The 72,089-nt window shown below is 37.8% G+C and overlaps 1 protein-coding gene across 3 annotated transcripts; it reads left to right on the forward strand.

Annotated features, from left to right (window-relative positions):
* Positions 1-10,227: 10,227 nt before the first annotated feature.
* On the forward strand, positions 10,228-50,842 carry LOC105398246 (roundabout homolog 1). Of its 3 annotated transcripts, none has more exons than XM_048625068.1 (11): positions 10,228-10,512; positions 39,309-39,463; positions 44,844-45,170; positions 45,316-45,469; positions 46,555-46,685; positions 46,829-47,101; positions 47,180-48,496; positions 48,586-48,919; positions 49,028-49,200; positions 49,808-50,151; positions 50,234-50,842. In XM_048625068.1, the coding sequence occupies exons 2-11, from the start codon at positions 39,409-39,411 to the stop codon at positions 50,786-50,788; spliced, it is 3,663 nt and encodes a 1,220-aa protein (XP_048481025.1). In that variant the 5' UTR covers positions 10,228-10,512; positions 39,309-39,408; the 3' UTR covers positions 50,789-50,842. The 3 variants fall into 3 exon arrangements, with proteins under 3 accessions (XP_048481025.1, XP_048481026.1, XP_037967928.2); XM_048625069.1 differs by lacking the exon at positions 10,228-10,512 and adding an exon at positions 21,853-21,982; XM_038112000.2 differs by lacking the exon at positions 10,228-10,512 and adding an exon at positions 21,853-21,978.
* Positions 50,843-72,089: the final 21,247 nt, after the last annotated feature.

A 72,089-nucleotide genomic window follows, 5' to 3' on the forward strand; every position in this document is an offset into this window, starting at 1 on the left:
GTAAGTTGTTTAAATTTATCTGTTTAAATTGTCTGCAACTTGTTGTCCAACATGCTTAGAATAAGGCACCTCAGCGTTATGATCAGATCACACAATACCATCCATAACATATTTCTCCATCTATCGCAAGTAAAATGCTCACTTCAATCGGATGCAAACAATACAGAAAGTGCATTAAGCTATTAAACCAAACGCGTTTACTATAATTAACATATATTATTTCTTCGCAATCCGGCTAGCTAAGTTTGCCCACTCCACCCCGACCGAAGTTGAGACTTGCGGGGTCTGTCTAGCTTGCCAGTTTCGGATCACTGCTGCTCTAAGTACGACTCTATCTTGTTGTACCTATTAAACGTAGACGTACTACACTCACGGGCAATGAAAAGGTTCCACTGAGAAAAACCCTAAATTACTCCTAAATGGAAAAGGCTAATGACGCCTTCTGCATCATTGATGTACATTTAACAGAGCATCAGGATATAAGCAACTAAAAACGGTAATATTTTGTTCAAATTTTAAATTGATTGTTTGAAAAAATAAGGGTTGTTTGGTGTCAGTATTTTATGAGTTTCCACTTTCCATTTTCCTTGCCCGTGAGTGTAGTTAGATGACAGCTCTCGTTCGTTTGTTTTCCTCAAGCGGGAGGGACCCTCTCGACTTCGAAGATACAAGGAGAGGTTTTCAATGAAGTTATTGCTGGTTCAAAGCCTCCATGCACTGCGGGCCGAGTGCGGGCGAGTTATGGAAATTGTACCAAGACGCTGAAGTGGGCGACCACTGGATAACGTATCTATTGGAATATGTTCCTTTATGTTTTGTGATTCGGTTTTTCGAGGGTTTGTTGCCTGTTTGACTGTGATTTTGAAAATAGATGCAATACTTTCGGATGAACAATTAATTCAATCTTTTTCAGATCGTTTTTTGACAGAAACTATTGATAAAATTACTTACGTACTGAAAACATTTATACAGTCAATATTCTACGTACCTATGTAGGTACAGTTTGCCGTTATGTCAGTACTTTATCAACAGGAATTCTGAGAAGCTCCGATAAGTTATGCTACGTATTTCACTATCAAAGCAGCACTTCCAAAAGGTATCTAATTGTAAGACAAACGGGGCCGAGTATCAAAGACGAAGTTCTTTGTCTCATCTGCAAACGCATTGATCTGTGAGGCATTTAGCTGCAGAACAGTGGGTAGGTACATGGGGCGGTGTTTGAGCCGGACAACGTAGTTAGCAAAGCAAAGGAATACAGGGAGGGATTCAGGGTGAGGACGTTAGTTTTTATCAAGTTGTGTTATTTACTGACAGTTAGGCGGTTCACACACGTCACCGCCTCACCGCGCGGATTGCGGATTTAACATAGAAATTTCCGCGCGGTGAGGCGGCGCGTAAGCGTTTCTACTATTTAAACTGTAATTTTTGCATACAATGATTATCTGGCGGTGCACGGTGCACCTTATAACTTATACATATGCTCACGACTGTAATCCCCAAATGGGTAGTCACCCGCTTTTCGCTGTACATTTGTACTCAACCGGGACCCACGGGAGCACGGCGGTGTCCAGAAAAGAACCACTTGATGTCTTGCTTAACCTCATTGATCAGTTACGATCACTTAAGCCATCTCGACTACGGACGCTCCTCCTCCTTGTAACTTATAATTCTTTACTAATGCTGAAAGGATTTTCTACCAGTCAAAACCAGAAGTAGTAAATATAAAATATGTCAAATTTCCATTGTAAACACATTGACAGTAAATATTGCCTCATCACCCTTATAATTCTGAATACCTCCAATACCTCCGCGTAGGCACAGATCACAGGGCATACGGACCTCGCTGAGACGCCACATTGCAGGTATTACCCGAAATTACTAACGATACTGTTTGATTCCGGGCTCTGTGAGCAACTTGCTGGATGTGGGCTTTATCTAGAACCTAGATACATTCTAGGTATTGACTGTGTGTTGCTGAAATATGCGTTTGCCCTTACAAGCCCATGTTACAGGCGGGTGAATTTCCCGCGGCCAAAATTTGCGTGGCATCAATGAAATCGCTACTAAAAAACAAAGTTCTAATTTTCTAATATTTTTTTCCGGTTATGTGGAATAGTAATCTATATGGAGCACTAAATATTTTATCAATAGGATTAATGGATATTTTACAAAAAAATATTAAACCTCCAAATCTTTCATTGCCGTGTTTGTCCCCAGGTCATCTCGTTTTGTATTATTCTTCAATGATGAAAAAATATTGAGTGTTTAGATTTAAACTTAGTTTCATTTGATAGATTAATAGTTAAAGTATTGTTACGAAATACATTTATTCAAATAAATAAAGAATATAACGAACGGTAAGTGAAAAATCATGTGTCCCAGAACTACATTTCATCGCCGTGACCTAAACATGATCAAGGATATTGTTTAATCTATGAACTTGGGTCCCCCCCTCGGTGCGCTAATCGTTTTTTACAAGTATCGCCTAACTACTCGACGTGGAAAGAGGTACACAGGTGCCCACGTTTTCGCGCTAAAGTGAAAGTTATATTTGTTTTTGGTCACTGGACATTTTTTCTTTCATCGCCGTGGATAGATATAACTTCTATAAAATTAAGTTTGTCTTCTTGAGTAAGCATTCAAAAGAAAGCATTTTGAAAATATTCATCTTATAAAGTATTTGTTTCTTCGAATAGTTAATACTTTTTTAATTATTAATATTTAATGGCTTGATTTTCATCGCCATGCTTTCATTTCCGTGGTTTCCGTGGCCAAAATTTGCTATGGAAATGAAAAAAAAATCACGGCAATGAAAAAAATTTCATCGCCATGTCTTGTAAAATAATGTGTATTCATTGCCGTGGCCTGGTTATTAATTTCCGTGGCAAGGTTATTCATTTCCGTGGCCAGGTTATTCATTTCCGTGACATTAGTTTTCATCGCCATAGTATGTAAAAAATAAAATAAAAATAAATAAAAATGTATGATTAGGCAAATAAAAATATATTTACCATCTTTTGTACATACCTAATACAGGTAATACCGATCACTGAAATTACCTACAGGACTTGTCAAATTACCTCTTTTTTCAGTTCGATAAAACGGGCGCGTATCGCAATATATAAAAAGTAAATGTATAATTTATCATTAATATCAATCACAAAATAAGTATTATAATTAACGTTATGTATGAATAAGATCTGTTTTAGCTCAAACGCCCGCTTCTCATGCCGGAGATGCGGGTGGAAATCTCGGCGCTGACATGTACCAATGAGTTCTTTAAATTTAAGTACAATGTATACCATCGCTCTTACGGTGAAGGAAAACATCTTCAGGATATTTTTGCATATCTAGATTTAGCACATCTAGATATGTGAACCCACCGTCGGAAATGGTCCAAAATTAAAAAGGCAGTTTAGACCTTGGGTATATGCACAAAGGTTCCATTCGAGAGAGCCAGGTGCAGGTACTTACACCCCCAGCAGATAATAGAATAGCATAGAATATATATCTCCGCAGGAACTCAGCTGGATGCTAAGTAGCCTAAATGCTGCTTGCCAACGTGTAGGCCTCGGTATGAACTTGGGCAAGACGAAAGTCATGTAGAATGTTCACATCAAACGGGAGCCGGTGATCGTTGGTGAGACAACTTTATGTCTACCTCAAGCAGACTATTCGGCTAGGCAGAAGCAATTTCGACAAGGAGGCTGAAAAGCGCATCTAACTGGGTTGGGCTGCATTCGGGAATCATCGTCACATATATATGCTCCTCCTGGAGTAAAGGAGGAAAGCCTGAAGACAAAGGTCTTCAACCAGTACACCCTGCCAGTGATGACGTATGGTGCAGAGACGTAGACACTGACAGTGGGACTAGTCCACCGTTTTAAAGTCACTCAGCGTGCTATGGAGAGAACTACGCTTGGGGTTTCTCTAATGGATCGTATCAGAAAAGAGGTTATCCGTCACAGGACTAAGGTTACCGACATAGCTGTCAAAATGTGCAAGCTTAGGCAGATAGCCGGTAGTAGCTGGAAGCTGGAATTAGGAAGGCCGAGGACCGAGTGTTGTGGCGCTCCTTGGGAGAGACCTATGTCCAGCAGTGGATGATTATAGGCTGATGATGATAAAATACATTTCGTATTATTATATCAATTAAAATATACTTTCATTTAGCATAGAGCTCATAAAATATTATATATATATATATTATATTATCATATCACGTAATCTGTGTAAAATTACACAACACCATCAAAACCCCTAGCACCAAAACCTTAAGATAGGTGCGATGACGAAAGCGTGGAGAAGCGGTTAAGTGCACATGCTGCGCCCACTTCGCTGTTGACGAACATGTGCACCTAACTGCACCTATCTTTAGGTTTTGGTGCTTTTGGTGGTTTGTTCGGTGATTTGTAATTCAGCACAGATCATGTCATATCATAATATATTTTATGAACTTTACATAAAATTAACAGTTCGTATCCTTACTAATATTATAAATGCGAAAGTAATGTGTCTGTCTGTCTGTCTGTCTGTCTGTCTGTTACTCTTTCACGCAAAAACTACTGAACGGATTTGAATGAAATTTGGTATACATATGGTCTAGACCCTGGGAAAGAACATAGGCTACTTTTTATCCCGGAATTCCCACGGGAAAACTTATTAAGGCGAAGCGAAACGCGCGGGAACAGCTAGTACTGTATAATATTATCATCATCATCATCATTATCATCATCATCATCATCATCATCTCAGCCATAGGACGTCCACTGCTGAACATAGGCCTCCCCCAATGATTTCCACCTTGTCCGATCGGAGGCGGCCCGCATCCAGTGCTTCCCCGCGGACTTGACTATATCGTTCGTCCATCTCGCGGGGGGCCGCCCAACGCTGCGCTTGCCGGTACTTGGTCTCCACTCGAGGACTCTTCTGCTCCACCGACCATCAGTCCTTCGAGCAATATGTCCGGCCCACTGCCATTTCAGCTTACTGACTCGATAGGCCATGTCGGTTACTTTGGTTCTTCTACGGATGTCTTCATTTCTGATTCGATCACGTAGAGATACGCCGAGCATAGCCCTTTCCATAGCTCGCTGGGTGACTCCGAGCCTATTTAAGAGGCCTAAAGACCACGTCTCGGCACCGTAGGTCATCACTGGCAACATGTATAATATTATACTTTATGAAAATATAGATGTTATAATAGGTAAGGTTAATTATATGTTGTGAACGATATTAATGTGAAATAAAACATTTCGTTTTTATAAGTCGCAATACGAACCCCATAATACTACTTAAAGAATTCCATACTACATTCTTTATTATTTTATACATACTGTCGTTCTTTCTTTCGTTCCAATATTTATCCAAATATTTCTACCATACATAATCTGTCTAAGTTTGCGTTTCGCTCACAGTTTTTTTTTATTGCAGTGGATTGATTCTTTCATATACATAGCACAGTTCTTTCATTGCCGTGGACGTTAGTTTCATTGCCGTGGATGTTTTTTTCATTGCCGTGGACGCTTATTTCATTGCCGTGAACGCATGTGTCATCGCCGTGACACGAAATTTTTGATCATCTGTATCTCGTTAAGTTTTTAACTTATCTGCTTACCATTAAGTAAGAACACTAACATTATCAAAAACTTTAATAAAAGCGCTTTAACAATATAAAAAACCTAAAGATAAAAAAGTCCACGGAAATGAAGATTTTTTAGGACTTGTTGAAATCCACCCGGCGTTTAGGCCGGTGGTTGTATTTTGTCTGTATTTATCTATGGATTCGAGGGTGGAGTCTGAAGTTAGTACAATATTGTAGTAATGGTCCCTGCGATCCAATTATTCTGTAACATCATATGGAAGTTGAACAAAGACAATAAATATAGACAAAAAATACAACTTTCAGAAAAGCCAATCATTCCGTTCCGTTAAGAATTAATGGTCCTTACAATAGTTGGTCCTTACAATAGTTGGTCCTTGTGAGTAAGGCAGTAATAAAACAAAGGTAAGATAAGACAATAAGAGTTATGGCAGAACCTTTCTTATTTTGTCCACTGGTGCACTTTTTTACAGTTATTGCCTGAAGTCTTCGATTAATATGTGGTAGGTACTTTATGTTTATTTGGTTAACAGAAATTGTAATCTGTGTACGTAACGTGTATGTACAACATTGCACAGAGTGATAGATAGTTAAAGGGCAGGATGATTAATAATATTACGTCAACTACTAAAAGCCCTTTCAAAGTCCGGTTGCCGGCGCGGCGCACGAATGGTAATCTCATGGTACCTACCTACCTACCTACCTGGCAAACGGAAATAGAATAGCGACCCCTGTTCTGAATGACGACCCTAATCAACGAACCAATACGTTTGTAATTTCAGCGGACAATAAAATGCCGCTGATACTGAAATGGCTTTTTTGGACCAAATAATCATCCCTTTGTCTTCGCAACTTGTTATGCGGCCGACAGAGGGCGCCCAGAACACACCACTTAGACACCAAACAAGGGTGTATTAAGTGTGAGTTAAAATTTAAATTGATTCCATCTCCCCTCGGAAGAAAATTCAAATAGTGTGCAGTGTGATCTCGAGCGAGAAACAGCGCTGCGCGATTCTTTTTCTGCAAATTGGACGCCTCAAGCGAAAAAAAGTAAAGGGACATAGCGCCTTGTTTTTTAACCACCCTGTATGTTACGTATCCCGCCGTGATTACTCGGTTCATTTGCTCGAGGGGCAGGTCATCTATGGACGGTTTCCCCTTCAAAGAGATAAAAAGACACTCATGTTTCTGATAGCAGACAGTTTGCAAAGGGAAACAGACCACTGAAAGAATTTCGGATGCAGAGACGGTATCAGAATTAGGAATTCAAAATTTGAAAGCTAAAATTCAAATTTCTGTTGTGGATCGTTTACCATTGTACACAAGAGCGGTGGACGCGGCGTAATATCATGCAAATGACCGGGTTTAAGTATGAAATTCGTTTTATTTTTTCCTCTTTCTTCAGAGTTTTCGTCTGCGTCGTAAAAAAGTTTTTGTGTTTGCCGTGCACTGGGTGAGATTGTTGCTTCGCTTTCTTCACAAACACAAACATACACACAAGGGAAGGAAGTGATAGCGGTGAGAGAAATATTTGGAAATGTTTGATGGAAATTAAAATGTGGATGGAAGGTAAATTTCAACGGTACGCAATATGAAAACTTAGACTTTTCTTTATACTTTGCATTTGCTGTATTCTTTGCTTTATAGATGCACTGTAATATACTATCCTGTTTTTATCATAAATATCCTTCCACCTAAAGGTTGATTTTAGCTAAAAGACCGCCATTTGTACATGGATAGGTACGTATAACTACATATAATCATGTTTGTGTACAAATGAAGAATATCTATCTATATAATTATGATGTACAATCCAATGAAGCTATAAGAATAATATCCTATCTCCGCCAAGGAAACCTCTGACTAACATTATTTTTGACTTTCAAATGCAATTTACCCAGCTACTACATACAGCAGCTCTGGTTATCATTATGCTAGTACAATGTGAGAAAGTTCTAATTGATTGTTTCAGACACTTGCAATCTCCTTTAACTGTGATGCATGTTAATAGATGGTACAAATTTCAACGTTTTTCTTTTATAGGGACCCTCACTGTAGCATTCGCCGCAGGGTTGCTATGTGCGCAAACTGTTCAACAGTATTATGTCGAGCAAACAGTGGCGGAGCTGTGTGGTTGCTCTGACATTTGATTCAGGCGCACATTAATTAAACAAATAACACGAAGGTCTGTGTACCTAGCCTGTCTATTTACTATGTATCATGTATTGCTATAGTGAAACTAATTAAACAGTATCATAATAAATTATAAATAAATATTTTTTTACTAAATACTATTTTAGGGAAAAAAATTGTATATGCAAAACCACCATTGGACACAAAATGGATAGGGTAGTTTTTCATGCGTAAGTACATCTTCTCGTCATTAGCCAACCAATAGTCATCAACTGGTGGACCTAGGACCACAGGGTGCCACCATTCCTGGCCTTTCGTTATATATACTCTACAATATGTAAATATTATGTAAAAACAGCCTTTCCTCCCTCCACACACGCGGACGCCGGCGGCCTCGGAAGGGGCCAGCAGCTGCACGAATCAATCTTAAATATTGAATTTATTCCTAATTCAATTCAAAGTTTCACAGGAAACGAGTTTCTATTACAACTTAACACAATTTGTTGCGAGTTTTCACCTTCAGACGGTGTGGCTCTGGCGCAGAGGGTTAAGGAGAAGAGGTTTATGTTTTTTTGGAATTAGTTCAGAGACTGAAAATAGTAGTATAGCTGCAATTTGATCACGGCGGCTAATCACATTGGGTCCAGATTCGGTATGTGGCCTAGAGTGGTCTAGGTTTGGAGAGCAATGGGTATTACAGCAGAACTTATACCGGTTGTCCCAAAAGTAAACGTCATCCCTTAAAGGGCTGATAGGTCAGCTCATGAGAGGCCAGAATATCACAATATGACTTTAGTAAAAACTCGATAATTTTCGAGATATTGACACTTTTATAAGTTTGCTGAAAATCTACACCTTGGATCAGTTTTTTGCGTGCCGCCGGTACAAAAATCCATATTGTTAGAATTTGTTTGGTGTTGCATCACCCTGTATAGCCCTGCTATTGATCGCAGTCAAAAAAAATATCGAGTAATGCTGTATGTTTAAAAAAACACGGTTTTCAAAGTCATAAAAGGTAATCGTATTTTTTTATAAACAACTTTGACTTTACATACTGTAAAAAAAATATACCACGCAAACCTGGCACCTTATTTGAAAAGATTGCTAATTTAATGCAGTTTCCAAAATGGTATAAAACGTTGCTATTGTTTCAATTAACAAAAAAGTTATTGCTATTTTAGTACAAAACGACCTCGATCTAAAATTGTTTGAAGGAAATTTATCTGACTGAATTTATTAAGGGTAAGTCATGTTGGAATGAGTAAAAGTAAAATAGGTGGTGTGGCCGGGAGTGGGAAAAGAGACAACTTATAACTAGTACATTTAGCATTATAGTTAGTTAAATCTAACGAAGACTATAGGATAAAGAAGAATAATTGTTTTGTTTTTTCTTGAATCTTTTCCTACCAACCAATTCATCAAGAAACACCAGATTTATTATTCATAGATTCCTACATTTAATTTTTGTTCACTGAGACAAATTGTATTGTGCGTTCAACTTTATTTTTGCCACTTCTTTTTTTTCCTTCGTCTACAAGTAAGCCCTTCAAGCTGGAAACTTGGGACGAATCCATAATTTTGATTGACAAACGCCGCGCCGTGAGCGAAAATGCAATTTATTGTCGAATGAGCGACGGAAATTAATGCATATTTATCACGGAGATTATGCAAATTTCTAAAAGTGGTTAAACGTCTTCATAGGTTTGAGTTTTAGCCATGCGTGATATTTATACGTTTGTTTTGTATTTGTATCAACCATTTAAACTATATCATCTGTATCATTAAAGTTTGTGCTTTCTTATTCTCTTTTATGATTTAGAAAAAAAACTTATTTTTCCACCCGTTCGTAGTAATCGGGATAAGCTCATATTTTATGCGGAAACCATCCCTAAATCGGTGACCCAATAAACTAAAGGTTCGCTGGGGTCGCCTTTTATAGGACTAATAAGAAGTTTTCTATTTTTTTCAGTTTTACTATAACTATAGTTTTATTAATAATATCGATTGCATTTCATAAATAACATCCATTTCACTAACGAGTGTTTTTTTTTAATTCGATACGAAATTCGGCGCAGGCGCAAACGTAATCGTATAATCGTGGGAAATTCTAAAATACAAAATAAGGTAATGCAACAGCTTTCACTACATTACCGAAGTTTAAGCTTGTAAGAGACCATGCAAGCACTAAGCAATGGCTCCCATTCATCGTAAAGTTCAGACAGCCCAGTAGTGCATTTGTCCTGTAGTTTTTTTTATTTTATTTCCTGTTTGTGAATTTGTACAAGTTCCGACCAAAAATCTATGATTATCCTGTGAACCTGCAGCTAATACCCAATCACGTAGAACAATCATTCACCAGGATTAAGCAAGGCTCTCATCCATCTCTACCATTGACACTTCGAAACAAACACTATGAATCCGGACCTCCACAGAGGTGAGGGTGCTCAACAACTCAAAGGTAGCCCTCAGTATGACTCCAGACTTTGCCGAGAAGCGACGTCTGAATTTCAGCTGTTACATGCATTTTCTCCCATAAGGGTGCTTCAGATGTGCTGCGCACGGGAGGCGGGTCCCACCGGCCACCCCTCCCGCAGTTTGATTTCGGAACGCGGCCGGGGAACTCGTGACGGTTGAATTTTGAATTTGGAAAAGCGATTTCCGCCCACGGCGCTGTTTGAATTAGACTGCTTTGATGCAATTTTCGGGATAATTTCTAAAGTGTGTTGTCAGTGTTTGACTGTGTGAGTGACTTTGCCTGCTCGTAATGGATTTGTGAGGTGAGAGTGGTTTGTTTTCATTATTTTAAAATATGTAATGTATTTTTCTTACATAGATAAGGTGAAATTAAGAGCCGTTTTTTTTATCTGTGGTCAAATATAACCAATTAACATGAGTCAAGTCAACATGACAGCAGCTACATATACATTTTGATGGATTTCCACGTATAGTTACGATTTTTGACCAATGGTTGAGTTAACTACGGCTCACAAAACCGGCATTAAGTGGTAAATGTAAAATAAGTACATAGTAAAAGTCTCCCCCTGTCACTGATAAATAATCAAACCCCTATTTTTGTTTGCATGTAATCAAGTGTAAAATTTAAAATTCTTATTGGATGTAACAGATAGTGAAAATTCTTAGTAGAATATAAACACATCATGAACGGCATCTTACAATCCTATAATGTAAGAGGATAGAGAGTGGAATATATAAAGAAAATTGGAGCATGTTTTCAACTCTACGGAGCACGTCTATTGCTACTTAAGAGCCATTTGCAAAATAAGTGCATATCGGAGATTCGATAACACTGTCTCCATTCTCCGATAGCAATGCGCTTCATACGAGGAAAAGCAATAATAATACGATAAACCTCTATAAAACTACTAAAGAATGATGCAGTCTCAAATAATCTGTACTTTTTAAATGTGTATTTATTATAAAAGGGCACAGGTACCCAATAGGTATAAATGTGTAGTTTGTGTGCAGCGACCGAATATACAATTTCGATCTTAATTATTATGATCGGTGTTTTCTAGGTATATAGCTTTTGGATGAACCTTTATTGAACTAGTAGATATCTTTAATTATTATAGTTTGTGACACTCAATAATTATGATTTTCAGCCCAATCGCTACTTTTATACTTCCTCAAAACCATTCGTATAAGAGATAGATTGCAACTGTCTCTAACTGAAGATTCCTTAAGCATATCCATAATTTCAGCAAATATCAAACGTAACCCTAAATCATGTATAGGAAGCCTCCACTCCGGTTCGGCGGACCCTCATATTGCAACGTTTTCACAATTTATTACGGAGACGTTTCAGGACGCGATTATCTGGGCTTTCCTCCCCCCGTGCGAGCCTCCTAGGGTACTGAAAGTACCTCCACATACTCATGCTGTGTAAGAGGGGACTACAATGGCTCGTATGTTTGTTTATAAGTATGCACGGATTCACTGATAGTTTAGTATGATTTTATAGAATACCCTTGCTTTTTTTTAGTTTGCGTTTCAAGTCGGCGAAATGAGGGCCTATCACGGGCTAACGTGACAATACGATACTATTTTCGATACTACACAAACATATGGAAAAAAAAGTACCAACGTATATGTATTTGGAACTAACAAATGACAATGGGCGTTTTGGGACCTATGTCCAATAAAGACGAGACATACATCGTGGGATAGCTCTTTTCAAGTGAGCAAAAAAGTATTATGACGACAAATCCGTATAAGTTGTCCATTTTGAAATATATTCGTCGGAAGGAAGTATTTTTCTATGGCATTGCACTCTCTCTTCTGATGACAGTTATGGCGTACTACACGTAACACGTATTATTGAAATTGGAAAAATTACTTTCAACTGGTTTTATTTACTGAGATAATAAACAAATATAATATTATATGAAATATGATCATTTTGTTATAAAAAATAAAAATGAATGTGAAAAACTAACAAAAACATTAAAATTACAGAAATAAAATATAAAAACTTTCAAGGTACGATTATTCTAATTGGACAGTAAATCAAGACTAGTGCTTCCGTTATTCATATTCTGCTAAAAATACCTTTTCAATGACGTATCACTCATTTCTATTGTCCCAGCTTCCATATATTTGTGCCCATCATCATTTGATTTACATTTTGACAGTTGACAGTTGACAGTTGACGATACGCAACGTAAACGGAGGTTTCGAATCTTATAATCGTTGCACAGCTCACTTGATACTAGACGCGCGTAACGTCGCCGATTGCGTAGAGTGAGCACAAAACGTGTATCAAATTTTGATAAAATCGATTTATGCTAATACCGATCCGTGCATCAGTGTAGAATTATTTTTGTTTCGCATTATACCTATTTCCTACTATAGAAAAAGGCTGCGAATGGCTCTCAGGAGGATTGAGAGATTGAGTAAGTAAATAAAATATAGAGTGAAGAAAGGCATCCATCAATTAAACAATCGTCTGATACATTATATCCTTGCCGTTTGTTTAAAAACTTAAGGTTAAAAGATATTTTAATCTTAAAAAGATTAAAAGATATTTAATGCATCGTAAAATAGAAATGTTTTTCTTCCTCTAACCCCAGGAATGAACCCTAACTCGGAGGAAACCCTTTTTTATACGCCATAAGTTATTAAATTCTTTCCTTCATGGTAAAAGTTCCTGTAATTTCTGAGGTATTCAATACATTTACTTAGGCAAATAGATAAGATTTTTATGACAGAGTAATAAATTCTTTGAAATTTTTTTGAGAAATTCCTAATGTAGGACTGAAAAGTATTCAAAATGGGTCTTTAAAATAAGATGTTAGTCTGACGATCAGATTTTTTTCATAATAATATCTCTATGTTTATCTCCACATTAATAACCAGAACTGAGATGCGGGCACAGGATTCGAAACCTCCGTTTACGTTGCATATCGTCAAATGTCACTGTCAAAATGTAAGGAAAATTTGTTAGTTCCAAAAGTGGCATTTGTTTTTCCATATGTTTGTGTAGATTTGAAAATAGTGACAGTTGACGATACTGTTATTTTTCGAAAATAGTATCGAATCCTGTGCTCGCGGCTCTGAACTGTGATTGATGTAGAACGACGACGAAATAAATACATCAATGGCAGGTTACAGGAACGTAATGCATATTGCCTCAATTCTGTGACAAGATAAACCAACTGCGGCTACAGGCATATACCTAGTTCATAAATATCATTGCTACAGCCAAAGTTACAAACATGAGTATCTAACCATAATAAACATAATAAAAAAACTCGTTTACACCAGCACCATTGTACAACACAACGAACGAAATGCCCGACTCAAAATTCTTTATCGCACTTGGATCAACAGAGAACAAAAAAAGAAGATATCAAATATATCACTCCAACGCTTGGCTATCCAGCTACAAAGACCCAGGATATAGACGTCAAAAATAAAAGTCATTTAAACCTATTGTCATGTTACGAGTATATCAGTATCTTTACAAAGCGTATTTATACGACAAAAGGTATTATTTCTATAAACACAGCGGTAGTCTTATCGAGATGAGCCGTGGGCTGGCATCTCTTATTGTTCTCCTAAACACACACGCAGCCTCGTACGATCCTCATACCAACTCTCATTAAAGAGGCCTAAGAATTAGGGATGCTCAAACACCGAGAAAAAGGCTAGAGAGGACCCAATTTTTATGTAATTAGGTACTGAAAAAGTTTCGAATCTCGGAATTGATTTTCACATCACCTATCACTGTTTTTTCAGTGGAACTAAACAATATCTAAAGTAGAGGTAAGCTTATTTAGGTAAAAATACATCTCTATTTCGCTAACGGTACCTACATGATTTACTGAAACTAAGTTGTATAAGCTGTGCAAAAATAAGAACTTAATTTTTTAAGAAGTAGAAACATTAGCCTTTTGCATTAAAATTACGTCTAAGTAAGTACGGTGGCCTGCGCCTAAAAGTATACAGGCGGAGTTTTTAAAATAGCGATCCCTGATGATGAAGGGACCAGCTACATCTGTTATAAATCCGGGGATGTGTTGTGTGTGATGTGTGTAGCAGTGGTGTTTATGTGGATGTGCTTGAGCAGCATGTGAGCTTGAGATCGCTATTTTAAAATCGCCGCCTGTATACTTTTAGGCGCAGGCCACCGTACATCCCTTTGGCTGGCGTAAAATTAAATGAGTCTTCATTCAGAATGAAAACATTCACTTTATTCGTCTTACGTCAGGGATGAATGCATGAATATGAATAAATAAGAGCGGCGTACACTCGTATTAAATATGAATTAAAGAGAAACCCATCATCCCTTAGCAGCGACTTAGGGAAATCTAGTGAAACAACGAAAATGTTTCTAGAAAAGTATTCTTTCTTCTTTATAGCCAGTCGGTGATAAACACTAGAGCTACTCGAAGACTACAGAATGTCACAGTGGTTACAGGATTGGACAGTTAGATGGGCGTCAGTTCATGACTGCCCAGAATTCACCGGGAGTAGATGGGTATATGAGGAACAGATGATTCGTCACCCTAGAAGGCTTCTTTCGTTCACTTTTTAGTGTTTATTTTAGCGTGGTTTCAGCCATGCTTGTAATTGAAAACATAATTTCAGACAGAAATTATTATGTCTGTCTTAATTTTAAGGCAATCATAATCATAGATTATGATGCCATAAATAACCTTTAGCTTTACAAACGGGGGGATTTACTTACTAAGTACTTCATCCATAAGGCAGGGAAAGGTATCTTTATGGCTATATAGTTATTGCAGATATCACAAATTCTTTCCTCGCCAATATCGCAAAAGAAGTACCTAATATCCAATAAAATATAGGTTATAAAAATGGCTACTGGCACCGCCAACCACGAAGCATTGTTTATGATTATTGTGTAACTTGTAAGGTCACTCATTGGTGGTATTTCACGAAAGTTATTTGTCGATGAGGAAAACTTTTTAAATGATACGGCTTCCAGTAAAACTTTAGATCTTTCACAGGTTGATACAATAACTTCTTTACTGACATTTTTGTTTTTTTCTAATAAGCATCCTACTGCTACCGCTACACTGTTTCGTTATCGACGCGATGTAGATAAACGTCACTATATCGCAATTCGCAATTTTCTTCAAGTATCTGATGAAGAGAGCATGAATTGCTGATATCGACAGGCATCACTTGATATTTTAAAGCTTGAATCGCGGTTCCCCAAAATCAGTTGTACGGTTTCGCAACATCAGCGAAGATGCCATAAATATTTACAAGGTAACCATAAATTTCCGCGTTTTCTAGACGATTTCCTCAACCAATGGTCCCTGATCGCGTGCGGCGCGCGCGTGTCTCCCGCCACGGCCAAAGCACGCAAACTCCAAATTTTCTAATACACCCACCCACAACACAACACAACCAGAACTCTGAACCGTAACACAATGCAACAAAGTCTGTAGTGGTATAGCGTAAACGCGCGTGAAACTTTGTCGAAGCGTTACCTATTTTGCAGATTACGTCTCAGCAATTATCCTGGAGCTGGGGTACGTTCGGATACCTTGTCATCGGCCCTTCAAACCGTATTGTTCGGAAGTGTGTTCGAAACGCGGTGATGTGTTAATTCGCGTTGTCATGCGATGAGAAAACTTGCATAGGCAGGCACCTACATGCGTGGCACTATATAGGGTGGGGAAATGACAGGGTAATCAAGTTTGCTGTTTAACACGCCACGTTAGGTGTCTGAGTTGATCAACGATCATTTCTGGTTCGCTGCTAATGTCTTGATTGTGTTTTGTTGTTAAGCGGTTTTGTCGGCCTCAAATGAGCCTCTATCATGACCTACGCCAAACACAACCCATGATCACTGTCCTTTAGTAGAACTAGCAGCCAACATCATGATTATGCTTCGACATGCGATCTCACATAACCTAGATGCGACATGTCGATATAAGTACGGTAAAGTTAATATACATGGTTAGAAAAACTATAATAGGTAAAGGTATCTATAATTTGAGTTACGATTGATAATTCGTATTTAATTATTTTGCATTCAGTGAGTCATTGAAAAACTTTTGGTACTTGTTAAATGAAGCATATAAGCCTGTAAAAATTACTGTTACATGAGCTTTACATAGAACAATAGGATAATACCTAATTATTATTGATTATTGGCTATGAACAATATCAAGAATCATCTCAATTAAAAAACCATTCCTTCTCTGACATTTCACGTTGTAATTCGCTTCACGCGTTGTTAATTTTCGCGTATAAGCGTGAGAATCCAGCGCACTCGACTTGCTCGCTGAAAATTTTGCATTCCTCCCGTAAAGTGCGCGTTCACCGCAGCTAGTCCCTCCAGCGCCTCTACCAACCCTGCCAAAGTCACTCTTAAGCCTGATGAATAAAAGCTTTAACTGTATGCATGGTAGGGATGTTACAGTGGGTCTTCTTACGTTGAACGCGTAGTGGATGATGTTTTGGACGGAGCATGAAATGGATTCCCTGTTGTTGAAATTTTGGATTAATTGCTTTCCCGCTGCAGTGTGTAAGCGAGGATAGTGTTTTAAGCTTAGCTTGATTGTGGCCTGTTCTCTCTCTTGTGGGTAAATAAAACATAATACATCCCTGTCTGCCAGATTAAAATCAAATACGATAAGTGCTTTAGAACTAAAGCGCTGCTGGTTTTAGCGATGGAAGTTTGTTTGTTAGCTGATATATTGCTGTTACGTATACGTAGCTTTCCAACGCCACCGCTATAATCATTCACTGCTGGACACGGCCACTCTTTCCTCGGCTTTCTACCTCCTCCGAATCCACAGGCTACCTGTCTAAGGTCCTGAGTCTAGCGAGCCGATAACAGTCCCACGCTAAGCTTTCATGATAGTTGCACTTAGATAAGTGTCCCTACTGTAGGTTGCCCTTATATTTACATTATTATGATTTCCAAATGTGCCTAGATACTGATGCAGTTGTAATATTGTGTAAGTTCGTCTGAGCTTTGCTGGTATTTTCTAATAGTATAAATTTAATAACCTTTAAAAATGTCAAAAAACACTTCTTTACTTTCGGACTACACTACTATGGTATTCAACTGCATAGAAAACTTTTTTAATCTTTCCGGGAATACGATTTCTGATAAATATTTAATCTAGTTTATCGAGAAGAAGAAACGTTGACGTTTTGAAAACACCAACAACAACATTGTTATTTTTACCAATGAACATGATATAAAAGTAGAAGTGCCACATACCTACTACATTTGTATCATACTAAGTACCTAAATCGCATGATTTAATACGTATTTATTTCTATCGCTATAAATCTGCACTAATCAGTCATATTTGATAGCGATTTAACCATCACAGTCTCTAAAAATAGCCATTATTTCCTACAACAGAACTAATATTGTGTATTTTCTTCGTTTCAACTCTAACATATTTTTAATTTTACCTCTACATTTCTGTGTAGGACTAGGCGAGACGAACTAATCCCTAGCGTTAGGCCCACGGCGGGTAAAGCTCACCAAATCTCTCGGCGCTGCCTTGTTCCGAGGCGCTAAGTACCGTTGGCAACGGCATTAACTATTTAAGGAGGAAATCTACCTAGTCTACGGTTTATTTGGAGGTTGCTTTACTTTTCGTCTGACTACGGAAAATTGTGTAAGTATGTTACGTATAATTTAGTATGACGTGTATTTTTGTATGCTTATGAAGATCAGTGCACATTTGAGTAATATCGTTGTGGCGCTGTGTAGAGATATCAAGTCGATTAAAATTAAAGTTTCTTACAACTTACCTTATATTTAGGAATAATTTAAATAAAGTAATAACTATTAATAAAATTGCGTTCAGAAATTAAATTGCTAACCGTCCTCAAAATTATTATCACATCAGTGTGCTCAAACATGTAAAGTAACATGAATTGTTATGAAGTGGGTTTAAATGTGTTCTGGCCGAGTGTGTTTGTGTACTTGAACTTGTGTTTGTCTGAATTATCTCCTTGTCTCGTCTTTCTTACACTCCATAATCAACAACCGACGTTTAAACACTCGCTACAATTATGCAAACAGCTAAACCGATTTTGGTGAAGTTTAACTAACTCAATGAAATCACTGTTGTCAGACAAGATGCTACTTAAAAAAAAAACTTCTAGAATATATTCAAGACAAAATCAATTTAGAATTCTGTGACTCTTTCTAATAGACTTCGATGATATGGTGGTGACCTGGAGCAGAACTGAGGATGGAAACGGAAGTCAGTCAATGGTAACTCCTCAACGGCTTATAGGAACTACTAATGTTTAGGCTTGAGTGTCCCTGACCTAGCACAAATGAAAATATCATGATGACGAAAACAACATAATAAAGGTTAAGGGCCACTTGCACAAATCTATTAAATCTAGATTTAGTGTTAAATCTCAATTTAGTGTCAAATTTTATATGGACTGACATTTCTTAAATCGATATTTGACACTAAATCTAGATTTAATATGTTTCTGCAAGTGGCCCTAAGTAATAATGGCTTAATTCAACTAAGTTAGCTGAATCATCATCGTTCTATTATTCAGTGTCAACTTTAGAAAGTACCTACCTATCATTCCATATTGTTTCGTACCATTTTTATTTCGTATGCCATAAGGGATATATTTGAATTGCAAGGGGTTGGCTAAATGTGATTTTGACAATACCATAACGGCCATGGATAGCTGAGTGAGGATACACTTTATATAATTCAAACCCGCATTTCCTATTTGTATGAATATTGTGTCTTTTTGGATGATGGAATGTTTAAAATAATTAGACATTATTACATTAGATACAGCTTGTTAAAGTAGGAAGACAAAGGTCTTCATTCAGTGCGTTCTGCCGGTGATGGCGTAGGGTTCAGAAATGTGGACACTGACGGTTGGGCTGGTCCATCTATTTAAAGTTGCTTAGAGGGTAATGTAAATAGCTATGCTCGGATTTCTTGGGGTTTCTATGAAGGACGTCATCAGAAACGAAGTATTTCGTAAGAAAACTTACTCAAGTAACCGATATGTCTCTTAAAACCTGTAAGTTATTATAGGCAGGTTATTTAAGTCCACATAATAAGAAACCACAAACAGGCAATGTGTCTACCTATCTATGGGCAGGCCTGTGTCACTCCACGCGTGGGCGGCGCAGGCGCCAGCCTGGCGCCTGCCCCATCGAGGGGGCGAATCTAGTCGGCTGCCGCAAGCGGAAGACGATACACGCGCGCGCTATTTGTTCCTATTTCGTACTAGTTTATTTTATTTATTTATAAATGTCGTATTTAGGTATTTATTAAAATTTATGAATAGAAAAATGGAAATAAAAAGAAAAAAAAAACAGCAAAATACTGTGCCGTATTTAATTGCTTAAATACGGATCGTGATCCAATTTTTTTTTTAGATTACCAAAAGATGCTGACAGGTAAAACTAATCTAAGTATTTTATTGATTTCTTCTACGTTCCTTATTTGAAATGAAATTAATCCGAACTACAAACCCTTTTTTTCTCCATGTTGAACAAAGTCTATTCCAATTTTGTTTTCGTTAAAGTATTAAATTTACAGACACAACTACCTTCAAAATGTATTAATGAATCGATTATAAAATGTGCGCTGAGTGGGATTAGTGCTTAACGAAACTAACACGTTCTGTATCCTAACATAAATTATATGCATAATATAAATAATAACGAAAAAAAAAACATGTTTTCACAAAATTGAATGTTTTAGGTACTTAGATTCATACATATTTTATGTACTTCAAAATATCTTAACTATGAAATTGTTATTGTTTTTACTGGTTATTTTCAATAGAAAAAAAGTTTGGAATAGCTTTGTATTCTAAATTCAAATTAATTTTGTTTTAAAACATGACATTCTTCTTACAAAGTCAGTCCGTTGCTTAGTAAACGTTGTAGTCTGTGGTGCTGAGGCAACCCTAAGGTGGCTTCTTTTTCAATGCGTATAACCACGTATAACTTATTATGCACCGTAGTCCAGTGAAATAAGGCGCATATTCCCTCAAAAATTAATTGGTAGGTAAGTAAATAAAAACGTGTGCGGCTGGAACGCGATCTAAATTAGATCTTATTGCTTATGGGATGGAGTCATATTTCTTTGCAAGCCATTGCGAAGATGGACTTCTGTACCTGGTACTAGTTATTATTCTGTGCTATGGGTCACACTCCAGACAGCCTGGACCGACGACCTTACAGAGTTGACCAAAAGTGGCACTCATTGGGAGCGACTTATATCAGTGGAAGGTAACGGGCTGATGATGAAGATTTATAGCATTATATCAGTAATTTAATAAGAGAAAACTAATTTACCGAATCTTTCCTAACATTGACTATCTATCTTCGCAGTCGTTACACATACGAAAGCAATTTGAACTTTAGCTGCAGTTGAGCTAAATTTAGTTGCAGATCAATACGGATTTACTGAGTCCTGGCTGCGATGCAGATATTTATTAATAGCATCAGGATTTATTGTCCGAATGCAGCTTCCGCCATATTTCGTGATCAGGCAGAATTCAGCTCAGAACTTAGATAGGGGGATAAATCTAGCTGTGACGTGTCGCGCACGCAGCCATTATTGGTAAATTAATTGGACTTCAATTTGGTCTGAATGAGAATTTAAACTAGCCCGTGGTCATACATTGCACATAGAATGGGATGTAAGGAGGTTTGGTAAATGGCGCGAAGTACTCGAATTCAGAATGTTTGATTGCACCAAACATGTAAATCAATGCTATTTTGCTTTGACAGTAAAATATCAAAGCATTAGTGCCAATTTCTCCATAGTCGGTTAGGTTAGAGCATAACCAGGTATTAGTGGTTGACTTTTGACACATCTATATTTTATATGGAGATGACATATAATTGAACCAATCCCTGGTCGGTTAGATAACTGACTATGGAGAAATTGGGGCTAAAAGCAATAGGTAAACTTAATTTTGATTCACTTTTTGATAAAAGCCCGTGCTGTATGTAAACTGTAAGATATACCGAGGAAGAACACTTCATGATAAGGTTAGTTTTATACAGGGTGTTGTAAAAATTTCTCAGAATGACCCTTTGAGTCACCCCCTTACGGTAATACCAATTTAGCAATAACCTGTACAGTTATGCAAATCGATGAGGAGATATGAGTTTCGCATATTATTTCGATTTCTTATTAATTTCAGGAGTACAGAACATGCACTCCAGGGCACGCCTCAAACACAGATGACCAATTGGCTAGTTTTAGCCATAGAGGATTTTTAAAAGTCTACATAATGTATAACATTGTCTATCTATTTTGATTGAAGGTAAAAGTTCAGTTACAAACATCCTATCCACCTCAAACAGAACATTACAATGCGGAAGAACAATAACTGACACCGATTCGGGATCCCCGAAATTATAATCTGCATTTCCATGGCACAATTTCCGAACTCCACCGGCACCGAAATTCGTTTTATTATTTTGACTTTTGTGAATATTTGATCATTCTTCCGGCATGTTTGAGCTTTGGCCGTTTTGCGGGACCACCCCTCCACCCCCTCCTCCCCTCCCCGCACCTTCGTCTAGACGCCTGGAGCACCGTAGAGTCCCGAGTCCCGTTTCCCTTCAGTCTGGGTCCGACCGCCGAGCGAGGAGGGTGTCGATGTGGTCGAATGCGTTGGCGCGAACTGTTTGTGTTGTATGAATATTGTATTTGTGAATTTTTTGGACGCTTGTGATTTGGATTCTGTTATCTGTTCGGATTATTGTGAGTATGTTTTCAGTGATATTCAATGGAATTACATTATAAATAGTTTGTTTTGTATTTCTTAGTTGATTGTGTTTGTATGGTGTCTCTTCAACAGTTTTCCTTTATAACTAGATAGTAAATTTTCACAGCGAGCTTCGAAAGTTCGGAATAGCTGCGTTCATACTATTACACAAGTAACGCTTGATAATATTTATTTCATCCAAACTTAAGCCCAATTTTTATGCCAATATATTTTATAAGCAAAGCTCTAAAAACATTTTCCTCGAAACCAAATGAATGAACAAAATAAAATCACAGGATCAAACTCCCTTCTTAAGTGCCGCATCATTGTGCCAAAAAAGTATGTCAAAATGTACTTAAGGAAGAAAAAGTCTCCGTTTTTAAGGACCTTGCAAGAGTCTCAAGATTCAGAGTGAAGAAAAAATTGACTTCCGGACGGTCTTTGCCTTTTGTCAACTCCACGGTGGCGATTTGGCGAACGTCAATTATTACTTATGTCTATGCATCCGTTTGATTTTTGTAAAGCCTGAATTTTAAGCAGATTTTTGTGTTCCGTTAAGAGCGTGAGTCCGACTCGTACTTAACCGTTCTTTTTATACAGGGTTTTGCAAAAAAGGTATACCAAGCCGAAACCTACATGTGCAGCATATTTTATCTAACTGAAATCAGAATTACAAAATTCGCGAAAAAAAAAACATTCTCCATAGTAAAAAGTCACTTGACCAACAAAGTTTCTATGGAGAATGTTTTTTTTTTCGCGAATTTTGAAATTCTGATTTCAGTTTCGGGCTTAGATGTTCTTACCACACATGATGCACATGTAGGTTTCGGCTTAGTATATATCCTTTTGCAACACCCTGTATACGGTACCTACCGTAGTACCTACACAAATCTATAAGTACTACTAATGTACAGATCTAACAGATGTGAGCTTTTTCTTCCTCTGTCTACCGTTTGTTAAAAGCTTAAAGCGATGTTTTAAAATATTCAAATTATTCATGTAACAAGTACGTATACTACAGTATCAAATATCTGGGGTTAAGGAAGTAGGTACCTAATGCATCTATTTTAGTATCTGTTTTCAGAATCATTTTAATAGAAGTTTAGTTAACTTTTTCTTCTTTAGTGCCAATTTCTCCATTCTCGGTTAGAGCATAACCAGGGAGTAGTGGTTAACTTTTGACACATCTTTCATGAATTTTATATGGAGATGACGTTTAATTTATAAATCAATCCCAGTCGGTTAGATAACCGACTATGGAGAAATTGGCACTTAATGTTTTTATTCAATAAATGCTTTTGATTCGAAAAGTACATAGATATACCAACAGCCTAGATTACATACCAGTAACTAATATTTTTCAATATAATTTATATTTCAATCAGCTAAAGCAACTTACATAATTAATCAATCTTACTTATTTGGCTTCACATGACGTATGTAAATTTTCAGTTGCAAAACTTATGCGTTAAAATTACGTATACCTAGTTCTTGTTTTAAAATTAAACTGTTATTGCTACTGCCTAAACCCCAGAAGGCTTATTTTCAAAATCAACTTTATTTTGAAATGAAGAGAGTGTAAGTTTCTTATACCGGATAGCTAGTGACCTGTAATGGTTTAGATCCTGTAATTTTATTGTAAAGCAGGGGTCATTGGTCAATCTGATGGGATATTCAAAGTGCTTATACTTCTTTTAGTATTGGTGTTATCTATTACGATAGTCCAAATCATGCTCAAGGCAGAGTTTGATTTTTTTGCAAGTGCACTGTTAGGGTGACTTGCACAACAAAGTTAATCAAAATTAAGTCTATGACCTATTAAATTATTTATGACAGACTATTTAATTTTGATTAACTTTGTTGTGCAAGACGCCCTTAGACTCTCACAGGTCGTTCACCAACCCGTATTATTTACTCAAAAACCCAAACTCTAAATAGCCTGGGCTATTCCGTAATCACCTAAATAGGGCCCATTAGGAAAATGGCACATGTCAGCACAGAGCACTAAGCCTGAATGCGAATGGGCGGGACATGTCCACTGAATGCATCCAAATAGGCTGAGAATTACCCAAGTGGGCCCGGACTGGCTTCCGATTATGGGTCAGGGTAATGTGAAGATGACAATTTGACCCACATCTACATGTCTGTTGGAATAATAGAATAAATCTGTCTTTCATTAGGTATACAGGATGTTGAAAAGGTTATACCTAATCAGGGAAAAAGCGGTGGTAGATATAATTACTACCGCTAATTGAGAATATGTTGAATTAACAAGATATCATTTCGTGAACCAAGTTATATAAAAACAAAGATTAAAAAAAAAACAACATTTCACTCAGGAGATCATTCTGAATCTGAACATGAACAACTTTTGCTATCGACCTCTGAAAATCCAAACTGTTTTCGTCACGTCTAGTGATTATTTTTCCAAAAGTCTTAAAACAGCAATAAAATAAAATAAGAGTGTGCCCCTGAGTCACACCCTTTCTGGTTAATATCTAACCTACCTTATTTTAACTACGATGTGGATGAAAAATATATTATATGCTGCCAAGTTGTTTAATGGTAACCAGTAGTTACATACACGGCGGTCTGTTGTTTGCAAATTTACTGATTCTCAAAAGGTAATGATATCCGCTATTTCATATGCATGTGCCACACAACATGATGAATAAATAAATATAATTTAGTACTTAACTAAATATTCTGTCTTTTAGATACTTTTAATCATCATATACTTACCAAGTTCCAATATGCAGCACACTTGTAATAAGCAATATAGTCAGTAACGGTATTTATTAGGCAATATAAATAGTTATAGGACAGTTTTACTATCCTTTTATGGTAACGATAAAACTTGTATCTGATCGGTATCTAAAATATGAGAACAATTGGAATGTAGCTCACAAGTACACGATATAACACGACAACGATCCTGAAACTCGATACGGCCCAAAACAAACTTAAGAAATTCGAGATTGCCACAGAATTTCCGATTCCAACTTTGAACTTTTTAGAGGTCATGTAATTATTCTGTGCCGCACTTCGCCGCCTTTCGTTAAAAGCCTATTCTTGTTCGGATAAAACGAAGATATCTGGTGACCCCGACTCGGGACAGGATAAGAAACAATGAATTTTAATTCAGTATACGAAGTGCAGGATAATTTATAGCCTCTTATCGAATAGGTAATTGGTGAATGTGGGCGATCGCTTCCAATCTCTCGGGCTGAGATAACTCGAGTGGGGTATAAAGGAGAACGGCAGTGGGCGTACCGCCTTTTTTTTGGAGCGTTTCAGAACCATGTTTTCACCATTTATTTATACAGTGTAGATAAGGTATTTTCAGTAATTACAATATTTTTAGAAGTCGGGGGAAAAGAAAAAATGATAAATGAAGAATATTTAAATCTAAGGATAATGGAACGTAAAAACAAACATATAGAGAACGGAACGTAACAACAGTGGTGCCAGACCTCGGAATATTACCAGCAAATCCGAGCAAAAAAGTAATCGAATAGAAATATCGATACATTCTTAAATACAAAAGATATTTTATTTATCAATAAATTACATGTTCTGGTACTATTTGTGCCAAAACTAGTACATTTGGTTTATAAAATATCATTATATTTAAGTCTTGAAGACTTTTATCCATAGTAAACCATTTTCTTTTTCTCTTTATTCGATTCACTATAATCGATATTTTTTTAATATTTAAATCTAATAACACTGAATCTTGCTTGTCAATCTTGTCATAGTAGTTGTTATTTCATTTTCCATTACCTAACCTAATTATTTAATATTTTGAATACCGCTGAATCTGCTGAAGATATAGAACAAATGTGACAAAGGGGAGAACCAGACCCGGTTACTGTTCCACCTCCCCGGCAGGCTCCCGTCCCACTTCTTCATCAGGAACCTGCAGAAGCAGCAGAACAAGAACACGCAAAATCCTGACAATATTTTCTATGAACCATAGGATGATAAATACCTAAGTCAAATATGAGAAGAGCAACTGCGTTCTGCAGTTCGAATCCCGGCGCTGACATGTACCAATGTGTTCTTTGAATTTAATTAAAATGTATACCATCACACTTACAGTGAAGGAAACCTGCATACCTATCTAGATTTAGCATATCTAGAGAGCCAGGTGCAGGTACTTACACCCCAACAGAGAATAGAATAGAGTAGGTAATAGGAACATAAAATTCCTAAAGTTGATTCCAGGCAAATTATGTTATGTAAATAAAACAATGATCTTTTAAACAGTATATTTTATTTCATTACATTACTCGCCAAATGCATACCCATATAGTAGAACCTTTACATATAGCATTTCGAAATGGCATAGCAGGTCCCTGTTGCGGAATGGCAATTTAAAACTTCAGAAGTTGGATAAGTATAACATTATTCCATAATGAAAGTAGTAGCCTGATCTAGTCGATAATATTAATAAAATCATTATATTTATTATGTATGTTGCACGTCCCGTATTTATTTAAACGTAAACATATAACTTGATATACCTAACATATTATTATCAAATTATTATTCACGTTGTTCGTCTTGTGTTGTTCAAGTGTTGACATGGTGTTGACGTTTAGTGGTTGACATGACACATTTTTTTATCATTTCAATTTTTCTGCTCTGGTTTGTCAATTTTGATCATTATACTGAGATCCAACCTAGACATTTATGACGTAAATCACAGAGTACTTGGCATAAACATTACTTCACTTGACGTTCCATTCTTCCTGTATGAATGTTTACGTTCCATTGCGACTACATTTTAAAGATTCTTTTTTTCCGTTTTTCTCTTTTCTCCCAGCTTCTAAAAATCTAGTAATTAATTAACTTGTGTACCTGTACAGTGTCTCTCTAATCATGGTACTTTCATTACGGAACCCGTCATTTCCATAGTGGTACAAAACGTCCTTAGAACCCTGCCTTTGTCCTTTAGCGTCGTGGCTTAGATATCAACTGCGATTGTACTCGCATATGTGGACATTATTTAAGATAAGTGCGTATTGGAGGACTAAATAAATAAATTAAGTAAAATATTTTAAAACCTAAGGAAAAATGATGATTTATTTTATACTCTATTTTTGGTTCAGGCCGCAAAAAAATTCAAGGGTTGACCCTTGACTTCCGGACACGGTAGCATTGTTCAGAATCTTATATCATTTTTAAAACAGCCTATACTTTGTTAGGTACTTTATCATCATTATTTATTTGCTATTACTGAGCGACTAGAATTTATGTAATGAAAAATGCATACTTAACTATATGACTGTTTTGTATTTAAATAATAATTGTAATGATAATTAGGCTGCCGGAGTCGTCGATATTCCAAATGTAATCCGCATCAAAAGCCATCCAGCCATTACGCGGTGATTGAGTAACAACCAAACAAACATTAATTAGGCTTAGCGTTAGCAGGTTCGTGTGAATCTAGGATTATATTGAGAGCCACGCTAATTTCTGTCATCAATACTAACATTGGCTTTAGATAACATTTTGCCAATCTAATTTTGTTTTGATTAACAGTTAAAGAGAAAAAAGCTTTTCTAAAATACCTATCTAGATAAGTAAAATAAGTACAACAGTTTATCATGCACCGCTATTGAACCCAGAAGCGACATATCTTACACTACTGGGGGCACGTTTTTTTAAATAATAAAATAACAGTGTTATCTACCAACGGCCTCACAAAAAAGAACAAATATAATAATATGAGAACGCTACTTCAGAAGTCCCTTTTTATGTGGTTCAAGATAACGCGCTTAAATATTATTAACTTTTACTGCTTCCACCGACGCAGCAGTTAAAAAGCTTACCCAAAACAAGCATAAAGTTTTAGGACTCCGCGCAAAATTGAGGTAAAAAAAACCTCTAAAATCCGTCAATTACCACAAGTGACAGAAAGTTTCAAATCCTCCATCAAGTCTATCAATATCGAATAAAGAACAATTTTCCCCTATTACCGCCCTTCATTCTTCCGCCATTTTATGTATCGCTTCCGAGACGAAACGGGGGTAAGATGTAAAGATGAGAATAATACATCCGAACTGTAGATGTGCATGAATACCGAGAAATAATATCATATTCGTCGGCCGTGAAATTCGGTTAGGGCGGCGATCCCGCATCCATCCATCACCAATTAAATAGTGGGTTGTTGGCTGCAGATAATCTACGTATTGCGAATGTTGCTGATGGATGGGCTATGAAACCATTTGCCACTGTTGCCGAGCCACTGCCTCCGCAGAGACTGCTGTCATGAGCTGACCAATGGCCTTTCAGGGCTTTGTTTGAGGTATGTGGTAATACCTACACTGGAGATTTATTTGCTCGGTGTTAGCGGAGAGTTTATGAATCCATCAATTATTTGTAACCAAACTAAGCTACAGAAAAACTTGAAAAGGCCAACAAACAATTCCTAAGCAATAGAATCAATATATACGTACCTACAGCGCACTTCTGGTCAGGGATATCGGCGTTTCCATTAATTTGGTTCCGATGGTGCTCTCTCGATTGAAATCATGAGGGCTGTGCCAATGTAATGAGATCGATGCATCTTCATTTACGATATCAGTATCAGCCAGAGCTACACAGGGGGCCTTTAAAAATAACCCTACGATAAATTCCCGTTCGGCCAGCAGATAATAGCGTTCATTAAACAAACAAATAGCACGGCACCTGAGATTAATAATTTCAAAAAGACGGCTTTAATCACGGCTTCGAATTAAAGCTTAATTATTTCATCCGTAAGATGATTAATTAAATATAAGGGTACTTTCTTTAATACAGTAAAATAAGCATTGTTGTTGGGGGTGAAAGAAGGAATCCGGAAGCTCGCCGTGCAGCCTGCGCCATTGTTGATCGCGATCCAATTTACGCAGTACCTTTGATGCATTTATCATTTCAGTTTGAGAAATGCCTCCAGTTTGTAAATTGTTTATTGAGCAGGCGTCACTAATCGCAGTTTGCGACGGCTCTCCCTCAGTCGATGTCTTTTTGATTTGGATCTGATTTGTAGGCATTTAGCGGGGCGTGGGGAGAGTGGTTCCCATGGAGCCAGGGTGAAACGCCATTTTAGTGTCCTCGTCGTGATATTTATGGGCATGCGATGTTTACCGAGACAGCTTTTAGGGCGAACGGGCTTCAATAATACTTTTCTTTGAATTTACGACGCGTTTACCATGATTAGTGACAGACATTTCGCTGTCGGCACACAATTTCACAAGAATAGCTCCTTTTGAGGAAAGTAGCTTCATCATTCATAACAATATAATTGAGATGCTTAATGAAAATTGACTGGTCATGGCCGGCGAAACGCGAAAATATCTCCGCTGTAATAACGAACTAAACGGCGAATTAAAGTCAACGAAATTGCCTATTAATAACAATTCATGAAGCGAATGAAAAATATCTGTTACAGCAATTTTAAGACGATCTATTCTAATTATAGTTTTCGAGAGCGCCGCGCCGGTATGTTATTATTCGTAAGCGTCTAATTGATTTTAATAGCACCTTCTATTACAGCATTGAGCCTTAATTATAGACTTAGGTGGAAATATTGGTAGTAAATATTGATTACGATGTGCTCGAGGCAGTTAATAGGAGTGGAGAGGGATTATCGTATCCATAGAGAGGTTTAACTGAGTACTTCATAATCCGAAATAACACGAACAGGATTTCGTAAAAATGAATTGGGAGTTATTTGAGTTTTATGTTGAAAACTGACACAGTTTTTGGAATATATATTAAAAACACATATATATTCGACTGTGTAACCCTCTAAAATATTTATGTACAAATATACACACAGCCCCTAATGGTACATTGACGAATAATTATGTTTGGTCAGTCTCTAGGTGGGTTGGAGACAATTATACAAAACGACACCTATCCAGTTGTCCCTAAATGAATTACTTCTACTTGGGAATCTAATAAAACCCTAAATCGGTGTCTTTATTTAAAACTTCTCAAATCTCAAAGGAGTATCAGAATAAACTCGAATTCCGGAACATTCCATTGCCAAGTTCCGTTGTGAATGTTTAACGATGCAGTAAAGTACGTAAATTGTTGGACCTATTTGTCTACCAAATTATTTGTCAAGTTCGGTCCTTCCCTTTCTGGACCGAAGCCCTGTTCCCACTCGACCAGTTACTGGATCCAGTTGAATAGAATTAACTAATAGAACTAACTAATAGTGTTGACTATTTTATTTATTTAAAACCTCTATGCAAATGTACAAATAACAGAATTAATTTATGATGAATGATTTTCATTTAAAGCAACCATAATTATCTAGATTATATTATTATTATTAAATTAATAGTCTAAGGCCTAAGGACAGTGAAATATCCATCAGTGTCTAGATCAGAAAACTAATTTAGTACAGGTAGTATCTACAGAATACTATTTTTTGAAAATTAGTAGGTCTTAGCATTTAAGTTTCTGATAAATACATAAACAATAATATTGTTTTATTTTTACTATTATTGTCAAATACAAATGATCGGTCATAAAGGCAGCACAGGACAACTCTAAATTTAGCGGGCAAGGGGTTTTCGTTCAGAAATTTTGCCCTCAAATAACTAGCTGTGACAATGTTAAAAGCATTGTGTTAGTTGCTGTCTAGAGTGGGACTGTGGTTTCACTTATACGTATGTAAAATGTACGTTGAAAGTTTCCCAAATTTATTTGAAAAGGTTCGACGTACCTACCTACATTTTATACAAAAATATAAATATATTGTGATTTTAAGTTAATGGTAGTTTTTATTGCATACGAAGTTAATTAATATTGACAACTAAAATAAATACGATCCAACTGTAGGAGACAAGCCATCCATGTAATTTTTAAGAATCTTGTAATCTGTCTGAAAACCGAAATATGGGTTAGGTACCTATTAAACATATTAAGTCCTACAGACAAATGCACTACTTGACAGATGCTATCACGATTACACTAATACTATTCATTACATAAAGCACATCCCATTAATCAATAATCGCACCACAAAGGTCCAATACGATAAAACTCATGGGCAATTTACGAGATGATATGTCTACTCCATATCGCGGCTTATGACTGCATCAGGCAATGTCACGGAAGGCCCAATGAGCTGGAAGAGGCAGCTTTGAGCCATTATCGAGCGAAGGCACTCTCCGCGAATATTGCGCATTGACTTACGATAAATGTTGGAGACAAGTGATTATAATAATATGATTTAAGAAAGTGCAATGAGTGTATAAGACTTACCCTATCGAAAATAAATTTTGCTATTCACATACTTAATGTTTTACGTTCTCAGGTGTCACGTTTAGGTTGTTTAAATATATACGCATTTTTCAAGTACAATATTCGAAAATAATAAAGCACTTTGTAACTTAAATAACAATAATGAAGTCATAACGAGTGTCGTTAAAATCTTAAGTGTTATTATAATTGTAAATGTGCTCGAAAGTCTATTATTACAACCTTATTTATAGCTCTCCATTCAATTATAACAATTGATATAAACAATAGTCGGACTTACGACCCTTTGACAAAAGTGTGGTTTTGGTGGAAACCATTCCTTTCATGTTTAATTTACTGTCCCATTATACGGTGTGTCTGTTTGTTCCTCGCTCTATGGCGGCCCGTTGGGAACGCACAGTAAGTAGAATATATAAATTAGCTGTCAACCCGCTAATCGTTCTGACAGCCAGCGATGAGCCCGACTCCGCACTCCATCAGTGGCCGCCGCCGCCGCCGCCGCCGCCGCTCTCCCGAAAATAGAAGCACAATCATGTCTAAGTTATTTATTTTCGAAACCTTTTAGCGAAACTAGACTCGTTAATTTTGATGCCGTTTCAATTCTGTGAATGAAAACGGTGACTCTTTTGTCCGCTGTGATGGAAAGGCAATAAACAATACCCTTTTTGAATCCCGCAAATTCCATTTTTGCATGCTTTATGGTTGTTGGGGGAGAAGGTGACCCGAGGAGGCTCCGACACCGACATGTCACAAAAATGAGAAAGGAAAAGCCGCAACGACAGGGGACACTTTGACCCCTCAATTATTATGATATGGGTAAAGTGATGCATACAAACGTTCTTATCTGAAGGAAACTTATACTTCAAATAGCGGACCGATCACCGCGGACTAGCGCGGTGGTCTCGCCTGTATTGAAATAGTTACTTATGTTAATTAATTTAAACTTTAAACTGAATCAGAATATTAAACATAAACCATTATCCGAAGCGATATTGAAAGGTTATCCATCAAAGCTTTAGAAACTCTTCCCTAGACCCCCAATTAACCATAATTCAAGATAAGGCAGTAATTCTAAAATAACGGGTGAGCGCTAGAGGGCAATCATTACACAGATTTTGGGTCGATTTTTACATCTTTTGTCTTAGAACTTTGTTAAAAGTAAACCTTGGTTTCCGTTGCCGTTTTTCATTAACTTCTACAGTTCACAAAACAAAAACGTTCTGAAATATGAGATTTTAACACTGCGTCCTCTGTTCAGATGTACAAATGCGCGCTCATCAAAGTACTAAACCGTTGTTATCTCCAAAAATAAATGACCAATTAAAACAATTTAAGTCCCTCGCCGGCCCTTGACGGGGTGGAAGCATAAATCAACGGCCTGGAGTCGAGTAGCGATAAACACTGTGATCCTCCAGTCCAGGTGATAAAAACTGTCCTCTTTTTGGACATAGCACCCGCGAAGCTTGTGAAAGGGTGACATTTTTTAGTCTAAAGGTGCCTTAATTGTTACGTGACCACCCTTTATGTTTATGTCTGGTCCCTTTTTGACAAAAAATGGACCTAAGTAAATGCCCTTAACGAGGTGGCCTAAATTTTTTGTGACATTGTTTCGTAATAGCTCGTAATGGGTTTGATAAGATGATGACTTCTGAGTTGTGGACTGAACACCGCGCTTAGTTTTTTTAGCTGCATACTTGAGTAGGTATTAGTTTGATGTTTGAGTTATGCGGTGAGTGTGTGAGTATTAAAGTGCCACAATGCAGCTACGGTGCGGATGAGAAGGTCAATATTATGATAGTGCGCGTGGTCCGGAGGTTGGAACATGTGGTCAAACATTGAGCAAGTTCGATGTAGCTGTTTAATTTTGTGGTGTTATAACAGCGCGTGCCGCAAACTGCATTTCTCTACTCGGGTACTGCCGGGCTCACAGACATGCTCCCAAAATACACATGCATGAATCAACCGAGCTTCAAAGGCAACGGCCGAGAGCATAAAAGTTTATTTTTCGCAACTTATCATCGGCCTGAATTCGGTTTCTTATCAGATATTTTTGAAGCAAACCTTACATGGCGTAATGTTTTACTTTGAGCTTTAGATTATAAAAGACCATAAGAAAATTTGTTGTTGTAATTAATGCTAATGTAACGCAATTTTTGGTGTTTTATTTCCATCATAAATATTCATGAGCTGATCCTCCCAGATGGATAATACATTGTTTCTGAATTTGAGGCTTGATTGATCACTGAGGCGAATCCAAAATGGCTATAAAATTATTAAAAGTCCTTTTTCAGTGTGACGAGAAGGTGTAACGGTGTGGAAAATTAACCGACACTTCATCCGTACAGTGGGCGGGTCACAAAGTTTTAAAATTGGGGAAAAAAATGGCGGATTTAAGAAACACCGATGCAGCTGCCCGTAGAGCTCTTGGACATCTGGATGTCACATATTAATATTTATTATTTTACGGCTCGTTCCTAAGTTTATTCAGTTTCGGGTTTTTGTTCCGAGGAATTAGTGAATGTATAAACAGGTGGCCTCGACACGCACACTGACATTGATACTGACCATAAAAAGTTACAGATACTTTTTATTCAACTTCGACAAAAGAAGGAGGTTCCCAATTCTCTGTATGTGTGTTTCAATAGTTTGACTCTTAACATAAGGAATTACTTAACTGCTTATTAGATAGGTACTTAATTATTATACTCATTACACATCAATAAATAAGTAATAAAATACAAAGTACACTAAGTGTTATGTATTCTCAAAGGCGGTAAGGTCACTAATTATTTCAAATGATCAGGAATTTGTATTATCTGATAACATTGAAACATCCCCGGCCTTAGATAAGAGAGGTTATCGCTATCAGAAGGATACAATTAGACGATCTATCCCTTTAATAGAATTAGTGTTTCTTACTCAAAGGCAATGGATTTCCTTAAAGTGTTCGTTCGTCTTCTATACGTACTATCCATCTTATAATTAATTAGTGACATAGGGTTAATAGATTCTAAACGGCTGAATATAATTTTTGTTGATAAAACTTGTTAGCTAATTAATACACAAATACAGATGAAGAAGTCATACTTACAAACTATGTGCTTTCTTTGTTAGTTGCTGGTGAAAATAAGAGAAATTTCAAAATGCCTTAACCATCCCATTGGCTAGCGGCTGTCGGAACGCATTAAACTTTGATTGCCAAAAGCAAAGTCGTAACATAAACCAAACTTCTGCCGCTCTTTTGAGGTTTTTGACATCTCTATTTCGGAGAACTTCAAAGTTTGTGGCGCTTGTAAAAATGTATTTTTGTATCGTCTACGTCTCGCAGCATACAGCTCTATACAGATTTAATCGATAGCGAGTCAGATTGCAATATTTGATAGAGATTTACTATCGGTAGCCGAGGCTAACGTAGATCAGTACTCCAGCTACCTGAAAAACATCTCCCGGTAATATTTGAAACTAAAAATCAACAGATCAGAAACTTTGTTGGTCACGTGACTTTTTACTATGGAGAATTTCCAAAACTCGTAGAACAAAGGTTGTTCAGAATGACCCCCTGAGTGACGACCCCGTTTCGGCTTAGTATTCCATTTTTGAAACACCCTGTATAGGTAGCTATCAATGTAACAGGGCAAAGCAAATAAATGATTGCATTTTTTTTACAATCCATGTACATAAAATATATATATTTTGTTGTGTATGAGGTATAATGCATGTGTACGGTTTTTTATGGTCATCATTATAAAATACTCTTTTTTTTATCAGAGATCGTAAGCCTACTATCCCATGCTAGGATAACAGCAATTGTTACAGCGGCCGGCCCGATGTGCTAAGAGGAAAAAACGTTATTTTATTGCGAGCAACACTCTTTTATTGTATCTCTAAGCAGAGGGTGTTAACTTGGATACCCTCTCCATTGTACGCAGTAGATATTGTCTTTTTTCACCTCTGGAGGTGCTAACACGGAGCTTAAATATATTTTTTATTTTTTTTGTAAATAGCTATTATTGACTACGTACAAAATAAAAAAATACACTTATTTGACAATTTAAAAATACTAAATCTGACCATAAATATTGTTGGTGATACATATTTTCCATACAAATACAGGTAATAAATCAGATAGACATCAAGGCAACATAATCCATCCACGTCAAACACGTAAATGAATGAATGAGGGTGGACTTTATCTACAGCCTACTTCCACATGCATGCACTCGTCGTCGACCAAAAACAAAAGACAGTCAGATCTTCACTTCGCAAAACGGCGGCAGCAATCCTAATTTCGCTCGGTCCCATTAAGCCGGCGCATTCATAAGCTTCCAAAATTCTCTCGCACATAATAATCTCTTACTGCCTTTGTAAGGCCGCTTCCGCCGGGGACAATAGACGCATGCAAACTTCGTGAAATGGGTAAAAATAATCCGCTACCCGAAGCCTAATACATCACGCGAACTGTCAGTCGAGACCGCACGGACAAAAATAGTGTATTGTGAACGACCGCCGCCGCTTTGTAGACGACTTTTGTGAAATGAAAACTTGCACAATTTTGGCAATACACGCACCGAGACAAAAAACTGTGCACCAATCTTCGCTGACAATTGCTGCTTCACACGGAATCTTTGGATCCAAACAAACGCGAGCAGAATTTAAAATTATTCTTTAATCCGTGGTTTTTGTTAAATTAGAGGCATCATCAAATGCTGAATTAATGACACGACAGTGCTGGTAATCAAAGAGAACTTTAGTGTCGACAAATAAGCAGACGGGAACAGTTAGTTCCTAAATTGGCTTGTGGAGTAAAAGACTGGCGTCTCTTCACAAGCACACAATTAATAATTCTCAAATGGGGACGCAGTTAATATTTTACACGAGTGAAGCGATCAATCGCTCTTTGTGTGGGGCGCACGTCGACGCTCGCGCAGCGTAAATATGGCAGCCGCCGACCAAACAAACATTATTCAAAATTCATGTTTTCATTTATTTTTGTAAGCACACACGGAATCAAACGACGAGTGCGTGTGATCGCGGCGGAGTTGAATGCACGTAACATATTGCACGCCACTGTCAATGTGGCACTTACAACAATGATCACTCGTGTGTGGATACGCTTAAAAGGGCTTGAGAAATTCAAGAATTTGCTCAAGTAATCAAAGATCTCTTACAGAATACCTGAGTCTAGCGGCTGCACAAGAGAGTGGGTAAACATTATTACGACTGGTGGACGCGGCAGCTATGTGAAAAATAAACACTATCCAGTTGAACAGACAGCTTAGTGCGTTTGCTAAACTTATCTCGTACGCGCCTTAAAAGTATAAAGTCAACAGCCGCTATTATACCACAAGTGTCGTTACATTTACTAACGACTTTGTTGTTTGTATAAGATTTCCCTTTAGTCAACTTTCTGCTTTCAAGGGTTTGAGATAAAGGGTTATCTAGACTAGGTGACCCTAAATTTCACCAAACACGGTGCATTACACGATTATATATCTAAATACATTTTTGAGCGGCTTGTTTTTAGTCGTTTTTCATGTTTCTTATTTAGAAATCTGTCAACAGCTCCGATTAGTCCACAATTGCTGTGTAGTAAATTTCCCATAACTTCAATACTTTATGCTCCAAACAACCCTTTAATATCGTGTGGTACTCCTGTTTGTAAACTTTAAAATACTTTACGACATATTCATAACAGGCCACTTGTAAAGAGGGCATTGTTTATAAAGCGATACAGTTTTTGTGTTAGTAGTGCGCTGCGCTGTCGCCAAAGAGGTAATAAATTTCAACTTCAACCTTGGTTTGTTTGGGTTAACCCGTAGGTGCATGTGTGCCTCCTGGGAACTTACTCTGGGATAGGTTAGTTTCACGTTCAACGATCCCTTTAAACTGAAGTTTACGTTATGTAGATGCGAGTTTAAAACTATACTCCTGGTTCCCTGCGTTGTTATTAGGTTAAGTGCGAGTTTTGCATCCTTCTAGAAGTTGTTGATGTTTCTAAGAGTTTCCTCTTAAAGTTTGCTTTAGTTCACTCAGGAAGCCAAATTTCACTAAAAGGGCCAGGAAGATATTATGTTTTAAAAAACATCAATATTAAAATATATAGGTATCATCGAACTGTAGCTTACTTCATAGATGTTGTTACATTGATTACTGCTAACGAAATGAAATCATAAGCATGCATATTCATTATTCCATCAACAACTTAGATAAATAAACGGAAATCCTTGTTGTCAATAGGCACTTGAGATAAACCAACATAAACTACTTTAGTTAAAACTGAAGGGTCAAATCTCGGCCATCTTTGCGTGGGTTCACTAAGTAACCCGCAGCTCCCAAATATCGCTTTCCAATTCAGCAAAAAGTTTTAGGATTGAATGTTAAACTTTATGGAGCGGCATACAAGGTTCAAATTACACGTTTCAACTGGTGGCCAGCCAAGGGTTTTGTTTTCAATTATCGATATCAGTGTTCAATGGATGGTTTACTTGCTGTCAATTTTAATTGATATGATAACTGGCAGATCTACTGTCGGACGCGTCAAAAATTGTTTTTGAAGGATTTGGGAAGTATTTAATTAAATACTATACAGTGATGTTAGTGATACGTACCGTACAAATAAAAATTGGATGTAAATCCTTATATTTTTTTAATTTATTTATTTAAACGAAAGATATTTACGTTACAAATTAATGGCAATGCGTCAGAAAGCTTTTAGGGTTTCTATGCGCTCTATGGTTCCTCGACTGAAAATATATAGGTATAAAAATATAGTACTAACAATTAAATGGGTAACAAGAATAAATAATAATATATTATGCAAAACATTAAATTTATTAACCGTAAATACAAAAATCTGTTTTCTTAAAATACAAGTTCGTGTTTTTCAAAATCATAACAATTTCGCATTAGTCTTTGAGTGGTTTGATCTTTATTTTTAAATCCAAATCCATATCCTCATTTACTTTAAACATGAACGACGTCTGCATTAAATATTCATAAAAAAACTGTGTCATCTTTTACATCTGTTTCTTATAAACATGAAAGGACTTAAAAAGATCTTCTGGTTTTTATAAATCTGTGAAATTGGTTGTGAAATCTTAAGAATTTATTAATTTTGTTTACGTTTTGGAGTTGTAGTTTATTTTAGCTTATCAAAATATTAATTGGAGTTACGGCCCTTGACTTGAAGAGCTTTGACTCGTTGACAGTTATTTAGAATATTTGAGACAGCCCAAATAAATACAGTGAAGTTGTTTACTTTATTGCGACAGTCTGGGAAGAGTGTTGTTTGTATTATGAGCTACGTCCAGAAATACCTACCTCATACAATATACATACCTCTGACTCTGTGGAATATTATAAAATGTTATCTCCGTTCTTAAACTTGTCGATTTTAGATACATGTCATGTGGTATTATTTCCTCTTTGGAGGAGGTCCATGCAGAGCACTATATTCACAGTCAGTTTATGTTAACGTCGACTATTGAATATTCCAGATTCAGTTTTAATTCTAGCACGCTTGTACTGAAATTCTAACTGCATACATCATATTATTATGTTACTCTTTCAATGTCCTTCTATTAATACCTATTGTAACATAAAAATACAATATTATATCATCGTCTGCTTCACGACACGTCAGTACACGAGGTACAGGACTATTGAAGTACGGTTTTAAGTATTATTAAATAAAGGAGAGAGGTTTATGAAGAGAATTAAGTGGTAACTGGATTAGAGTTGGGTCTTTAAATCAATAAACCGTAACTGTGTCCGGACCCCCCCCCCCCCACCTCACGGGATCTCGCATTATCCCTGAACCTTTTAGTGGAAATCTATTCTTGTTTTAGACAGATCCAACTTATCCTAAATGTTTCATGGTATATATTTACACAACTATATTATTTCTCCTTTTCCCTGAGAGCTATTTACATTGAGGTTTTGGTATACCCGCCCCAATGTACCTATTGCAGTCTTATGTAAACTGTCTACTCGAATTTTGCTCTTTGTATCAGCATGGTTATTTAAAGATCAACGTTTATTAACATTTTTCTCCTCTTTACAGATGACGCTATATGGTATCCGAATGTTTTGTAGCAGACAGCAGAGCGGGCGAGCGGGCACCGTCGGGTAGCAGTCACAGAACAATGTGGACTCTGTGAACCATGGACACCCTCGCTGTGGTGACGTCCCTTCTGGGACTTGTCTGCTTAGTGCCAGGTTTGTAACCTAAATCTAATTATTATTTAGAATCTTTACCTGTTTTTGTAAGGATTGCCTGCAGTGAAACATAAGCCTTCATTTGGGTATTGCATAAAATATGTAAAATTTTAACCAGAATTTTCACAAATTATGCATAAATTAAGCTAATTTGAGCCCATGTTTTAACAGTGACAAACTCACTTCCGAGTCAGAGTTCAACCGTCGCCTCCTAATAGCCTAATGGGTCTGCGTTTCTTGGGGTCGCCCCCTCACGATATTTAATGCATTGACTCGGTGTTGCCATACCTACCTACTGTCTAAGATTTGTGGCAACACTCCCCGTGCGTGGGTCAGAAATAGACGTGTCATCGGCGTGATATCGCCGATTCGCCGCTATTAGTCAGTCGGTGAAAATAAGCGGGTGTGCACGGAAACCCGCCACACATGGCACTTTTGGTGCTTTACTTTTAAACTGTTAACAATGTAGAGTCAATCTAACACATTTTAATATTTAAAACAAACATAACACCGTAACACCTAATCAAATGATGAAACGAAAAGAAAACAAAATAGACCCACGGGACAAATTATACGGCAGAATGCAAATAGCTTATTGACAGAACTCATTAGGATAACAAAACACACATGCGTTAAAAGTCCCGCATCTGCGTCGCACTTCGTTTACACTGACAAAAAGGCCGAAACCCCACAGACTACATAACTCCTTGCTCTGGATTCAGTCCCACTGCGAGCAAATGAGAGCCAATGTATTGAATTATTTCAGACTGTGGCCGGAACACCGACGCCGTGGGGCGACTATCAAAGCGTAAAGAAGTTAAGCTAATGTTAAACGACGCCTATCTTTTGTATCTAATGCGTGATGGATGCCGCGTAAAATGCGGCGAAAAAAAGAATAATAAAAATAAACACGAGTCAATTGTTCGTGGTAAGGGTGCCGTACTACGGGCAGCCTGATAATGCCCCGTCATTGTGTTCCGAGCGGTACTGATGGTTTTAGTGTTCCGTAATAAAATTAGAATAAGGACGCCCGGAGTCCTTTTGTATTTTACATTCAGAGTAGGCATCCTCCTTGTTACGCTTAATTATGTTAACCTCATTGTGGAACAACTTTTGGTGTTTCCAGAAAAAATATAAATCGTTGTCAAAGAGAATACGGTCGGTCTCAAAATCCGAGTCTTCATTGACATGAAAGAAGATATTGTCCGTTTTCGTTGAACCATAAATCCGAGCACCAAGTCCAAGCTAAATCTACAAGACTTAGTTTAACATAAACTTAATTTCGTTCCCGCTAAAACTAAATCATTTGAGCGGAGACCATAAATGTGAATTAGAGGTTAAGTGGCCGCTAATTGAATGAAGATCGTGCCAAGTCCTGTGCGCCTTTCTACAGCTTTTAGTAAGTTTTTTCCTGTCACAAGAGTAATGTAGAGGGGGATGTAAAATATTGCTAGGTTTTGTCCGTAAATAGAGACACCCCTCCCTTTTTGCAAGTATGTCTGGCGCTTTAAGTTGGTGCTTCGTCAGGCATTTTGTCAACGAGCCAAATTGCGAATTTGGCTTTTTACCTTCCAATTATGAAAAGGTGAACAAAATGAATTGTTAATTTGCTTTTCTCCTCGTATGCTTTTGAAAATGACATTTCATTTTACTTTAAATAGAGAACATACATTCCTACCTACTCATATTATGTATAAACATGTCAAAGCTTAGTATATCATATATAAAATTATATTAAAGCTTTCGCATCCCAGTTTTTCTTTTAATTAGATCCGACCCACGTTTACTGCCCACTAACTGTTTATAGGCTGTTTGCATTCGGGACTTGTCCGTTCCGTTGCGTCGTTGTTTGCGAATCATTAATTTGTTAACGGACGTCATTTTTACGCTTCGGTGTTTCCAAATGACTCAAAATGAGTGCTGCCAATTTGTACCCTATATCATTACCTTGTTCATGTTATTGATGATTGGATGTTTGTGAAAATACAGGTGCATACACTTAATAATTAGAGAAAAGGATTTTGAATAAATCATAAAGAAAACCTTAGATACGCTTTGTATAATCAACTAATTAATCTAATTACCTATATCTATTTCACTTTAACTAATTAATCTGTGCAAATAGATTTTTTTTTATTTAGTCTAGTGTTTGTAGGGATACACAACCAAACAAAAATTGCGTGCTGTGTTTTATGAACATTGACATTTCAACCCAACCCTGTCAATTAGCAAAAAAATGTCTCTACTTACTCGTAATAACCTCCTTGCATTGCGAAGAGGGTTGCAAAATTAAACACGTGTTCGATTTTCAAAAATCAAGATTGCGTCCTCGGGGAGCCAATCACTGCCATTAGAATTAGATATTTGAAATTCGAACAGCTATCAAGTTACTTGGGGTGGGAAGTAACGAGCTCTTTTGCAATGTTCACGGCCTTTTAGTCAAAGTAATTACTAGGAATTTTTGCGCATCCAAGGCGCATTCATATTGGATTTCAAGCGCTAGATTGCTTGCAATCTAATAAAGTTTTTTACTGATTCTACCTAATTAAATAACGAACCCTTAGGTTAGGACATGAAAGTGGCTTGAAATCTAGGTACATGTACAAAAACGACTAAAACCAAATAAATGGTTAGGTGAAAATATTGATATACTCACGTAATATAAATATACCTGATTAATCACAGTTAATATTTCATTATTACATTACCTAAATAAGAATAATTAATGAAAAGGGCGAGAACCTTTTAAGTTTTGTCTTTGTTAGTAACAGATACAATGAACAAAAACATATATAACAGATCTATTCTTGAAATCCACTTGTAGTTAGTTATGCCTTACTTTAAAAAGATATAAAAGATCCCCAGGACATTTTTGTGTCTAATGGGACCCATTGTTAAATTGTTGACACCAAGGTGGTAAACTTTTGTCGTTAATGTGATCATTAAGACGTTCATTATGTTTTACACATTTACAACTAAAGTTGTACTTAGAGAATGGTGACAAAAAATGGCTTGCATTTATTAATACTTAGGCATCTTTATTTATTTGTCGAGAATCTGCCTACCGTTTCAACATGCAAAGCGTCAAAGCAATAAATAAAAACTTTAATATGACCGCCGATGTTGACACACTAACAAAACAAATTACAGTAAAAAGTTTATTACTGTATCAAAGAAAACCGACTAAAGCACCCATAAACCCAATTTTTCAGCCAAGTAAGTGCAATCAAATGTTCTGTAACCATCAAAAGCTTGGTATACTTCCAGATGGAGCTAAATAAAATAGCACATTTCAGTATTTCAAACTCCAACGGACATCGAACACATTTGTGTTTTTATTTTGTTGGGATCTAGGAAACAGGGCTAGTCGCGTGTCTCAAATGCAAAAGCCGTGTTATCGATATTTTGATGTTTTTTTTCAGACGTCGTCGTGTGACAACATGTGCCTGCAGTAAAAATTAGCAAGGGGACATAGTTCACCCTCGCAATTTTTTTTCTAACAATCATTTTTAACAATAGAGCGTAACTACTCAAATGGAAGTTCGAAATCACCCCCTTTGGTTGCGTAGGCGACGGCGACGACTGGCTCAATGTCATGCAGTTTTATGTAGCTTCATTAATGTTGTATTATTAGGATGTCTATAACTATAGTTTCTGATTGCGTGGGATACTAAGTGTATGGGATTTACTTTAAAACGATGTCCGATGATGTCCCATTCAATTGTCACTCGACATTGCATTGTTATGTCCATAAATCAATCCTTACCCTCTGAATTCAATACATTTGGTTTAAATGTAAGAGGATCTGAAATGGTAGTCTATATCAAAATTTGTATTATAAACTTGTGGTATTGTCTTATTTTTACATTTAGGTACTTACTTGATTGCAACCAGATAAATTAACACAAACATTTAACAAAGATCAATGAGAGTTTACTACGGAATTATACACAACATGCTGTATACTAGGTTATAGCCGATAGGTCAATCAACCAGAAAACTACGCAGTAAAGTTAGTTTTATGAACGCTAAAGGATCGTATCGCGATAAACATAAACAATATTTTATGTTTTTCGCAATCTGCTAAATCTCACTTTTATCTGTCCACGTCTGAAGCATCCACAACGTTATATCGTAGCTGGAATATATACGCACGTCTTTTATGAACTTGACAGAAATTTATGACTGTGACTGTCGCTGTTGTATGGTCAATATTTTTTGTGCGACTGTCCCGGGATCAGCCATTCATAATGCCACCTTCTGTATCATATCTATTTATCTTCGCATTCATATGGAATCCTGTATTTTGGAAGCTGTGGGAATAATTGTTGCATAACATTGCCAAGTTATATTCCATTTCTGTTGGCAGCGGAGCACGTTTCGCAATTCGTAAAAAAGGCTGAAAATACGTTATTGAAATTCTGAATTGTTATGTTAACCTAATTCTAAAACAATAGCCTAACAAAAGCTTTGTTTCAATATCAAATTGTAACGAAGGATTATCCTGAAAATTAAGAGTACGGGAAAATAATGTTGATTTATAAGCTAATATATAAAGCAAAAATGTAGCCCGATAGCAAATCGAATGGAGATTCAATTATAGATTAGCCCTTATAGCGGACCACATCCACAATGTTGGGACACGTGAATAAATAAACACAATTACATCTAACAAAGAATAATCCCTATTGATCCGTTCACAAAAACAACTTTCTAACAAAATTCGAAACCGAGTCCATTACGCAGCATCATCGATTCAGTCAGCCGAAAATCGGACAGCGAATCGGATTTTTTTCCGATCGATTTCTACGTCGCAAAATAATAGTGAGGCTTAACAATGGGCATACATCAATTCTACTGTCAAAAACTAACATCTGCGCGTTCGTTGTAAACAGTGTAAAATAGTGAGGGCCCCAAACAGCATCCTTGGGGGACCCCTGATTCGGCAGGCCTATGTTTATGGCTCATTATTATTGTGCACCGCTTTAGAGTAGCTGCAAATGACATACTCGAACTATTATTAAAATAAATAATTTAATAGCCAGAATTCAAGCCCTTGCTTTACAGAAGCCAGACAAAACGTAGTCTTTTGTTAATTTGAATAATGCTTGTGCTAGAAAATTGTAGTGTGTGGGCGCAAGTTTCATTCCTTTGATTAGATGGCGTTCATTAGACGTACCTTCCTACACACTGAGAGAGGTGCTTGCACTGTCGAGTGTTTACGCGGTAATCAATACGACAGGAGTTTTATATGGAGGGTGATATAAAATCCTTTGGTTTGGAGCTTGGAATGACACGTGCTTTCCCCATTTCAACTTACCCACTTGTAACTTGAGTGTCATTATTTTTGAACCCTGGATTAATCAACGAATTCTTCCAGGTCCAGTGACTGGAGGCCTAAGCGAAGACTATGGAGGAGGGGAAGCCCCCTACATTATAGAGCAGCCAATGGACGTCACCGTAGCTCGGCACCAGCCGGCGACCATCAACTGTCGGGCCGGGGGGTCTCCCACGCCCACCGTGCGCTGGTACAAGGGCGGCGTGCTGGTGGTGTCCGACACGCACCGCAGTCTGCTGCCGGCCGGGGGGCTGTTCTTCCTGAGGGCCACGCACGGGCGTGCGCACTCGGACGCCGGGGTGTACTGGTGTGAAGCCACCAACCCGTACGGGACGGCTCGGAGCAGGAATGCTACGTTGCATGTTGCTGGTGAGTTCTTATTTGATCATTCTTATATATTTTTCCAATCCAATTGACTTAGAAAAGTATTCCAAAAGGATTGTAGACATGTTCGTTTTGCAAAATGTACAAACTATGAGTATATAGGTAATTAATACAGTGGTAACGTTTTCAGTAATCCGTGAAGACTTCAGGCTTGAGCCGGTATCGACGCAGTCGGCTCAGGGAGAGACTGTGATATTAGAATGTTCGCCGCCGCGGGGGTCGCCCGAGCCGTCCGTTTATTGGAAGAAAAATGGACAGACGTTACATTTTGATGGCGACTCCAGGTAAGTGATATTGCTCATTTATATTACTCGACTGCTCTGGTTTCATAGATTTCCTTAATGGCTCAATAAGAATACTTCGCCGACGCCAACCTACTATTAAAACTTCGGGACATTACTCCGCGGGGAAAGCTAAATAATTACTTCTGCAGGAAGGAAGCTATTATCTATCCATTTTTAAGAGCAATTTTCTCAATGCTTACTGTAATTTTCGCCATTTTCCTTGGCCTTGTTAACTGCGCGAGTTGTCGAAGAAACTTTTGGCTTGCAGTCAAAGTTGGCATTCACGATATTCATATAAGTTAAAGAGATATCCAATGAATGGCTCGTGGAGTTGATAAGTTGGAGTTCGGAGTGAATTCAGTAGTTAGCGAGAGCCATTGAACATGGCGGCTGGTGCCAGAAAGCGATAGCCCTACAAATTGTTCCAACATCGCTCTCTGATATCCGATACCATGTAAGCTCGTATAAGTTTAATAGGGCCATGACCGATCAAAACAGCCATTTCCTATCTTTACGATTAAATGATTGAATTTCGTGGCTTATCCCATTTTATTGCGCTGCAAATAAAGCCTAATCAATCTTAATTGAAGTTTTTAAGACTCAGAAGTAACTTGTGTAGTAGAACCAGAAAGTAAATTGCTTTATCGCATGACAAGTTGATGAGCTTTTTGTTGATTTTATTACCACTTAGAGCCATTAGTTATGCTCCTTATCATGTAGCTACCTAATTACTTTTATATGTTATGTAGCTTGCTTTTTAATAAGACCCCGTCATTTCCTTCAAAAAGTTGCACATACAAAATGTAAACACTAGATGGATGTGGGGTGCATCAAAGTTATAAGAGAAAAGGGGCATATTTGAAGTGCTCAACAAGCAATCAAGAAAAATCTGAATAGTTCTGACGCACCAGACCCCTTATTAAATGTTAATTTCCCATTCAATTATTCCGCCCTACATTTCAATGAGTCTTTTAATATGTAATCAATGTGTACGCTACTGTTTCAAAGCTGTTGCGTAGAGATTCATTTTGATTTGTTTAGCCGGGAAACAGTACGGTGTAGTGATCGAATGTTACTTTTTATAGAATGCATTTAGTCGACGGTGGCAGTCTCGTAATACAAGACGCTCGGCAATCCGACGCGGGACGATACCAGTGCGTGGCTCGGAATGCGGCCGGCACCCGGGAGTCCACCGTCGCCACGCTGCGCATACACAGTACGTACATAACACACCTAACTACATCCATAAATTCAAATCACAGCTCCATTTCACATTTGTTCGCAAAGTTCCGGAACGAAAGCCATTCACCGCGGACGCCTCTTTTGTCACGTAATTCAGTAAGACATTTCTCCCTGCAGTTAAGCCGTACTTAATCACGGGTCCTGAGGACGCGGTGGCGCAGACCGGCGGCTCGGTGACGTTCCAGTGCCGCGCGGGGGGGGACCCGCTGCCGGACGTGCTGTGGCGGCGCAGCGCCGGCGGCGGCGACATGCCGCTCGGCCGGGTGAAGGTGCTGGACGACAGGAGTCTCCGGCTGGATGACGTCACGATAGCTGATGAGGGAGAGTACACGTGCGAGGCCGACAACTCCGTCGGTGCCGTCACCGCCAGCGGCTATCTCACTGTCTATGGTAAGTCCAGACAAAATTATTCTTTGAAATGTTTGGCAGTAGTTTATGAATGTTGTAGTAATGACACGCTTTTTACAGACTCACCGTCGATAATGCTGAAACCTACCAGCGTTAGCGTAGAGAGTGGCTCGAGTGCCACATTCACTTGCACGGCGACCGGCCGCCCCGAGCCCACTATGTTCTGGAGCTTGGAGGGAAACAGAACTATTTTATTTCCGGGAAACAGCAAAGGAAAGTATTCCGCATCGGAGGTGCTCGACGGAGTCACTGTGTTGACAATCAGTGACACCAATAAAAACGATAGCAGCAACACGATAGTTTGTTCGGCGGTCAACCTGGCCGGCAGCTCGCTGGCGCGGGGGAGGCTCAGCGTGACGTCAGACGACGACCGCCCGCCGCCAATCATAACAAACGGGCCCTCTAACCAAACGTTACCTATAAAATCGATGGCAGTTTTCCCTTGTAGCGCGATCGGAATACCTGAACCGATCGTCGCTTGGTATTTCGAGGGGGAGGCCGTAATACAAAACCAAAGAAGGAATATATCTAATGACGGCACTCTTATATTGAAGGATTTAGATAAAGGCGACAGCGGTACGTATACGTGCGTGGCGTCGTCGCCTCACGGGAAATCCGTGTGGAGCGGCGCGCTGCTCGTCGACAGCCCCACCAACCCTAATCTTCATTTCTACCGCGCCGCCGACGTGTCGGCGCTGCCCGGGGCGCCAACAAAACCACACGTTTTTAATCAAACAGAGAACAGCGTAACAATAACGTGGAATCAGAACAACAAGATTGGTTCCTCGTCTCTCGTCGGTTATCAAGTGGAAGTGTTTACTCGCGAGACGCTATCCGGCAAGAACACGGCGCGGAACTCGAGGGGGTGGCAAGTGCTGGCGCGCAGAGTTCATCAAACACATTTCCACGCTAAATCACTCATTCCAGGTATCACGTACATGTTTATAGTGCGGGCGGAAAACTCGCATGGCTTATCGGGCCCAAGTGCTATATCGGATCCAATTACAGTAAGCGACAGCGGTGGCAGTGTGTGGGAGAACGGTGTTTACTCCAACAACACAGAGTTCAGAAACAACATTATGACTGATAACATCGTCGAGCTCATTGAGGCCACGCCAATGGATTCCAAAACTATAAAGCTAATGTGGGAAATATTGAATTTCTATTATCTGGAAGGTCTTTTTATATACTTCAGGCCGCTTGATAATAAAACAAATGACTTCGATATGAAAACCATTTTTCATTCCAATGACGTTTCCGGGTATGAAATAACGAATCTGAGGAAGTTTACGAAGTATGAATTTTTCCTGATACCTTTTTACAAGAAGTTTGAAGGGAAGCCGTCTAACTCTCGGGTGGCAAGAACTTTAGATGACGGTAAATATAATTGTATCCGTATATTTGACCTGGATAATGGTTACCACACTATTTTCATGTTCATAATTAACCGAAATAATTACTTTCAGTTCCGGATGGCCCACCGACCAATATAGAAATGTTCATCATGAATTCAACGACAGTCCATTTAAAATGGTCACCGCCGGAATCGAATTTACAAAATGGTGCAATTTCCGGATACAATGTTCTAGTGAACTGGTTGGATATTCCTGCGAACAAGTCCATGGTGGCCATCAACACGACCGTCCAGTCGGCCACCAGCCTCATCATGACGAATCTGACTTCTGGAGTGAGCTATTCAGTACAAATTGCAGCACAAACTTCGGCCGGTCTTGGGCCGTTCAGCCAAAAAGTTTATCTGAATATTGATTCAAGATCTGTTGGATTAGATCCGTTATCAAGGTAAAATTCTTATGAGTATTTTTTTTCACTTTAATGTGGCATTATGTTAAGTACTTTATTCGTTTTATGAGTAGGTAGGTATATTTAATAATGCTATGTTGTTTCCAGGTATCCTCCAAACGGCGATGTATCGATAGTAGCCGGTGATTTCGTAATGGAAACGTGGTTTTACTTTTTAATCGGGGCAATTCTCATATTTAAAATTATAATGATTGCCGCCGTCATATACATTCGCAAACATAACATCTTTGCCAAGAAATCTGCTCTTCCAAACATTTATGGTAAGTATCTACTACTCTCTTTTGTGGATACATAAAAGTTGCATCATAAAACTGCAAACCGACAAATTTAAAATGCGCTGCAGACTTTATGATCTTTGCGCTAACTTCGCAGACAGATCTTGTAGCTTTCCGGCAGAAAATGTCACAGTTATCTTTGCTGTAATAGCCTACAATTGAAGACACTGTAAAAAACCAGCTTATCTCGAGATGCTTACATTTTTTCCGAGGAATCATCAGAATTTCAAAATTAAAAACATTCCTCGGGTGTGTCGGGGGGGCGAGGGTGCGCCGCGTTTGTTCGGAGGCTCGGGGGAGGGTGCTAGATTACTTTCAAGTTGAAAGGTAGCGAGCCCTCGTAAGCACGGCGGATCTCTTTCACTTTGCATAGGAATGATACAAATCCGAGAAATAAAGACCCAGTAAATGTAAATGTTTTCTCCTTTGTGTCCCGAGGCGATTTGTTTTGTTGGTTCACCCACTTATAATTTCAACAATCTTGTTTTCCGTTCCTCTTAACTTCTCGCGAAATAAATATTTGATGAAATGCGCCAACACGAAATGGTAACGATGTTGAGATAGCTGGAATTAAGGAATCTTTTTATTTCAGATGCCAACGGCACCGGCTTAGTGACTCACATGAACATAAAAGCGGCAGTTTCGTTGTCGCATCCACTCAGCAGTTGTTACAATAAGAACACGGTGACTAAGACGGAGTCATTACTCTGGATGGAGAACCAGCCGGGCCTGTGCATGATGAGCCAGACCAATCACAGCAAGGAGAAAGCTAATTCCGAATACGATAAAGTAGCGCAGCCATTACCGGAGTATGCAGAAGTGACGTCCGCCCGCGTAAATGGGAATGAATGGAACACCAGCAAAACAGCCACGTCGCCGGCCGCCTACGCGTCCGTTACTCTAGTGGCGAACACCCGGCAATGTGTCAGCTCTCTGGTAAATATCCTGTTTTCGACCATATTTCATAAAGATTTTACGTTTCCATCCACAAATCTAACGTGCTCTTTCTTTTTGACAGGGCTGGTTCCCGCCGGGCGGCAAAAATGTAGATAGCACTGACAAGCGCTACGTGCCGGATGAAGAGTTATATCCGGCCAACAATGGCGGCTACTACAACAGGAACGTGTACAGTGAAAAGTACTTCCAGGGTCAGCCGAACGTCCTCAAATTTTACGATTTGCCGTCGATGGAGAAGACGCAGAAAGCGTCACTGCGGTACAACCAGAGCCTGGAGGAGAGGCGGTCGCACGACCAGCTGAAGACTGACACGGAGACGCAGAATCTTATTGGAAGGACGTACGAGTTGAGTTCGAGTAAGAACTCGGAGTCTGATACGACGTACCGCGCCTTCGGGGACGATGATACTGACGAGGAGAACTACATCGAGGAGGGGGTGTACGACGACCTGCACTCGGTGCAGCTGCCGCGGCACCACCGGGCGCAGAACCAGTACGAGAGGCCGAACTTCGACAGCGACAGCCCGCGCGCGGCGTCGCGGCTCACGTCCACGTTCCGGCACGGGCAGGGCGCGCCCCCGCCCCCGCACCCCCGCGCCGACTCCATCACCCGGTAGTATCGAGCCCTGCCGCTCTTCGGCGATTTGTGCCAAACTGACGTATGAGACGGTTTCAGAGTGTGACGTCACATTGACGATGCGGATCGCAGTTCTTCCTCAGTGGCGTAAAACTCTTGGTTCATGACAGTGTTTAGATTTTCTTACGGTGCAAAATTATTACGTGGACTTTGAAGTGCTTTACTTTACGTTGAATTTATTTTGTGGCCTAATTGAAAGTTAAGCTCGCGGTCTAATTAGAATATTTATTTAGAGATTTATTTTACGAAAATACTTTACTTTGTATTTTCGTAAATTGCTGCCATGTATAAAATACTTATTTCAATTTTTAGTAAGTAACTGTTTGTACATGATAAATTTGTAAATATTGTAGATAATTTAACAATTTAAGGTTCTTGTACTGAAAGTTTAAACGAAACTATATTTCTAATTGTACTACTTATAAAGGAACTGAAAATGAACAATCTTCAATACTACGATAAGTGTTGACTATGATACGACGTTAAAGGATTTGATAAATATTCAATTATATCCGTCTTATATCAGTTGACGAATTTGTAACCTAATATCACTAGTGTTAAGTAATAGTATCGGAAAACAAATTAAACGCTTGGCAATAATTTGATATATTGAACTAGTCTAAAATTTCAAGTAGATCTACGTTGTACATACATTTAACGAAATATTAATTATTTTCTTCATTTTTAGGATTTCTTATGTGAATTTATAGATCAGTAGAATTTATTTAGACTATTTATTTTTAACCAAATATAATTCTAGTAGAGTTTAGATGATTTTTTTCTACTTATTTTAAAAAGTGTAGATATTTAGTTTTCTCTGTCGTGCCATAATGTTCGCTATGACTTATTACTAAACACCATTGCAGTTGTGAAGAAAATACAAATTATCATGTTAATACAACACTATGACGTAAGATAATGTGATTGAATTAGAAATAAAGTTATTAATTAATTATAATAAACACTTGTTACTCTCCGACAAATAGCACGATATAGATGGTATTTCCTATTGCATATCATCTAATGGTGGATTTGTAAATATTGTGTATCAATCAGTTGAGTCTGTGTGGAAAATCAATTTATTTTCGTAATTTCGGCTAAAATTCCATGATATTGTAACAATTTTACTTGACTTAATTTTCTAAATAAATTAACAAACTTGCAAACGTTGAATGCCCTCACAAATGTATATTATTTTGAAACATTATATTTATAAAAGCGGTTAACATAAACACTATTAGTATTTTGGTTTCAACTCCAACCGTATTTTCATGTCCGTTTATGCAAAATTTATACATCCTTTGAGTGTTATTGTTATGCGTAAAATTCCTGCTTTATCGCTGTTAACTACCAGAAAGTTACTGGGTTACATACTAACAATTGTTTTAGTACTATACTTCTAACGCACAGGCATTCAATGGCCAATTTAAATTAATTATACAAATAAGAGAAACATGCAACTTAAAAGCAAAGAACAGCCCTGACTTCAGAGTATTCATATCCTCAAAGGTCTTTCGAGACTTTCGTAGTGCTGCAACAACGCTATATTTACAGTATCGCTAGTAATAGTCGTCGTACGCATGGATAAAGAAAATTGGAAGTGGATATCAAACATGTTAGATAGATACGTTTATGGCCAGTAATCAGAAATTTTGTAATAAAATGCAACTGTGTTTAATTGATATTTTAAATGAGAGAGAAAATACCTACTTGTTATGAAGCTTAGTTCTGAAGGTCTGATCGCGAGTGAGTACCGAGTAATGATCATTTAATTTAATGCTTTATTGATTCTGACCCTGTGTCCGTTAGAATACTTATTTGAAAATCTATAACACATTGAAATAAGGTTAGTTTTTGTCTACTAACGTCTTCTATCAGCCGCAGGGTTTTCAGATAAAATGTGGAATAGGGCTTAACAAAAGTTGTGTCAAAAATACCATTCTCAAACAATTTCTTGTTTTGTAATGTCTTTGAATATTTTAGTATTTTTAAATAAAAATAAACTACTATTAAATGATAAAATCTAATGTTTTACTTCCCTACTACCTTTAACCCTTAATTCACTTCGTGAAATTTACTAACGTAATTCACTTGTATGAGTCCCTGGGACTCATATATTTTGTAAACGTGGGTTACTCAAATAAAACATATTTTTGTCTAAATAATATATAATAATGTTATTCACTACTTATTAATGCACTAGAAAAAAGCAACGAAACTGGCAGGACTTGTGAGATTCTCTCAAAAATTAAAGAAACTAATTGTATCAGTCTAAAAAAACAGAGGTATTTTAAAACCTCTACAAAAATATCAAATATTCGTAACAAATATATGTTTTTACGTTTTTTTGACTCTCAAAGACATACAAACCAAAAATAAAAAAGTAAAAATGTATGCTCTAATACAAAAATAAAAAACGTGCAATGGGTTTTGCCACTGCTTACAGGCAACGTCAGCATACCTTTTTAATGGAACAGATGCCAGTACTTTCTTTCATTTCATGTCTTCAGTTTCAGGGTGGCTCGCATCTTCAGAAATGTCTTTTTTCATGATAGATGAAATCGAGCAGCGAACTTTGTGTGGCAGACGAGTTCTGAGCTGACGTGTCCTTAGATTCATTAATATTAACTTGTTTTCGATAAATTTTGCCAATCCATAAAAATATATTTTATAAGCATATAAAAAAATATGATTTATATCAATAATAACGAAAAATAACCAACATTCGAAAATTGAATTTAATAAAATAAATATAGCATAATTCACTTGTATGAGTCCGTGGGACTCACTCGACGCAATAACTTACTAAATACGCACCGCCGGCGCACGTCCTCTCGCCACCGCCTAGCCCGTGACCCTGCAGGAAGGTACTCAGACAGGGGGGAAACTAGCCGCTCAAACGTTACAATTATTGAAGTTTGAAATTTTGATGTGAGTCCCCGGGACTCAGGAAGTGAATTAAGGGTTAACTACTAAATGTAAAATGAGTTGCAAGAAGAAACCTTCAATTAAGATCGATCTTTAATGAATTTTGCCTTACTCTGATAGTATAGGAACAGAAAGTTATGACACTGATCCACCTCCACCTTAGTTTAAGGTATTATGAGATATTTCTCTTTGGGTCTGAATTTGAATTGGTACATTGGTGGACAGTACAATATCATAAAAACAATAGTTTATGGTTGGTTTAAGGATATCTCTTACGCTTATCATAAAGGTACTTTTATGCAACTAATTGAGTTTCATTGAATGACAACCAAATTGATTTCGCAATAAAATTGCTCTACTAGATTTTTTCATCCTTGAGAATAATTGGTAACCACACCATACCATACCAGTTCCATGGCCGCTGTTATTGAAAAAAGTAAATACCAAACAATACCTACATAGCAGATATTGAATAAAACCATTTCACAACCAAATCTCGATGGCAGCCAACATGTCCACCGCATTCAGACACAATTTTTATAACAATAGCTTATTCAGAAATAGCAAAAACAATACAATTTAAATATCCCAACGAACAATGCTGCCGGCACACATTAATTGCATATTTTCAATTTAGCTCGCATTCAGAATGAAATCTCGACTCTGCATTCGCTGTAAGTACGTTTTTGGGGTGTATTTAGGTGTTTACTGCGGTCTGGGGCTGCGAGATAACCGCCTCTACCAGCGCTATGTACTAACATATAACTACAGGTATATACTGTATAGGTACGCTATGAACTGAGTCACTGATACGACATACGTAAGTATAGTACCTAATGACAATGAGTAATGAAATACGTAACCAAAGATATCCATTCTGATTCTAGCTCCACGTCTTTTTTCATTGTTGAATGAATTGCATCAAACCACACGTTATGTTGGCGGTCCGGTGTTGGATATATAAAATCTAAAGTCTACTTTATTTTGTTGTTTAAGAGTTTTATGACCTTTACTACTCACGCATACATAATTATAAGTACCATCCACAGCTGCAATTTTGAGAGTTCCCCAGAAAGCTGTATTTTACTGATAACTATAAGTTTAGCAGAATAGAGATGTTCTTAATATAACACTTACCTTCAAGATTTCAGAAAAAATTAAAACCCCACAAGGGGAATCATCTACTTCGGCAGAGTCAGTTTTAGTTTATGGTTTTACTAACTGCTTGCCCAAACCGTCTACGAAAGAGCAAAATGAATTTTAAAATTTTAAACGTGCAAAATTGGAAACAAATGCCTGTAAGCCCGGCACGGTACATGCATGAAACCGATAACCTTTTTTCTCTACACAAATGCCCGTAATAGACTTTTGTGTCACAGTTTAGAATGCTGCAGCGAGTAGCGAAGCTTATTATTTCGTTTGGTTCGATAGATTTATTGGTTTTGCCGCAGCATCGTATGTTTTGGCATCCCGGATATTAAAATCGCAATACTATGAATAGAATAGAATATATCTTTATTGAACACCACAAATTAAAATATAAAAAAAGAGAACTTATAAACTAGGAACAATGAACAATAGGCGACCTTATCGCTTAGAGCGATCTCTTACAGGTAACCTTAAACATAAAGAAATATGTTATATGATATGATAGTGATATGTTTTAGTACACGTATTTTTGTGCACTATTTTCACAAGCTACCCCAAAATGTTTTATGCAAGATTTATTATCAATGCAATAACGATAATATAGGAATTTAAACTATACATAAGTAGGTATATGACGTAATTAATACTAAAGGAAAAAACGTTTTTAGCATTTTAGAAATAAAATGAAACTTTCAGGTTGATGTCCAGTAAATTATTACAATATCCTTAAAACAAAACTCTTTTGTTTGACTTATCATCATCATAGTCAGGCAACAGTAACACTCTGGCAGCTGTCATATTTAGCTCTCATAAGCAAACTGCATCAAAACCGCAACACGCTCGCTTATACACCGTGAATAGGTCGCAACTCGCAACCACAGAACTCATAGCTCCCATCGTATACCTATCCATAACTTTTGACGGCACCTGTTTTCGGCCTATGAATTTTTGGGGTCCGAAGTGGGCACGCGGGTGATGACTGATATAATTCGATTAGGAGTTAATTGCTAAATAAAGTTGGTGCTCGCCGAGGGGTGTTTGTTTGTCGTAATTGGCTGGAACGTAGTTACGAAGGTGTGGATCGCTTTATTGGTGTCAATATTTGGTGATTGAATGACTTCGCTGTTTTTTGCGGTGAAATTTTTATGCTGTGTTCTGCGGAGCGGCTTTGTCAGAGACACTGTATACTATATGTATAGCTGTATTTTGTTATTTTGTAATCTAAAGATGACTTCTTCTTTTTAAATAAAAGAAAGCTAAATAAAAATAGAATTATTATAAGTAAATATATTAACCTTAACGCGGTAATTGTGAGGATAATAACCAGACTGTTAGCGAGATTCCAATGTTTAGTTTATCTGGTTATCGTTAATCTAAAATTATAACCAGCTGGTAAATTTGGCGTTGAATTTCAACTTTTCCGAGCACTAGACATAATAACGGAATAGGATAAATAATTAACGATCCTGTATTCAGAGTAACAGTAGAACTAAGCAGGCAGTCAACACATTGCAATGAACGATGCAAGTTATCCCTCACAACTTCACGTGCAATCCACGAAACAATCCATAACCGTCCCAACTCGTTCCCAGTTGTGCTTTAAATATATTTAACACATGATAAATCTGCATGAAAATTTGCCTTGCTCCTTTCTTGAAAAACTCGGCGTTATATACGTCGTCCTTAAGCCGTAAGTGCCCTTAATACTGTGCTTAAGTGGGCGAGGTCCGGGGCTTTTCAGACCCAACACTTCTAAGCCTTTTAATATCGCGCCCTCCTCCTTCCTTCTCCCCATATCGGATCCTTTACGTAACGTTACCTTTTTAAATAGGATCTGCAGCTAAAACCGTTGAAATGAGGGCGTTTTTACGGGTGATTCGGTCCTAATTACAGTTTTAAAAAAGGTTTTCACAAGTGCTGCTGGTTTTTAAACGGAAACAAGATTGAGCGAGTTGGATTATTTTAAAGGGGTTTTAACACCGACTGAAGAAGAGGTAGGTTTACATCTGAATGTGGCTGCGTATTAGACACGAATTAATGATTCTTTAGGCGTTTGTTCTTTATTAACCGGTGACTTTTCTTCGTAAATTATTGTTTCAAGTTTGTTTATGCCATAGAAGGCTGATCACCTGATATCCAGAGCAGCTGCTCCTATACTCTATTCTTAGATCTCAAGGAGATTTCTCGCTGCTGTAGTAGAATTTTGGCAAGAAGGACATTATTATAGGTAAATTTTAGTAAGTATCTACTACATCACTAATAATTGAGCCGTTCTAAAGGTTCATTTGTAACGATTGTCAGTTGAATTTTGACTAGGTTATTCAATTTAACTATACCTACCCGAGGGTTAACTACACTAAACTAAATGGCGACAAAAACTGCGATTCCAGCCTGCACAAGCCAGATAACGACATCACCGAGACATAACGTGATTCAGCTTAATTTACTTAATTCACACCGGGTCATTGTCAAGCTAACGTCCTTATAAACTTGCAATGACGATTGTCCAAAATTTAATTAAAGCGACCCAACCCTTTGGATGCATCGCCCGCGAATGGGCGCCAAGTTTGAATGGCCCGGCACATGGGGCACAGTTTGAATGGCCCGGCACATGGGGCACAGTTTGAATGGCCCGGCACATGGGGCACAGTTTTGTAATTTTATTAATGATGTAATAACTGTACTGTCAGCTACATGTGTGCTGTGAGCGATAGTGCAGCGCAGGGTTGGCTCGGGAGGGGAAGGTTTATCTGCCGAACCTTTGTTCTTGATGATGGAGTTGTTACTTTTGTGGACTTTTTAGATTGATTTTTTGTACCGAATATGGTATTTTGTATTTTCAGATTGAATTATGGTCTAAAAGATAATCATTGGGTTCAAATTCTGGTATGCACCCTAACCCAACCCTTTATAACTTTATCTGATACATAAATACCTAAGTATTCATAGTTTTTGAAGCCAGTGTTTGGCTCCGCCTATCGTGCATATTATAACAAAGCGAACACGGAAAGTGTCTGTCTTATTGAAATAACTGTGGAACTTCGCTCACGTAACTATACGGCGAATGTTATCACTTTGCCGTGTCATAATTTTGTTACAACTTTAAACTTATTGCGTATTCAATATGGCGTGTCTAGGCGCCATTCCTAAAAGACCCTTGCTGTGACAAAGTTGTACGTTTTCTGTGGCAATTTGCACCTGGCGTTATCTCTTTGCTTTTTGTCTTCAAATTGGAACTTTGTCGGCGCAAATAGTCGCAACAGCATATTTTCAGAATGCACTACGTAAAGTTTTTGTTTCCGATTATTTCGCAGTTTCCTTCATACCTATAACCAAATGAATATGGTTAAGCTCCTAAATTGATGGTAAAATGTTAAATAAAATAGTTAAGTAAAAGAGAAAATACGCAACAACGTTAAAAATAAAACATATACTTACATACAATGACAAAACTCGTACTGTATTATTCGTAAAAAATCTATGCAGTTATTATAGCTAGGGTCCGAAGTGGCGGCATCTGGTGGATAAATCACTCGGATTCATCACCGGAAGCCCGGAACTAAACAATTTACTGGTAGATAACCTAGACCTCTTTTTATGGCCTATACTGTCTTCGTTGAGACTTCTTCGCGATAAAAAACGGTTCATATATTGTTTCCCTTTCGCTGTAAAAACTAGTTGATGGTGTACCGGCCAATTTATTAGGAGTAAGCACGCACTGCTGTGGTGTAAAGATAGAAATATGATGGTAAGGAACCTATTTGTAAGGCAGTTTCAGTGTGGAAGGAGATAGCGGTAATCCTGCGTGTTTTGTGGCGTCGTTTGTCGTGCATTCAACTGTTTTTGCATGGATACGTGCGTGGAAAGGTGCAGTTTTGGACCAGCTATGGTCGCGATTTAGTGCTATGGGACACATTTATGAGTTAAACAATTATTTTAAATATGAATGTGTATTGTAAGCGATACATGATTGAGCGGTACCGATGATGTATTTTCACAATATTTTGACCCTTCGTTCAAAATTTGTCCGTTCAAAAGTTATGGTGAGCTTTTTTATTTCTACTGAGGGCTTATTCCTGCCTACTGTTATATAATTTAATCCTATTTCTCAATTTACATACGAGTATAAACTATAAGTTTTGATCATTTCTAGAACAAAGCATTTGTAATTTCCCATTCATCACGCAGATACCACCCACCGGAACTTTGTTGATAAATTCATCTTAATTGTGAGCATCGGTCGTCATATTTCACTCGCGTCGGGAAACTTCTGTGCCTTATCAGAACAACAAATGCGGGAATACGCTGACAAAACTTTACTAACAACTAGTTACAAGCTTTTTTGCAAATGGCTGAATACATTAGGGACAGGTAACTACTTAGTATACAAGTTAGTTTGACTACAAAAATACTTACAAATTAAAAACAAATTGGGTACATATAGTACATTCGTACAATAACTCAGAATTTTGTGGTCTTCTCCCTAAACGAAAACGAAAGAAGTTATTGGTAAGTAGTAAGTACGAGTATTGTGAGTAGTTCCATAGTCTGTCGTTGTGCTTGTTGTAAAGAATCTCTCAGAAGTCTAGGGCGGAAATGATACTGAATTACCATTCTACTCTGCAAACTTTTGCATCAAGATCACTTCCCAACGTCGCATTGTTCGCGGTTCGGTAAAATTTGTTTGTTGAGTAATAGCAGCTTGTTGGCGACAAGCAGCGAGTTTAATCTGTACAGGCGATTACTGGCGGCGACAAAACAGCCAATTTATAGCCTTTCCAGCCCGAAGTTGCGCTGGCTTGGATTACCAGTGTTTTATACCGCTTGATTAACGTGACGCCCGCGGCGCCGTCTTCTGTGCCGGGTGATAAAGGAGCAGTGCAGGAGGCGTGAGCTTCCTAGTTGATCACCGAAGGTGTTGGTGTAAACTTTGTGAGGCTATATTAAACTTATATGGCTTACGGTGGATGATCTAAAATACGATGCCATGACTTGGACGCTTACAAAACTGACGAGTAAGGCATTTGCTCCGCTTGTCTATACTTTTTCGCAAAGCAGTCATGTTACTAGAGATTCGTCAATTGACTAAAATGTTGGTGCTACGAAGTAAAACCATGTAGGTATATAGTCACATTATGTAGATCATACAATAGGTATGATGGAGGCTTGGTGGACTGAGACGGGCAGAAATCTTCTACCACCTTGACAAAAACGTTTTTTTTTTCTTTCGTCTTCAATCCCACTACTCCTCCGAAGAGTCTGAGGCTCAAATCAAGTGCATCCATCCTGGATATATGATAATCTTTTCATCTACAGATTGACAGATCCAACATAACAGTATTACATGACCAATTCATTATCAGCTCCATCGGAAGTCGAACAAAAGGAAATCCATTTGGGCTTGCTCGTGCTACTCACGTGTCGCAACTCTACTATTTGTGTACAAAAGAACCAGTGAAAACTGTGCGCGGGGGCGCGGGCCGACTGCGTAGTGTTTGCACACAAACATTAGAAGACATTTCATAATAATTTGATAAAATTGCAATGTAGTAAACATTGGTGTGGATAAGGAAGAAAGTAATGCCAAAAAGTAAGAACATTGTGTGGATATTATTTAATCAGCTGCAAAAATATGGTGTTTTACTAAACCATGTAGGTATTTATTGAACCTACCTATTTATACACTAGTTATATTAAGGTGCCGCATCTCCGGAAACCAGACACAAAACTTCTTTGACAAGTGAGCACCTAGCTCCGGAAGAACATAAAATATTACAATTAATTTAACATATGTACAAATGGCGGTCTTACATATGTCTAAGTGAATAAATATGAATTAAAATCAAATAGTACGACACTATAGCTCTCTGCTAGTAGTTGCTATTTATTAGTTATTAGCTACGCAGTCGCGCCGCCGGTCAGTGGTCGATGTCCGGCTCAGATAAGAGCCACGATCCATCATTGTATTAGAGGGGACGCAATATTTATTGATTTTTACCAATTTTCGCCGCCACCGGCCAGCGGCGTCAACACACCTCACCGTTTGTTGTTTGTGAAAATAGAAAATAAAAACGTTACAGTGGCGCGGGATGTTTGAATGGGCGATATCTTTGACGAGGAGCAATATTGGTATTTGTTTTGCGTTTATGTTATATGGTGTGCTATGGATGTTGAAGCTTGTATGTTGATTGTTTTGATTGCTTGATTAGGGAATCATAATTTATTAGAGATACTTTGCCGAGATTTTTGCGTAAGTATCACGTTGTCCTATGTAGAGCGACTGTAACGTCTATGAATACGGGAGTATGTTCGAACTGAGACTCTACTTTATTTATGTATTATATTACAGAAATAAGTGCATAACATGATGGTTCAACGTTTACAATACATGAAGAATGCAATACAGTAACACACAGTAGAGTTCTTAAGGAAATGTACAATGAAAGCCTTTAATAATTATTATTACACAAAACTGACATGTACCACATATGAATTACGATCTTCACAGCGTTACAGCTTATTAAGTCCTTCACTGTACAGTTGCGCAACGTCCAAAGACAACCAGTCGCTTATAAATCAACTCAGAACAATAGAGTGTACTAATTAACACAAAATTATACAATAGTGACGCTCACTAACAAATACGGGGTGGAAATTTATTAGTGACGTTCCTGTTGGCAAGAGATGGGTCAACTTTTAATATGGGACCAAATTTTAAACGTAGAAATCTTTTATCAGCTGTTTCATTGTAAAGTTAAGACGCATATGTATGGGACAACTGGACCCATGTGAAATTTAGTATGTCGGGTACATTGACCCGCATACGTATCGGGTAGGCCACTGACAAAACTCTACCCTGTATATTCCTACACCCGGTATACAGTCCCTCAGTGCGTATATCTACTAAATTAAGTTCCGTCAGTATTAATTCCCGAATGTTTATGTAAATGTGTGAGAAATCATTCGCTTCGAGGAAACAGAGGGGGTAGAGGACGGCGGATCGAAACAAAATCTTGATTTGCATGTGTAAACACTACTGTTAGTTTCAGTATTCTGGGTATTGATGTAAGTGGAATACGATTATGTTACGATCTTATCTTGTGGAAAATGAGATGGAAAAAAATGTGCTGAAGCGTTTCCATTTTATGTGTGTAACTCATAAGTAGGATGCGCTAATTATTAGTTTAAAATTAGGTATTTTCTAACGTGAATTAAATGAAAGATTGTATGAAAAGCCAATTGCAGGTATAGAAAGTTGTGTAAAACTGCATCGTAAGTTTTATTTTTAATTACAAATAACTTCGTAACCAGAGTCGTGTGGCTTTTTACAGACCTATAATATTTAATTACTATTATCACAAATACTGGGTTAACCATTTATTTTGAACATCCTCCTAAAACCTACAACGTGCCCAGAATAAGTTCCCAGTACAGAAATCCAAACAGCAATTTGGCGAGACAATAGCTTCCCAGCTGCGTCGCAAAGACACGAATTAAAACAATAATTTTGTGCTGCTATTTGCACGAGGACGAGATGTTTGAATATGGACCCTCACTCTGATAATGGCTGGAGTAGGGACACCAGGGTACCAGGGTAGAAAGGGTCTCGATGAGACAGTAGAAAGGTCTCGTGATGCAGACGATGTGTCAATGAATTATCGGTTAATTGTTTTGGGTTTGGGTTGCGTGATAACGGTCCGTCAACGCCCTCTCGGCTTCTTAGAATCGTTTTGCTCTGGTTGCTTGGAAAGATTATCTTAATACGTTTTATAGTAGTCCCCAATCGTCTTTCATGTATAATTAGGTTGAATGAAACAACACTAAAACATGATATTGTAGTAGGTATTCATAATTGGATATGAATCATCCATCATGACCTACCCTATCTGGTTACCACGGTTGTATGGCTTAATAAAACCGCGGCATATCTAAAATCTAACAGCACACTCCAACCATAGTTTACAACATTCCCAAAGCCGACTCTACAATCGCAAATGAAACGGAAGCCGTGTCGCGCATGTATCATTATCGGCGCAACGCCGAATGCATAAAAACGTCATGTGCATTATGCACACAATAAATATTATTCCCTCCGGATACTGCTGCAGTCTCTCCAGAGATGTAGGTCAGTGTGCTATCTGTCCCGAACCACCGAAAATGTCCTGTTCATTTCTTACCAGCCAACACATAAGGATTACAATCGCTAACGCGTTAGAAAAGTGCACTCTACCGCTTTGATTTCAACTTTATCTCTACAGAATTAAGGTTCAAGTTGCTAAAGTGTATTAGGAAATAAAAATGCCAGTGCAACAGATTTGTGCAATCCAATATTAGATTGTGAATTCTAATGGTCCTCGCATGCGTTCATCTTGCAACTGCATGTGTGCATTTAATTTATAGCGCTATAAATAAAATAAATAAATAAAATAAAAATAAAATAAAATAAAATAAAAAAAAATAAAATATTTTTAATTCAGATAATAAAATCCATAGAGTGACATTGAAATTAAAATTACAGTTAAATTATAAAAACACTCATTAAAATACATGCACCAGATCAAAAATATAATAAAATACAATAAATTTACAACACAATCCACATAGAATGATTAAATTAATTAAATTATATTAAATTATTATTGTCAATTAAATTGAATTAAATGTCCAAAATCAAAATTACTAAATTACTCTTCTTATTAAAGTTTTCCATAGTGGGGAGGCCATATCCACTACTGTACTGATTTAATTATTACTTAAGTTCTTTATATATAAGTACTTAGCTGTTTTTGAAATTTACTGTATTTTTGTTTTTTTCATTTATTTTTTTTTTGCTGTGTGTCAAATAAATGATTTCTATTCTATTCTATTCTATTCTATTCTATTGCTATAAGAAAGGGTGCAGGATTAGCCATTGTCAACATTATCTTACATATTTTATGTTCAATTAAGCCCTTTATTTAGTTGGGCTATAAATTTTGTTCCTGACTAGTGAGTGCGCTCTTAGTTAGGTGTACTTACCCCGTTTGCCCGGTCGGGGTAACCGCAGGTAGGGTCATGAAGCTCATGAAAGTTTATGTGTAGTTCGTATTAAAATACAGGCTGCATTGAATGGGTACCCAAAAGCATTTAATACATAAATCTATTTGATCCGCGTATAAAGTTCATTAAAGAAGTACCTGCTATTCTATTACTCGTATATTCTCTATGGGGTGTAAGTACCTGAAACTGGCTCTTTCGAATGGAACCTTTGTGCATATCCCCAGAGTCTGCCCTTCCTCAGCTTGGACCATTTCCCTCCACGCTGGTACACTGCTGGTTGGTAATTTCAGATATTATTATTTTGACTTGATAAATCTAGATATGCAGGTTTCCTCACTATGTTTTCCTTCAACTATATAAGTACCTACATAATAATATATATTGAAAACCCTTAAACGGCGACGTCAAACAAAGCAGGCTTAGGATCTTTATCAAAACAGAAACTTTGGCAAAGTTCAATGGCACCGTAACCCTTCGTGACTTTGAATGCATTGAGGATATCACCTCATCAAATCCACGGGTTGGAGACGCGACAGAAATTTGACTATCAGCTTTAAAAGCAATTTGAAACTGTCACAACTCGTGGAGACAAACAGAACGGGGGCGCCAAGATTTCAGTGACTCTACACCGCAGTTTTAATGTTAAGCTATTCATAAAGAAATACTTCGCAGGAGTTTCACTGATTTCCATGTTATATCCATCAATCATACGTATATTTTATGTCCTCTGAGGTCTTAGCACGAATAAGCATCGGGAACGAAGCTATGGTGTCTGGAAGGTTACTTTAGCTTGGCAAAAAACGAACGTAGCGCTCTGAAACTTATTTTTCCTTAATCTAGAGTGAGCCTTTCGTCCATCTCATTGGACTAGGTTTATGATTATGAGAGAGATTTTATTCCCAATATTAAATAAATCCAGGATTCAATAGCAAAACGACTGGAGCCATATATAATACCATCATATTTCTTAGCATATTTTCTTGGATGAGCTGTCTACGACCTTAAACTGAATAATAAAACGACGACTTCTATGCACCGGTAGCGGTTGTAAAACATAAACCGGTGAATGTAGGAGTAGTACAGGTCACTCCAATTTCGATATCTGATTGAGTCCGTGCCTATTTTATTGTCGGAAGCGGAGTGGCCGGAAGTTTTGTGCAGCGCCGTACCTCGCTACCTAGCTACCTCGCTTTCAATCCCCCCGTGCTGTATGCTCCATTCAAATTTTTACCCTCGTGGCTGCTCGACGAGGGCTCGCGTCCATTGAGTGCAATTTGCCGATGCCACTGCGGTGCGCTCTATTCAAGCTCAATAGGATTGTCTCCGACAATGCCGCGGCTTAATGGAATCAAATCCAGAATACGCTCCGTGTTTTTGATTAGTCCACTGGAGGTTATGGATTTGCGGTCGTCACGGACGATTTGCTTTGTTCTGTTTTCGGTTCGAATTTCCGGTGCGTTTATTTGTTTGGCGTTTTAATTATGGGGATGTTTAATAGCAACATACGGAATGGCGAGTCGGTACCGCTACTGATGTGGCTAATCCCAATAATTTTAGATATAAAAAGTGGATATACACAAACCACAAACGAAATAGTGATCGTTAAATTTTGGAAGCTCCGAAATTTATTATAGCTTTCATTTCAGTTTTATATGTTTCACTACGCCACATCACGTAGTTCTGAAACTCCTCACTCGCGACACATCACGGCTCGCAGTGGCACAACCAGGAACAACAGTCGGCAGACAACTAAAGAACATAAACATGAAGAAACTCGAGGCTCCAACTAGAAGTGCCACCGACACGTATCTGCATAATCCTGCATTTACACCAGCCAGTGAGAGAGGATTACATTTTTGACTTTATTGACGCTTCAAACTAGAAAGGGCGATTGCGTCACTCAGAAGTGTGCAAATCCACTTTAGCGGACGTTACCTAATGTGGCAAAAGGGGGCTGCAAACAAATATCTGACCAAGAAGTTCCGCCCCAGCCAGGTATCAAACCTTGACCTTCGGTACATTACTTAATTTATTTTTCTTTCTTTTATTGTGTTGTAACCGCTAGAGCATTTGGTCAACGACAAATCATACGCTATACGCGACGAAAACTGCTGAACAAAGCGCGACATGCGCGTCTTAAATCACATAAAACCGTTCAAACTCGCGAACAAGTGTAATAGTCACCAACTCAATTACTAGCACAAAACGCACGGCTCTCCTAGAGAACCGCACGCCGTTCAACGTATTTTATACCACAGACGGCGACAAACAACGAAAACTGAGTTATAACAACAAAGTCTCACCAAGGAGTTCGCCCGCAGGGGGGTAACCGACACGGGGGGAGGGAAACGCAAGACGAATACTAATGCCCCCGCTCCTAACTCTAGTAAGATTTTCGGATCGGGATTTTCCTTTCTTTACAATGGGCCTACTCTTGGGGCATATCAATTGCGAGCGGTTATGTCGTTAGAAAGTTTCCTGAGTTGAGGCGACGCGTTGCAGCGATCCATTTTGCGGCTTAGTACCTCGGCATTAGCGGTGCGGGACGAGCTTTTTAAAATATCTGCAGATAAAAATGGGTTTTTGGTTATGTGAAGTTTTTAACACGTGCAGATCGTTATTGTTACCGTATATCTAGAGATAAGTAGGTACGTGGTTCTAGAATGTAGGAGCACAGTTGGCCGGTATTAGCAAAAGTCGGTCCGAATTTGCTGAGCTTTAGCCCGTCACAATTTTCCTTATTGATAGCTAATGCGATACGATCCCTTCATTTAATTTACATAAAAGTCCCACTATTGTCAGTTTTTCTATGAAGAGGGATTATCCACCCTAAGTAGAAATCCCTTAGGAATTATTGCCATTGTAAACCATCGTATATGTGGGTCAGTATATCAGGGGGTTGTATGCGGATTCTTATGAAATGGGGACCCAGAAACGACCCCAATAAGTCTATCGGAGCTGGTGTCCCAAGACTATTAGCATTTTCGGAGGAACACGTCGTGGGGAGGTCTGAATGATGAGTGACGCCCCCGATACTTTGCACTTGCTAACGTCGCTTCATAAGTGTTTGGTTTCGACAAGTTAAATGTTGCTTATATTCTCGCTATACTGCGTAAAACAATGACATAACAAATCAATATTTTTTCAGGGTTTTGGCAGCTTCACTCCTACATACAGTGCGAAAACTGCAGAAGTATTGTAAGGTTTGTTTTGTGCAAAAAATAGTCATAATTACTTTTTTCAGTAGGTATATCGTTGCTAGATAATTATGGTTATTCATTATTACAAACTGAATATTCATCGGATATTTCCAATTAGAACGCTACAGAGTTGTGTCCTAGACATGCCGCGTGATAGTGTTGCTTTATACACCAAGATAAGTCAAGAATTGTGTAGAGTATAAAAAGTTAACTAGAGGTCCATCCAATGACATTTATAACGATGTTGAAGGCCAAGATTGTAGCGGCGCTCCGTGAGTCCGTGAGAGGCCTATGTCAACAGGTACCGTTTTCCTGCCAACACATTTTCATTACGTCGTTTCTGAAACGAATGTAAACTCGTTCACTGTCGGGCATTATATAAAATGAATTTAACATATTATCAAATACTATTATTTACTTTTATTGAACACGAATCACTACTCATTGCACTCACTACAGACTAAAGTGCTCCACTTTGAAGTATTATTAAAAAAAACAACTTTAAAACCTCCACCAACACTACATAAATACAAACGGCGGAAGGTGCGCAAGTGTCGGACATTACCGCAGATTGGCCGCGATCGCTGACAATAAATCAATTTGTACGAGGAATTTATTTTGGTCCGACAACCGACATTTGTAACCCTGACAGTCAATGCAATCGGATAATGTGGATGAGCGCGCCGCGGACTGAGTTGTTTGTTGCCTGTGACTTTATTGCACTGCTCTTTTAGCTGGTAACATTATATTAAGGAGGTGTAATATAACTGTAACATTGTGGTTGGAGTATTACTTAGACTGGTGTTTTCTTTTCAACGATTAACAATCATTATATAATATGTACAATGAAGTTTAGTGCTGAAACGCCTTTATTATTTATTCGTTGAAGAGGTAACCTAACCTATAATAGTACCTACGAGTAATACTTACATACGTCTATATGACATTAAACTTTCATTTGTTGTCAATATCTAGGCTTTTAACTTTGGCAAGGTTATTCGTACCCACAAAATACGGAGATTTATAAAGGCGAGTGTAGAAAGACGCTCGCAGATACCGCCAAGTGGTATCGGATGCAATTTTCCGCTCCGTGAACAGAATTTAGGCGGGGCCGGGTACATGCTCGATCTCTTATTTACCTAACTACCACCTGACTTCGCCCTAAGTCTCCCTGCCTAGCCCGGAGCTTGTTTAGGCGCCGAACGATAATATCCAACAACATCGAAGAGGCAACAGTCTTGCGAATTTTAAGTACCTATCCAGACGGAAACGCGGAGAGGGTTTGATTTTATAAGCAGCTTTTTATTATAATTGATTCGGGTCTCGTTTTTAATAGATAGGTGGTTGTTGCGAAATTGTCTAGACTATTCAAATTAATAGTCAATTTCTCTATAAAGGGTTCTTTAGGATAACTAAAAACCAATGTTTATGTAAGAGTTAAAAACGGCAATGAATACCAAACAGTTTTAATATAAAAAAGCTTTAGCAGTTTTATCAAAAATAACTTTGTCGTCAAAGGAAAATGATTTTTAATGCCTTTACCCTTTCGCTTCTCGCCTTTTTGCGACAGATAGATCCTTCAGAGTTGACCCCCATCAGTCCATCGGGCGGACTCATTCAACTGATGGAGCAGACATTTTGAAGAGCAAATAAATTCGCCATCTCTCTACAACCGACGTTAATGGATAAAAGTCAACGCACTTTGCGTATGAAATAGTGAATCAGCGTCTGCGTCTGCCATTTTTTTACTGAATCAGTAAAAACGACGTTTTTAAGTTAACGAGTTTTTAAGTTGTTTCTGCATACTTGTAACCTATGGTAATGTATTTTTCCTTTAATAATAGGCTGATGGCCCAAAGAGTCTAACCATCAAGTAAAAGCTTGTTTTCGAACAATTGAATTTTTTTACATTGCTAAATTAAAATATAGCATACTATCTGTTCCCGCGCGCTTCGCTTCGCCTTAAAAACCGCGGGAATTCCGGGATAAAAAGTAGCCTATGTTCTTTCCCAGGGTCTTGACCGTATGTATACCAAATTTCATTCAAATCCGTTCAGTAGTTTTGGCGTGAAAGAGTAACAGACAGACAGACAGACACAGTTACTTTCGCATTTATAATATTAGTTAGGATTAGGATTTTGGATTAGGATACTTATATTTCTTGTTTACGTTAAGATGATAAATGACTTGGTGTATTTAGAAAACAAAACCTATCATAAAACAACTCGCATATTTTGAATAGCATCAAGCATCTTATTGCATCAATCTTGCACTCACAAATATTTCCAACGCCCCATCTTAAAATGAAGCATTTCGGATCTCGTCTGAGAATTTCACTTATGCTATCGTTTATTAAATAGACCTCTCTCCGATTCAGATTCCAGTAACAAATATTTTAATTCTGTTGATATCTGCCGGAAAAAGCGCGTATCTTGTTCCGAAGCGTACATTCTTTCTGCATTCAATGCTTCATATTATCCGACAACTGGCATTGGAGTTAAGTATACTTAGTAATAGTACATTGTTACCTAAGGGGTGTAAGATGTGCAACTACCCCGAAGTAAACACTTTGCTTTTCATCATCTGAATTTATGCAATCCATCGATCTGAATGACTGACTGAGAATCAACGCACAACCTAAACTATCCTTATTAAATTTGCATTATTATTATTAATTACACACAATCGAATATATCAGGTTTGATAGTGTTGGGACTCAGCCATGGTTTGAATGAGTTACTACTTAAACAATTCGAATGAATTATTTAGCGCCGCTCATCATTCATTCAATGACAGCTCATTTCCTTAAACGTCTAAGGACGGCTTTCTTCGCTCTGTGGCTCCGTTCCTTGTCTGTTGTAAATTGGATTCAAATGGTATTTAAATTAACGTATTTCCTTTATAATTGATCCCGACGCTTCTTAAAGTTTTAATAAAATACAAAAAAAATAAACCACAAAAAACCTACGCAAATTTTCAAAAGTCGTAGGTACTTAGAACATAAGTTCTTCCGAATTAAAGCTGAGCCTCCCTTTTGACTTGTTATACTAATTTTGAAAAATGATGTAGGTATAGTAAATTGTAGGTATAGCCTATATTTTATAATTTACCTGCCACAATATTTTTCTGTCTCTTTTCTTGGAGGGTAGAGAAGGGGTAGAGCGTCGTAATTTATTTGGTTACAATAAAGCTGTCAAAATTTAAGCAGATATTGTAAAAAATGGAAATGGCTTTACGCATAGAGCAATACATTCAGATAAGCTGCCATATAAAGTTAGGCTAAGTAAAATTTATATTTTAGAGAGAGATACTCTAAAAGTGTCAAAGAGATTGTCCCAACACTATATTATGAAAATTATGGTAGTGAAGGATTTAAAATCAGCGTTTTCAGTATATTTTAGTATAATCAGTTGAAATATGCATAAGTATAAATGATTTTCTTCAACCATCTTCTTCGCCAAAAGGTAGCGAGACAGACCCAGTTGAGAGGAGCGTTGTTTGTACGAGGGCCTCGAGGCTGCGTTCACACAACCAACTTGTAGCAATAAATGCATCGGCATAAAAATAGAAGAACTTTTTACCTATGTAGGTATAATGTTGTTAAACTTTGAATTTTTTTTCTGTATTATAAACGTCAAAGTTTGCAAGCATGGATGGATTACTTGTAACTCTTTCACAGGAAAACTGGTAATCTAGTACGAGTTTTACAATGTATTTTAACGAAAAAAGTTTTGGTTTTCTTCTGTCACCTGCATACATTATCTGTCAAAAGTTTCATGATAGTTATCGCTAGAAGCGCCACTTTGTATGTGAGAAAACTGAAACTTTTATAGTTTTCGACGAACTATCAAACCTATACTAGAGGGTCTGCGGAACCATTTTTTATATGATTTATATATCAAGCTGGAACCCCAGATTGACAAACTACTTTTTATCCCAAAATTTCCACGGGAAAACTTCTAGCTAAACGGAACTCGCGGAAGAAGATAGAGTAATGTGTGAAAAAAGTATGGTGTGTAAATATAGCATAGCAAAAATGAGCAGGTGTAGCCCAGTCTGGTAATCGGTGTTTTCTTGCTATGTGAATGCATCTTTATGGCAAAAGGGGCTGTTGTAGCCTAAGGTCGTAGTCTGCTCGCAGTTAGTTTATTATTCACATTCTACCTCAGTAATGTTTCTTTCACCATACTCCTGAGAATATAATATTTTTACGGATACTTACTGGTAGACATCCGTTCTTATATGAAAAATCATTTGTCAACACTCTTAATTGTTATGATTTAAAGGTGTGGTCAGTATTAAATATTACCTACTGAACACAAACACAGTGTACAACCGTCAAACTGTATTCATTCCCACGAAGGTCTCAGAAACGATTTTCATTTTACGGCACATAAGTTCATATTGTCCAGTTCTCAAAATTTAAAATTGATCAAAGATTTATAAAAAAGGCCTATCATATTAAAATCCTTGACTTCCAAACATCAACTACTGGATAAACTAAGTCTATAGAAAGGTTTTTTACGGAGCCTTGTAAAATGATTGTCTTTTAAGGAGGAGGATCAACAGTGTGTTTCTATCCATGATAGAAAGTGCACAACCTATGCAAATGTATTTTACTACTGCAATTGTTCATTATCAGTGACTGATTTTAACATCAGTGAGGTTGGTTTTGGCCATTGTATCATCGATCCGTCAGGAAGCGACCTTGTTAGAGAAAGAATTGTAGAAGATTAATTCTCAGGATATAATTTCAGTGCTGAAGAAATCCAACTAGAGGCGGCCGATAAGCGCCACTGATTACCTTCCACTGGAGGAGGCTTTGGAATTATTAGAACTGACTCCTTTGAGGCTTTGCTGGTATAAATACGAATGGATTGGAAGGCAGCAGAAATCTGAAATTGGTAAATATAGGTAGTTTTTATTCTGTGATGACTCGATATGAAAATAATTTTATGTTTAGGT

The sequence above is a fragment of the Plutella xylostella genome, chromosome 13 (genome assembly GCF_932276165.1).
Source record: "Plutella xylostella chromosome 13, ilPluXylo3.1, whole genome shotgun sequence".
In the NCBI taxonomy this organism is placed as follows: Eukaryota; Metazoa; Arthropoda; class Insecta; order Lepidoptera; family Plutellidae; genus Plutella; species Plutella xylostella.

Bases quoted from the DNA above. Each gene is read 5' to 3' on its own strand.
- LOC105398246 (XM_048625068.1), top strand. From the start codon at position 39,409: ATGGACACCCTCGCTGTGGTGACGTCCCTTCTGGGACTTGTCTGCTTA. The intron at 45,470-46,554 runs GTAAGTGATATT...TACTTTTTATAG, and splicing joins CATTTTGATGGCGACTCCAG to AATGCATTTAGTCGACGGTG. The intron at 49,201-49,807 runs GTAAGTATCTAC...TTTTTATTTCAG, and splicing joins TGCTCTTCCAAACATTTATG to ATGCCAACGGCACCGGCTTA.